At 45.6% G+C, this 71138-nt stretch overlaps 2 protein-coding genes across 5 annotated transcripts in view; one reads left to right on the forward strand and one right to left on the reverse strand.

Moving 5' to 3' along the window:
- The first annotated feature begins 6433 nt into the window (after window positions 1-6433).
- On the forward strand, window positions 6434-45186 carry Kiaa0319 (KIAA0319 ortholog). 4 transcript variants are annotated; one of them, XM_038333477.2, is made up of 20 exons: window positions 6434-6488; window positions 9806-10584; window positions 12994-13186; window positions 15321-15419; window positions 16938-17035; window positions 18226-18313; window positions 20474-20566; window positions 22613-22745; window positions 24241-24469; window positions 26393-26516; window positions 27821-27953; window positions 29318-29466; window positions 30485-30636; window positions 32155-32293; window positions 33080-33239; window positions 34726-34868; window positions 37211-37333; window positions 39192-39282; window positions 40230-40321; window positions 42689-45186. In XM_038333477.2, the coding sequence occupies exons 1-20, from the start codon at window positions 6434-6436 to the stop codon at window positions 42865-42867; spliced, it is 3252 nt and encodes a 1083-aa protein (XP_038189405.1). In that variant the 3' UTR covers window positions 42868-45186. The 4 variants fall into 4 exon arrangements, 3 of the variants coding, with proteins under 3 accessions (XP_038189405.1, XP_038189406.1, XP_038189407.1); XM_038333478.2 differs by lacking the exons at window positions 6434-6488; window positions 15321-15419 and having other exon boundaries at window positions 9871-10584; XM_038333479.2 differs by lacking the exons at window positions 6434-6488; window positions 39192-39282; window positions 40230-40321 and having other exon boundaries at window positions 9871-10584.
- A 5151-nt stretch (window positions 45187-50337) lies between these two features.
- Window positions 50338-71138, reverse strand: part of Aldh5a1 (aldehyde dehydrogenase 5 family member A1) — a 27523-nt gene continuing 6722 nt past the window's right edge. Inside the window, exons 2-10 of the mRNA XM_038334925.1 lie at window positions 67724-67807; window positions 66106-66276; window positions 64492-64608; window positions 61345-61488; window positions 60649-60792; window positions 58374-58532; window positions 56594-56763; window positions 55985-56043; window positions 50338-54494 (exon numbers count right to left, since the gene is read on the reverse strand). Of these exons, the coding sequence (XP_038190853.1) occupies window positions 54289-54494; window positions 55985-56043; window positions 56594-56763; window positions 58374-58532; window positions 60649-60792; window positions 61345-61488; window positions 64492-64608; window positions 66106-66276; window positions 67724-67807 (1254 nt within the window). The 3' untranslated portion in view covers window positions 50338-54288. The remainder of the gene's footprint in view (window positions 54495-55984; window positions 56044-56593; window positions 56764-58373; window positions 58533-60648; window positions 60793-61344; window positions 61489-64491; window positions 64609-66105; window positions 66277-67723; window positions 67808-71138) is intronic.

The raw sequence follows: 71138 nt of genomic DNA on the forward strand, positions 1-71138 counted from the left end.
CTAAGCAAGCAAGCCAGTAGGCAGCATTTCTCCATGACCTCTGCTGCAGTTCCTGCCTCCAGGTTTCTGAGTGCCTTGACTTCCTGCCCTGACACTTCTGCATGGTAGACTACAAGTTATAAGATGAAATAAAGTCTGTTTTGCTTAGAATTTCTATCACTGTGATAAAAGCACCATGAACACAGCACAAAGGTCTTTGTGCCCACAGATCTCCAGAGAAACCAGGAATGTTAAGAATGAAGGATTGTCTTCCCAATGGGAAAGCTGTAAAATCCCTGCTCTTCCATTGTAACATGGAGGGCCTGCTTGTCAGGGTTTCTGTCCTCCCACCAGGTCCCACAGCTGTTTAGCCCCAAAGAAATCACACAGAGGTCTCCATGAGTTATAAACTGATTGGCCCGTTAGCTCAGGCTTCGTATTAGCTCTTATAACTTATATTAACCCATTATTCTTATCTATTTTAGCCACATGGCTCGGTACCTTTTTCAGTGGGGTAGGTCACATCCTGCTTCTTCCGTGTCTGGACAGGACTCCCGAGGGAGCTTCCCTCTTCCCAGAATTCTCCTGTTCTCCTTGCCCCACTTCTACTTCCTGTCTGGCTCTCCCACCTATACTTCCTGCCTGGATACTGGCCAATCAGTGGCTATAGGATCCCCTGGAACTGTAATAATGAGATGCCATGTGGGTGCTAGGAATTGAACCCAGGTCCTCTGGAAGAGCAGCCAGTGCTCTTAACCACTGAACCATCTTTCCAGCCCCAGACATGCTGTTTTGATGATAGATCACACATCCCTTTTCCCCTCTCCTCCAGTTCATTGCTCAGCACCTTTCATTCTTTTTCCTAGTGGTCTTCAGCAGGCTTGTAATCTTGAATTCTGCCTCTCTGAGGATGAACCTAGTTTGTCCCTAGTCCCTCTCTGTGCTCCTACCTGGACTAGCAGGTCGTTTTTCAGTGACAGTGTCCTGATGGGGAGGTGCCAGGAGATAAGAGAGAGGGAGAAGACAGATGATAGAGAATATAAAATCTGGGGTTGGGAGGCTTTGCACAAACTGTGTTTTCTGCCAAGCAAGTTTGTTAAGTACGGCCTCTTATATACTGTTAGCAGGAGGGAAATGGCCACTCTCAGCAGTGAGCTAAATCAGACAATGATGGCAAAGAGAACACAGAATACCTCAGTCACAGCTGTCTTCGGGCTGATAACCACAGCACAGGGGGAAGAGTCGGCTCCCCAGAAGCTGCAGCATTGACACCTCCCAGGCACTGGCTCCAACCTCAGGTGGCCCTTGCCAAATCTGTTTCTGGACACGGATGCAGAAATAAATTTCCCTTTGTCCTTCCATCCAGGCCTCTGAGAAAGTCTGGGGTGATCTGGCTCCCCACAGTGTCCTGCACAGCAGCTCTGGTACAGTTCCCTTGAACTCTTTCTGACTTTGAGTAATGGCAATCCTGTTCCTTCTGTTTGCTGAGTCTCCCTGGACTTTGTCCGCAGCTTCTACCTTCCATTCTGCACATCAGCAGAACCTGTAGATCACCTGAGCCATCTCTCCAGCACTTATGCTGTGTCTCTTTTGAAACAGAGTTTCTTGTAGCCCAGGCTGGTCTTGAACTTGTGATCATCCTGCTTCTGTCACTTGAGGGCTTGGATTAGCATTTCACTTTGTAAAGGGAGCATTTGGTAGTGATCAGATGGATGATTTCAGCATCTAGACTGTATCTGCCACTTAAAAAATTAATTAATAAATGGTTAAAAGATTTTGGCTTTAATGTATTTGAAATTTTAACAAAGCAACTATTATTCACTCTGTCTACTATGATTTTATGGAAACTTGAACATTTTACAACCCATTAATAAGCAGCAACAATAACATAATAAAGAAAAAGGAATTGAGAGAGGGAGGAGGAATAGAGAGGAGGAAAGAAGAAATGAAGAAAGAAGGGGAAGAGAGAAGGGGAGGAACTGAAGTTTCCAGTGGTTGTGAGTCACCATGTGGGGGCTGGGAGCCGAACCCAGTCCTCTGCAAAAGCAGCAAGTGCGCTTAACTCCTGCACATACTACTGCATGGGTAACCAGTACCCATGCCTCTGCACATACTACTGCATGGGTAACCACTACCCATGCCCCTGCACTTACTACTGCATGGGTAACTACGACCCATGCCCCTGCACATACCACTGCATGGGTAACTACGACCCATGCCCCTGCACATACCACTGCATGGGTAACTACGACCCATGCCCCTGCACATACTACTGCATGGGTAACTACGACCCATGCCCCTGCACATACTAATGCATGGGTAACTACGACCCATGCCCAACTTTTTATGTGAATGCTGGGGACCTGAACTTAGGTCCCTGTGCTTCTGCAGCAAGCACGCTTGCCCACTGAGCCATCTCTTTTGCACCTTAGTTTCACCAGGTGTGGGGCACAAAAAGTAATATTGTCATGGTGGTTGTTATGACCACACTGAGAAAACTTCTAGGAAAAAAAACCCTGTACGACATTGCACAAAGCCTTGGACACTGGTGACAAAGTGAGCTGTTATTTTAAATAACACTAAGGAAGAAACACTCAAAGAAAGGCACATCCCCATCTTATCATTTAACACAAGACTTCTTTTTTTTTTTTGGTTTTTCGAGACAGGGTTTCTCTGCAGCTTTTTTAGAGCCTGGCCTGGAACTAGCTCTTGTAGACCAGGCTGGCCTCGAACTCACAAAGATCCGCCTGCCTCTGCCTCCCGAGTGCTGGGATTAAAGGCGTGCGCCACCACCGCCCGGCAACACAAGACTTCTTAATCTTTTTGCACTATGATGCTTTTTTACCCAAGACATTTTTGGAATATATATATATACATATATACATATATATATGTATATATATATATTATTGTGTGTGTGTGTGTGTATGTTCTGTTTGCATGCATAGGGCATCAGATCCTATTATAGATGGTTATGAGCCACCATGTGTTTGCTGGGAATTGAACTCAGGACCTCTGGAAGAACAGCCAGTGCTCTTAACTTCTGAACCATCTCTCCAGCCTCTACCCAAGACATTTTTTTTTTATTTTATTTATTTATTATGTATACAATATTCTGTGTGTCTCCCTGCAGGCCAGAAGAGGGCACCAGACCTCATTACAGATGGTTGTGAGCCACCATGTGGTTGCTGGGAATTGAACTCAGGACCTTTGGAAGAACAGGCAATGCTCTTAACCTCTGAGCCATCTCTCCAGCCCTACCCAAGACATTTTTATGTGACCCTGGACATATAGGTATATAGAATGGGCATACATACTAAACACTTGCTGACAGTAAATCCCAAAGAAACTTATTTTAAATCAATTCTTTGATATTTCTACCATTAAAGATGAAAGAAAATCTTCATATGAATGGGATTGATGTACTTGTCCATCTTAATACAATTCAATTAAAAAAGACTATCCTAAAAAAAAAAAAATAAGTTGATGCCTACAGGCTGGGCAACGATGGCAGAGAAATACTAAAGTCTTTTGTTTTCCCACAATTAAGCCGTTTTATTTCCTACAAGTAGAAAACTTCCTACTTAAGTAAAACACTGCAGTTTCCACGCAGAGCAAAGCACACCTGCTGTGTGTTCAGAACCAAGGCTGCAGTGAAATCCTTTGATGGAACACAGGCGAGCACGGCCAGGGCATCGCGGATTTGTTACACAGCCGGTTTGGGTTTGGGCTGTTGAGAAACTTTCTACTGTTACCAAACTTCTCACAGCCTCCGTATTCAATTATATTACCCTACATGGGTCATGGGCCACAGTTTAAGCTTTGGTTTAGAATACAGTTGATATGTTTGAAAGAGATCTTAAGAGGGTTTATTTGGGAAGAATTATTATTATCCATCCTTGTTAACACATGAGGGAAGGTAAAAGAGGCATAAGTGAAGATTCCCTAGCCAGGCATAGTGACTTGCCTGGGGTTCCAGCTACCAAGGAGGCTGAGGCAGGAATGTTGCTGCTTGATCCTAGGAGTTCAAGGCCAGCACATCCTCCAAATAATAACAGTAATAATATTTTATTACTGTTTTAATTACTTTCTGCTGAAGAACGTTTCTGCTCAGTCGTTGGTGTCTGTGGGCTTTCCATACAATGTTTCTTTGTTCCACCACACACTTTGGAGGGTGTAGGATTTCTTATGAGTTCTTTATTTCTTTCTTAGTCTGTTTTTAGTGTTTTGGGATTAAGCTCAGGGCCTTGTATGTAGCAAGCACACGATGTACCACTGAGCCCCACCAAGCACCTTTCATGTCTTTTGGGAACATTCTTCCCAGCCTCTGACACTTAATTCAGTGTGGCTGGTGCTCACACAGACGCTGTGGCAAATCCTTCCTCTACCACTTGGCCATGTTTTTAATTGTAAGAAATCCTGATGTCGTGAGTGAACCTGGGTCCTCCGAGGGAATAGGCAGGAATGAGGCATGAGTCTGGGACCTCAGAGAGAGTAGATCTGTGGATTCAGGCATTGGTCTGGGACATCAAAGGAATAGGCAGGAACCTGGAACCTCTGCGGGTCCCAGCATGAGTCTGGGACCTCTGAGGAAGTGAGCAGGTCCTCTGTGGGTCCAGGCACACCCAAGCCTGGGATCTGTGAGGCAGTAGACCAGAACCAGAAACCTTTCCAGGTCCAACTCCAACCCAGGGACTTCTGCAGGAGGAAATCCAGACCAGGATTTACAGATACAGGTCAAAGCAGGTAACCTAGGCCAAAGTTGCCCTGAGGCAAGGAACTCCACCTTGGGCAACAAATCCCATGGGAGTGGAACTGAATGAGCCACCTGGGACAGAGAGAGCCTGAAGAAATGAGCTCTACAAGGAGCAGAAGCCGGGAGCAAATACAGTCCCAGAAGCCAACCCAGTCCGGAGACACTGGTGGATCAGGACTGAGCCAGTGACCAGATTCAGAGTCAGTGATCTCCACCAGAACAGGTTCAACTCCAAGCCAAGGACTTCTGCAGGAGGGGATCCAGACCACGATTTACAGAAACAGATCAAAGCCAGCAGCTTAGGCCAAAGTAGGCTGAGACAGCAAACTCCAAGGGAGCAGAGCAAAGCACAGGAGCGCTGAACTATCTCCAGAAACAGGAGTAACCAATGGTATAACTAGAACTGACTGTACCACAAGGGTGCAAATGCCAGCAGCTGAACCGTATATAAAAGTAGAAACCTGCCCAGGAACCCAACCTTTATCTGTAATAAAACAGTTCAGGAAGCTTGCCTGCCAGCAGACTCCTAGGCAGCTGGATTGCTAGCCCTAGTGTTTTATGAGACTAAATAATAGCTTCTACAGCAGTTAGCAGCAAGTAAGAAAATGCTTCCATCAGGTGGATCTCTGTGAGCTGGAGGCCAGCCTGGTCTACAAAGCAAGTTTCGCTGGGCAGTGGTGGCGCAAGCCTTTAATCCCAGTACTCGGGAGGCAGAGACAGGCGAGTCTCTGTGAGTTCGAGTCCAACCTGGTCTATAAGAGCTTGTTCTAGGATAGGCTCCAAAGCTACAGGGAAACCCTGTCTTGAGGAAAAAAAGAAAAAGAAAACAAAGCAAGTTCCAGGAGAGCCTTCCCTTCCTCCGTTATACAAAGTTTCCTTTCCTCTGCCTTTGAGTCTCCATCAATTGGTAGTGACTGAATTCTTTGCCATAACACTCTGTGAATATAGAGCTTTTTTTTTTTTTTTTTTTGGTTTTTTGAGACAGGATTTCTCTGTAGCTTTGGAGCCTGTCCTGGCACTAGCTCTTGTAGACCAGGCTGGCCTCAAACTCACAGAGATCCACCTGCCTCTGCCTCTTGAGTGCTGAGATTAAAGGCGTGCGCCACCACCACCTGGCTAGAGCCTTGTTTTTCCTCCCTTGATTGGTCTTTATTTCCACTGTTTGTAGGGTGAGTTTACATAAAATCTTTCATTCTTTCTTTCCTTTTTCCTTTTTTTTTTTTTTTTTTCCGAGGCAGGGTCTTACTATTTAGCCGTGGCTGTCCTGGCTGGAACTCTCACTGTGTAGAAGCTGGCCTCAAACTCACAGAATCTGCCTGCCTCTGCCTCCCGAGTGTTGGAATTAAAGGTATGTGCCACTATGCCTGGCTGATTTATTTATTTTTATAACTTCTTAGGAACTAACTGTTCAGGCTATTTTAATAAACTTCTCTGGAGAGATGGCTGCTTCAGCTATGACTCCCCTCCGTGAATAGGGCAATTTTTCTATTAATATGAATAAATGATAAAAATATCGTGTTTCCACATTTACCTACCCCTTTCTTCTTCCTTGTCTCTCTCTCTCTCTCTCTCTCTCTCTCTCTCTCTCTCTCTGTGTGTGTTTTCTTTGAAGTTCTAGAGGCCACATCTGACTCATCAACCACCAAAGGGAGCCTGTTCCAAATTCTCTGCCTTGGAAGCCTCATCCTGTGAGGCAGAATGGTGTTCCCTACAGGGACCCTGTCCTCCTTGCTGCTGTTGGCTGCCATCACAGGTAGGAAAGCATTTCCAGGAGACATCATTGTTTCCTGGGAGAGCTGTAAAAGCCAATTCCTGTGGCTCCTGTGGCCAGGGCCAGGCATTAAATATAATTTTGCATGAATTCACTTGCTGTCGGACAGGACACATGTCCTTCAGTGAAGGACAGCACATCTGACCACATGGGCGAGGGAGAATCTTCTGGCTCGGTTCTTCATATAAGTTATGGGGAGATAGATGCAATGGTAGCCATAAAAATATTGTGCATTTGAGAGGTTGGGAGTTGCCTTACCCCTGCTTCACCCCATCCTCTCTTGATCTTCGTAAGAGGGCTGTTTTGTTGTGTTCAGCTATGGTCAATCAGGGTTTTCTCCATGTCTGAGATCTAGCTTTTCTCTAAAACATAAAAGACCAAAAATAGTCATGTGATTTAAAAGCTAGATTTGTGTTGGAGAAAATACCATCTCAGCTTCATGTGCTGCTTTTCGAATTAGAAAAGGAACGCATGCAGTGTATCTAATTCTCATTCCATCGGATGAAAGAGTCTCTGCATAAGAGCTGATGTTTGGCATTGTGTTGCACTTACTCATTTGTCGTGCACAAGTATCACGGTGTGTGTGGGAGCAAGTTTGTAGGGACGAGTTTTCTTCTCCTACCATGTGGGTTCAGGTTATCGGTCTTGGCAGCATGTGCCTTTACCCACTGAGCAGTCTTCTTGGCTCTGACATTGTGTTATGAGACTACCAAGCTATCTACCATGCTAACATTGTCCTACTGACATTGTACTAGTAAAAATCTATTCCAGTGATCTTGTGTACATAGCATTAAGGTGATACTTGTGCATTATTTATTCCATATGTTTCCTGTTAGAAACAATGTCTGACAGTCCTCTTGTAACTAAAACATTTATTAAAATAAATGTCAGTGATGAGCCCTTACTAGAAAGGAAATCCCGTGCTGCTAAGGTTTGCTTCTATTGTTTTTTCATGGAAACTAACAGACCACACACACCATGCAGTACATGCCAGTACATGCCAGCACATGCAGTACACGCCTGCTGTAGTGACTCTGTAGAGAGACCGAGAGTTTGTTTTTGAAAGTCTGGCTAGTAGAATAAAACAAGGCATAGTGGCTAATGCCTTTAATCACAGCACTTGGGAAGAGAGGCAGGCAGAGCTCTGTGAGTTCCAGATTAGCTAGGACTATATAATGTTTCTCAAAACAAACAAACAAAAACTTGATTGTAGGCAGTTTTTCTGTCCCAACTGTTGCCAAATAACTGGCAGCTGCTTCCCGACTAACTGACTCAGAGACTTAATATTAATTGTAAATGTTCAGCCAATAGCCCAGGCTTGTTATTAGCTAACTCTTACATTTAAATTAACCCATATTTCTTATCTATGCTTTATCACATGGATCATGGCTTGTTACCTCATTTTCTACAAGTCCTGCTTCCTCAGTGGCTGGCTGATGTCTCTTCTGACTCTGTCTTTCTTCCTCCCATCATTCTCCTAGTTTGGCTTTCCCAAATATAATTCTTACCTGGCTACTGGCCAATCAGCTCTTTATTAAAGCAACCTGAGTGACAAGTCTTCACATGGTGTAAACAGTACTTGATTATAGATATGTACTGAGAACAAATGACATTTATCTGATCTACCGTCAGATAGCTTGTGAGATTAAAAAAATAATTAACAACGCCAACAAAACAAAGATACAGTACTTTTCCGTTACTTCTGTGACGATTTTTTTTTATACAAGGCCTATTGTGAGTTACATAAACAGGAGACACAAGCAGAGAAGAACGGAATCATATGAAGAGGCAGAATGCACAGGTAAAAAGGCACATGAATAGTTGGAACAATATATGTGGATAGAAAGGTAGAGGAACAGAGGGGTGGGTGGATAAGAGGAAGAATAGAGGAATGGATGGGCAAGTTGGTGGGTGGGTGGGTGGATGAGTGAGTGAAAAGTGGATGAACCAGTGGAAAGACAGTGACTGTGTGGATGAGAAGTGTGACGGATGGATGCACAGCCAGGGATGGAGGAGCCTCTGGTTTTCTAGAGTGGCTTCCCTGGGATGTGCATATACATATATACATACGTACTTACATGCATACACCCACATGTGTGATTTTATACAAATAATATATATATATATATATATATATTTTATGTTTTTAGTACAAAACAATAGGCTTTGGGCCAGCAAGATGGCTCAGCAGGTTGAGGGGGAACTTGCTGTCAAACCCAATAACCTAGTAAGTTTATTCTCTGAGACCTACATGGTAGAAAGAAAGAGCCAACTCCCATAAGTTGTCTTCTGACCTTCATGGTACATGTGTGTGCATGCACACACAAAAGCAAATAAATATAAAGCCTTTTTAAAGAAAGGCTTCACTGCGGCATTTCATACACGTGTATCATTGTTGTAGCCCCGTTTCCTCTCCCATCCCTCCTCCCTCCAAATTGTGCTTTTCCCTTTTTTTTTTTAATAAATAATTTATTTTATTTTTATGTGCATTGGTGTTTTGTCTACATGTATGTCCTGTTAGGGTGTTAGATCTTGGAGTTACAAACAGTTGTTAGCTGCCATGTGGATGCTGGAATTGGACCTGGCTCCTCTGGAAGAGCAGTCAGTGCTCTTAACCACTGAGCCACCTCTCCAGCCCACGCTTTTCCTTTCATGTCACATATATGTTTATACATGTGAACCTAGGGGAAGCATGATGGCCTGCCAGCAGCCTTCCCTGCATTATCCTCTGCTGCCCCTCCTTTCAGAACCTTGCTCTTCCTGTAGTTTCCCTCATGGTATGCGTGTGTGCAAATACGTGCATGAATGTCATATGTCTTTAAATCTAGATTCTGGGGGCTGGAGAGATGGCTCAGTGGTTAAGAGCATTGACTGTTCTTCCAGAGGACCTGAGTTCAATTCCCAGCAACCACATGGTGGCTCACAACCATATATAATGAGATCTGGCGCCCTCTTCTGGCTTGCAGGCATACATGGAGGCAGAATGTTGTATACATAATAAATAAATAAAATCTTTAAAAAAAAATGTGTTTTAAAAAAATCTAGATTCTGCATATGAACTTCGGTTCTGTTTGGTTTCTTGAGACCAGGTTCCATGTAGTTTACCATGCTGGCCTCCAGCTCTCAAGGATGACCTCGAACTCCTGTCTCCATCTCCAAAGCGCTGGCATTACAGGTGTACTATACAGCTTGGATATTTTCTCCAACATTTACTGGCCATTTGTGTTTCTTCTTTTGAAGTTTGTCTACTTACTAATCTGCCTTTTGGTGTTGAGTGTTGGCCCCTTTCTGGTCTTCAGGTGTCAGGTGCCAGCAGTGCAGTGCGGGGAGGACTTTCTCCAACGCCATCATTTCACCTAACCTGGAAACTATTAGAATCATGCGGGCGTCTCAAACCTTCTCCGCGGGAGACTGCACGGCTGCTTGCTGTGACCTGCCCAGCTGCGACCTGGCCTGGTGGTTTGAGGGCAGCTGCTACCTGGTAAACTGCGTGCACCCGGAGAACTGCGAGCCCAGGACGACAAGCCCCATCCGCTCTTACCTCACTTTTGTGCACAGACCTGTCCCGAAGCCCGAGCAGCTGCTGGACTACGGAGACATGATGCTGGGCAGGGGTTCCCCCTCCGGAGCTTGGGGAGACTCCCTTGATGATCTCAGGAAGGACTTGCCCTTTCTAGGCAAAGACAGGGGTCCGGGTCCAGAGGAGACTGCCGAGTACTCAGATGACTACAAAGAACTGGAGCGGGGCCTCCTGCAGCCCTCCAACCAACAGGACCCCAGAGGCAGCATCGAGTACCCCGACTGGAGCCTGCTGCCCGGCAGCGAAGGAGGTTTCAATGTCTCATCTGTAGGAGACAGCTCAGCTACTTCCACAGAGAGGCTGCAGGACCCCACACGCCAATCACTGGACCAGCAGCAGCTGGAGGCCCTGAATGAGTCCACTTGGTCCCCTACCCCGGGGTACTCAGCAGTGAGCAGCGTGTGGTCCCCCTCTGTAACCACATTACCTTCAGGAGAGGAGATGGAGAGAGAGACTTTACAGCTCCAAGAACAACCAAGTAATAGCTCTGGAAAAGAGGTGAGTGTGCTCGAGACGTGCTGGGGTGGGCAAGGGAGGAAACCCAAGGCTGAGTAAGCACTGCTGGGAGAGGAGAGATGGGATGAAATCCCGTGAGGTCAGAACTGATGGAGAACTCAGTGGCTGCGTGGTCGAGAGAGAGAGAATGTAAGAATCTGGGCGTGTGACAGAGATCTGAAGGTAGTCAGAAGGAAGGGATTGGAGGACGTGGAACACTTCCAGGATTCCTATTTTTATTTTATTACCTGATTATTTGCAGGCAGGGGCTCTGGCTGTGAACTCACAGAGATTTCCCTGCCTCTGCCTCCTGAGCCCTGGGATCCCCAGGTTCTACTGTTTTATGTGTGTTTAGCTACAACTTAGGGACTTGACCATGCTAGGCAAGCTCTCTACCCACCGAGCTACCTCTCTAGCTCCTTTAAGACTTTAAAAGGAAAATAGTGTGTAAGATTTTTTTGTTTTGTTTTGTTTTTTGTTTGTTTTTCGAGACAGGGTTTCCCTGTAGTTTCTAGAGCCTGTCCTGGAATTAGCTCTTGTAGACCAGACTGGCCTCGAACTCAGAGATCCGCCTGCCTCTGCCTCCCGAGTGCTGGGATTAAAGGCGTGCCCCACCACCGCCCAGCTTGTAAGATTCTTGATATACTTGGGAAAAGGACTTCTAGCTTCTGCGGAGAATAAGATACAGGCACAGGAGAAGGCCAGAGAAAAACTTGGCTTTTGAAGCATTTGGTTTGGGGTTTCATTTTCAAAGTCCCAATAATAAATGCAAAAGACTGAGGTGTAGCTTTCTTATATAAAAAAAGAAAGAACTCAAGATGTACTAAAGACCTAAATGAAAAGAGTTAAAACAGTGGTAACCTTGGTAACTAGGTTTAGATAATCGGGGGGGGGGGGGAGTTACAGGACATCAAAAATTGGCAATAGCCGGGCGGTGGTGGCGCACGCCTTTAATCCCAGCACTCGGGAGGCAGAGGCAGGCGGATCTCTGAGTTCGAGGCCAGCCTGGTCTACAGGAGCTAGGTCCAGGACAGGCTCTAGAAACTACAGGGAAACCCTGTCTCGAAAAACCAAAAAAAAAAAAAAAAATTGGCAATAATGAAGCTGTGCATCTTTAATCCCAGAACTCAGGAAACAGAGGCAGAAGGATTGCTTGAGTTTGAGACCAAACTAGTCTATGTTGTAAATTTCAGGACAGCCAGAGCTACTTAGAGAACCCTGTCTCAAAACAAAGAAACAAGCAAAAAACTTAATAAAAATTACAAAAAGAATAAATTGACTTCATCAGAAGTAAATACTTTTGCATCCCAAATAAGAACATCAAGAAAGAGAAGACAACCCATAGAATGGAGTAAAATATTTGTAAATCATGTATCATAACTTAACATGCAGAAATGTTAGTTTTACAACTCAGTAATAAGAAAACAACCCGACTTAAAAATTGGTGAAGGGTGAATGGTAACCCCAGCACTCAGGATAAATAAATGTGTAAAAGAGGTTGAATCCAAAGTGCAATGATACTACCTCATGCCTATTAGTACGGCTAGAATAAAATACTAGAAAAAATAAAAACAAGACTGGGGTAGGGTGTCGCCCAAGGTCCATAGCCCTGAGTTGCAGTAGCAGCAGCAGCAGCAGCAGGAGCAGCAGGAGCAGCAGCAGCAGCAGCAGCAGCAAAGCCTGACCTAGGGAAGGGTTAGCAGAGAAGCTGCAGGGCTCACACGTGGCTGATGGAGTGCACAGCAATGCGAATGCCTTGGGAAACTGGCTTGCTGCTCCTGAGCTTTTAAACAGTAACACATCCCATCGCCCCAGCACATGACCAGCAGCTTCTCTAGTGTGCACTTGAGAGGGATAAACACATCTCTCCATGCAAAGACTGTCACATAGCAGCGTTATTCATGCCACAGCACTGCTGAAGAGAGTATCTATAGAAAACCCATCAAGATCAGTCTCGTGGAGGGTGAAGGCCAGGTCAGCCATTCCTTCCTCTGGCCCTTCCCCTTCCCTCTTGCCTCTTCTTTCTCTTTTCTTCTCTTTTTTTCCTCTTCCCCCTTCTCTTCTTCCCTCTCCTCATTTTCTCCTTTGAAACAAGGTCTTGCTATATGGCCAAAGTTCACCTCAAAATCAGCAATCTTGCTGCCTCAGCCTCTTGATGTTTTAATTAGGCCTTTACCACCACAGAGCTCTGCCTCATTATAATGAAGGCACTGATTCTATTCACGAAGGTTCTCACTCCCTTGACCTGACCACCTACTCTGCCTCCCCTCACCTAAAAACCATCTCGTGGCACCAGTTCCATCATGAATTTGGAGGGGGGTGGGCACAAACAATCCACTGCCTATATTTGTGTTGTCCAACCCAAATGAATGTTTTTTTCATAACAATACCCCTTGTTAATTTATCCCACAGGTTCTAACACCTTCCCATAATCCTCCGCATGCCAGCCTGGAGTCCAGCCCAGTCACAGTAGAGAAAGACTCTGTTCCCACAGTCCCTCCATGGGACACAGAAAGCAGCACCCCAACATTTCTCACCAGTACAGTTCTCCCTGGGCTGACCCCGTCTTCGACCACTGTGTCACCTACTACTTCTTCCAGGACAGGTAACTCTCGAAGAACACAATTAGAAGACATTTACCACAGAGGCAGAATCTTGCAGGGACAGTGTTTAAGGTTTACTCCTCCCTTCGGTCCCAGTCTCGAGACAGACACAGAGCCGACACCATGCTGCGTAACCAGAGTAAAAAGTGACTGGTATGCTGTCTTTTCCCTCTGCGGCTCTCTGAGGGAGGGGAGGAGACAGGCAGGTTAGGGCGAGCCAGTTCACATGGGGTAGTAGGAGCAACACATGTTCTAATAGTAGTGAGGGCTGTGTATTTCTGGTTGTGTATTCTGTTGTGTACTTCAGGAAGAAAGTATGTTCTTTGGGTGTGACTTTGAGGGGGAGACAGGGAACTGCAGAAAGCCCGTACTGGTGCTGGCACTAGAAGAAAATGGTGGGTCAGAAGGGCCTACAATGGTCTCTAGCTTCTAAGGCTTCTCTCCAAGGGAAATCACTAGTCTTGAGAGTGTTGTCTCTAAACCTCAGCACCATGAGTGATCTCTTCCATCTTGTGTGGAAGAGAAGAAAAAGACTCACAACAACATTTTGGAAGAACCAGAAGGAGATCTGCTAGAGCTGGCTTTGTGGGTGGGGAAGGCAAGCTAGGAAGGAGTCTAGGATGGGAAGGGTTATCTAGATCTGGTTCACCCAGGTGGGAAGACCTGAGCTGTGAGCAGCCCCTTTCCCTGGGGGTAGGGACTGGACAGCACAAAAAGGAAAAGGTGAGCTGAGCACCAGGGCTCATCTTTCTCTGCTTCCTGACTGTGGATATTATGTGATTGGCTGCCTTACGCTCCCACCGCCTTGCCTTCCCTGCCTTGACAGTCAGTCTGTGTCCTCATACTGTAAGCCTCCTTCCTCAAGTCACTTCTGTCAGGGACTTTGTTACAGCAACGGGAAAATTAAATAAAAACTAAAATAAGTTCTATTGTCCAGAGGGTGAGCGGAGGCTAGTGTTTCCAATGTCAACCGGAAGATGAGGGTGGCTGTAGCTACAGCCTGGCTCAAAGGCTGAACTCAAGTGTGTATGGAGGTGTAAGTTGATCATCCCAGCACTTGGGAAGCGAAGGCAGGCAGGTCAGGAGTTCAAGATCGTCTCTGGATGCATAGGAAGAAAGAGACCAGCCTGGACTATATACAGTTCTGTCTATAACAACAACAACAACAATAATATAAGTAATACTACTAATAACACCCTACCAACATAAAAGTTCAGCTACATTTGAGACCTGACTGGTATCCCAGATGCCGCCCTGAGCCAGTGCTATTCGGTTCTGATTCCCTGATGCTTTTTAACCTTCACCCTTACTGACTTTGATCCTGAACTTCAGAGAGGAGAGGATTATAGTGAAAGAGAAGCTATGAGAGGAAGAGAAGCTGCCCTGGGATTGGCTCCCTGGGTGCTAATGGTGATATGGGAATATTGGGGTGTCTTTGAGCATGGCACAGTCTTTCTCAGCGCTTAGAAAGCTTGGTTTGGGGGGGGGGGTTAAGGTCACAGAAAACTCAACTCAAATAGTTTATTCTGAACCAAACACAAAGGACAGTGAAACTAGTAGCCAGCTGAGACAAACCCCAGCAGGACTGTAGCGATGCCCTTCAGACTGTGCAGTAAACGAGCTTCGGTGCATTAGCAGGTAAGTGCTTTGAGGGGAGTTAATGCCTCTGTCGCTGGAGTGAAATTACCTTTTCATATTGAGCTTGCCTGGATTTCCTGTTGGAAAGGCTCCAAGAGCAAAGCCATTAGTCGTCATTTATGAGGGGCCCCGGGATCTGGGCATATGGCTAATGACGCTGAGACACTTATCAACACTATTGACCTATTTGTAAGTAAGGACCGCTCCCCAGGGAGTCAGGAAAAGCTGGTTGCAACAGAGATAACAAACTCAATCAGTAGTCCTCCACCTATTGGTAAACTACCGCCTGACACACAGCTCATTCTGAATGATTAGTTTCTTCACCGTGCCAACTCATGTAGAAAGTTTGAAATTGGCAAAGTCTATCTTGCAACATAACAGAGGGCACTAGACCAGGGTGGAGTGCCTTAATAAAATTATATGAGGAATGGCAATTCTAAAAACAGGTATATTTTTTGTATTACATAACGGGATGCACTGTTTCTAATTAATTTTTAGTAAAGGCGCTGGCAGTGTCTGCTGGAGATAACCTTGTGATAACCTTACCAAACAGCGAAGCGGAACTGAAGGCCTCTGTTGAGCCAGCGCCCTCTGCAGGTAAGAGTTTGACATTTTTGGGTGACTGGGCCTCGGGCAGAACTGGGGTGTTTTCACCTAGGTCTCCACAGACTATAGATTTGATACATCCTTTCCGTATTCCACAACAGGAGATGGCTGAAGTTTACTGTGTTAGCATAACTGCAGTAGGTGTCTAGGAAGTTCAAGATAGTGCATAATCTTTAACTGCTCAGCCTGGAAGGTCACAACACTGGAAGAAACAGGGAGGAGGGATTGCCGTGTGCAAGGCCTTGATCTGTGACATCACGGGCCAGGGGCCAGGGGCCAGGGGCCAGGAAGAGCCCATTGTGAGAAGATGGGTGGCATGTAACAGGAGGCTTGCTTGCTGATGCTGTAGTACTAGAAACATAGCTGAGCAGCTCTCATAATACTCCAGATCAGCTGCTCAAAATGTCCAGGGGCTAGGGAGGTGCCATGGAGGAAGCACCTGCCACACAAGCTTGAGAATCTGTGTTCCGATATCTAGAACTTATGGAAAGCCAGATGTGGTCACATGTCTATAATCCCACCTGAGCTATCTTCATACTTCTACACACGTACCATGATACACACACATATACCTATACTCACACACACACATTCATAGTACACACATATCACACACACATGCACACATACATATTTACACACATAAACACATGTAAAATACATATATAAATTTAAATACAATGCCAAGTTGACAATGATTACCTTCTCCTTACCCAGGAGTGTCCCACTATTCCTGAGCATTTGAACCATTCCTATAGCCTATCAGTGCACTCTTCCTTAATTAGATCATTCTTAAATTCTTTGGTTCTCACCCAGGTCACATGGGTCAAAGTTTCATAAATAGACACAGTCATGCCTGTCATCTATATCTCAGTCCTTTGAGCTGAGCTGAGCTACAACACTGCTATCTAAAGACTTCAGACAGTTTTAGTTCAAGACAGAGATGTTTAAGTAACTTTGTGGCTTAGACAAATCTCTATAGAGACCAAATGAGTTGAAATCTATTCACTTTTCATCAAAAGGAGAAAAGATACAGTGGATTATACAGTATACTCTATACAGTTTAGGTGTATTGTAGAGCTGGGTGTGGTTTTGTATTAGGGAAGCGGAGACACTCAGATCTCTGTGAGTTGGAAGACACTTTGGTCTTGGTCTACTTAGTGAATTCCAGGTCAGCCAGAGCTACATAGTGAGAGCCTGCCTTATTTTTTTTTTAAAAGACATTGGAAACAGCTTAGAAGGAAGGTTTTCAAATGTTAACAGTGACATTGGGAAGGCTTAATCTTTAGATTCTATTTTCTATCATTTGTATACTTTCATGGTAAATTGTTTTTGTGCTTGTTTTTCTTTATTTGCAAAGACACAGAAGCCTTGTGATTTTTTACTGGGATAAGGGTTGAAAGCTAAGTTCCGTGCTTCTAAGGCAATTGGTACTATTGGTTTAAGGCTCTCTCTTCCTTGGGGTTATCTCAGAATTGATAAGCATTCATGTTTCTGACTTGTTCTCAGACACAACTTACAGCTATGAATGGGAATTAATGAGCCACCCTATAGACTTTCAAGGTAAAATCAAACAAGAAAACAAGCCGATTCTCCACCTTTCTCAAGTAAGTAACACGGCAGGTTGTGCACCTCAGAATTCAGCTAGCGACACCTTTGCTGTTGACCCTAGAATCCTCTCTTAGGATTAAAAACAAATGAAGAAACCTGGCATGATGGCATATGCCTGCAGTCTCAGCTACTTGGGAAACTGAGGCAAGAAGATTGCTTGATCCTAGATGTTCAGGCCAGCCTCGGCAACATAATAAGATTTCCCGTCTCAAAAAAAAGTTATAATTAAATTGACATATCATCAGCTCAGGAGAAAGAGGCTCAGAAGCCCATTCTGTGTGCTGGATTCAAAGCCTGGGTTCTTCTTCTTCTTCATTTTTTTTTTTTTTTTTTTTGGTTTCTCGAGACAGGTTTCCCTGTAGTTTCTAGAGCCTGTCCTGGAACTAACTAGCTCTTGTAGACCAGGCTGGCCTCGAACTCAGAGATCCGCCTGCCTCTGCCTCCCTAGTGCTGGGATTAAAGGCGTGCACCACCACCGCCTGGCCTGGGTTCTCATTCTTGCCATCTTTACAGTGTTAAAGGTGTCTCAGATATCTGCCAGGCATGTTCTATGAGTTTCCAGCAGTTCCAGTCTAGTTGCTGGAACAAGTTGCTTAGTTGCTTAGATTGTCAAATACTACTCCACATGCAAGAAGACACACACTTCCTTGGCTCCATGAAGAACACATTGTCTTAATAGCTAGGGGTCTATTTTCTTGGGAGAGGAATGTCTTCCTGTAACGTTGTAGCAATCCCAGGGCCATGCCAGCTCACATCACTGCCATGTGACTAAGCTATTCCTCAAAGCATGGTACCCAGACTCCCGCCAGGAACTTTGTGAACTTGTGTGTTAGAAATGTGTGATTCTAGACTGAGGTGCAGATTAGTGTAGGGTCCTTGCTGAGTACATGGGAGGCCCTGGGTTCACTTTCAGCACTGAGCACTGCCCCCCAAACCCAAAATACAGCCCAATTCCATTCACACTCATCCGAGAGCTGCGGTCTGTGGCTGATACAAGGCCTGTGACATCTGTGACTAAGCAAAGGGCCTATGTAGGTGACCTAGTCTCCTAGAGTGCAGCTCTCACATTTGTAGCAGTCCTAGAGACACTGAAACGAGCCTTCTTTACAACCTTTGGGATGCTGTTCTAGAAAGGTGATTCCCGTGTCTTCAGATGCTCACCTGTGTGTCTGCTTTTACATTGCAGTTGTCTGTGGGACTCTATGCCTTCAGAGTGGCTGTTTCTAGTGAGAATGCATTCGGAGAAGGATATGTTAACGTCACTGTCCTGCCAGGTGAGTCTGTGGGAGAGTGGCCTCTCGGCTGTGCTAGTCTCATGTTCTGGCACCTGATGTCATGGTTGTATAAACTATGCCATGACTGCTCCGTGGTGTGGTTAAGGGGGAGGTTTTTGTTGTAGATGAGATGGGGGAGGGGGGAGAACAGTCAGAGGCGTCTGGAAGAACCCAGAGCAGAGACAGAAAGAAGCAGACTGAACATGGGCAGGGTTATTTGTGAGAGAGGAGAGAATAGCAAGGGAAAGAGAACAGAAAAAAAAAAAACAGAGAAGCAGGAACAGAGCAGAGAGAAAACATAGCAAGAATACCAAGGCTATAAGGAGACTGAGTAGCTGGGGTGAGGGAAGCCAGTGAGCTGAACGGCGTTTAGGGTAGAGAGGAAGCGAGAAGGGATGGATGCCAGCATGGACTTTGTAACAGGTACTTGAGGTCCAGAGGGAGCCTGGAAGCCAGCATAGACTTTGATATGCTGAAAGGTGACACAGGGTAGACTTAATGTCCCTTCTGCCAGAGATAAGGGAAATGACCCCTTGTGATAGAGGGAACTGACTTCACAAGTTCCTGAGGAATATTGGCTTTTCTCTAACTGCCAGAAATCCTCCTATAGTCCAGGCTGAACTCTTCTCTGGATATCTGGACTGCCCTTTGGAGTTTGGACCTCTTTGATGTTTACCTTAAGCACTGTCTCAGAGTTCTATTACCACGAAGAGACACCATGACCGAGCAACTCTTACAAAGCAAAGAGTTTACTTGGGAGCTTGCTTACAGTTTCAGAGGCTCAGGCCGTTATTATTATGACAGGGAGCATGGCAGCATGCAGGCAGACATGTGCTGAAGGAGAGGTGAAAAGCTTTCCATCCTGATCCACAGGGGGAGAGAGAAAGAGAGAGAGAGAGAGAGAGAGAGAGAGAGAGAGCGAGAGAGAGAGAGAGAGAGAGGGAGAGAGAGCGAGCGAGCTGGAGATGAGAGAGGGAGACAGGAGCCTGGGCCTGTGTGTCCACTTGAAACCTCAAAGCCCAGCCTCGTGACACAAATCCTCCAGGAAGGCCACACTTTCTCCAACAAGATCACACCTCCTAATCCCTCTCAACCGTTCCACTCCCTGGTTGACTAAGCCTTCAAATCTATGAACCTTTGGGAGCCATTCTCATTCAAACCACCTCAGGCACCTCTGTAGAGAAAACACGCACGGATTATGTTTAGTAGTTTCGTTTTCTTTTCCTTTCTCTATGACTCTAGCATTTGTTTGCCATGCAACTCAAGTACACAAGGTAACCGCTCGCTCTTCTTGAATGATGACAAACTGTACCTTGGCCCTCCCTGTCCAACACTCACACTGTCCACCTTCTTTCCTCGTGACCTAACTTTCAGGTAGGACCATGGAGATTTGAAATGCATCTGTGTCCCTAAAGGGTCAGGGGCACACGTGTGTCATGGTCTATCAAGTCCATCCCTGGACCACAATACAGTGCATTCATGTGAATTAGAGAAGATGACCTGGGCCCGCTGGGCACACCCTGCTCTACACCCCAGCCTGCAGCTTCCACTTACCCATCCGCTCAGCTGAGCCACTGGCCTGCATCAAATTCTAGCAACACCACCTCCCAGCCGTCTCTCCTGGGGCCAGCAGCTCTCCCTTTCCCACAGTCTATTTTCTATTACAGCTGAGGTCTAGTGAGGGTAGTGGGCACCTTCACTCAAAGATTTAAGATCCAGTTCATGGCCTGGTGATGTTGTCAGCTGGTAGAGTGCTCGTCCGGCACTGACTACGCCTGCATTCACCGTGTAATCCTAGCACTTGGGAGGCACAGGCAGGGGAGCAGGAGTTCAAAGGTCATCTATAGAAAATTGGAGGCTACCCTGGGATAAACAAGGCCCAGCAATCTAGTCTTCCTTTTCTGTAATCACTGTACACATTCCATGACTCTCCTCTTGCATCTAGGATTATCTAGAGATATATGAATTGACAGACAAGCTCAAAATCCTCAGGAGGAGTTCAGGAGGAGTTTAAAAGTTTAGTTTTCCACAGTTGAGACTCAGGGGGACGAAGACCTTCTAGGATGTTCAGAAGCAGCTTTTAGAAAGGATGCCTTTGTTTGTGTGTGGCTGGTGTGCGCCAAGTTGGCTTAGTTGCTGTCTGTTTTTTTCTGTCCACAGCTGCAAGAGTTAACCAGCCACCTGTAGCAGTTGTCTCTCCTCAGATGCAGGAACTCACTGTGCCTTTGACCTCAGCCCTCATCGATGGCAGCCGTGTGTATCCTCCATGTTTGGGCAGTTTCTGTCTGTCTGTGCCGTCAGACTGAGCACTCTGTGTGGAGACTTGTTCTACCACGATAAGCCAGTGTCTGTTTTAACTGCCTGTCTTGGGCTCTTCAGCTTTCGTCTGGGAGTAGTAGCATATCTGTAATCCTAGCATTTGGGTGGCAAAGGCATGAGGATGGGGAATTCAAAGTCATCTTCTGCTACTTTGGGAGTTCCAGGCCGACCTGGGGTACATGAGACACAGTTTAAAACCAATAGACAACAAACAAACAAATGCAATGTTCTTTAGGGTCAGATATTTGACTCACAATTCAAAGAATTACTAAGGATTCTTTTGTGAATCACATAGAATTTGTAATATTAGCAACTGAACAGAACCTTTAAATAGGAGTGAGACTGGCTGCAGTGAGAGTTGCGCATACTAATTTATTCAGAGTTTATTCTTTAACCAGAGGGTGAGGATAGGGTAACTTTGGGTATCCACACAAATGAGAATAGACTGTAAACATGCTCAACGCTGAATTGGTTGAACGAGGTGATGTGCTCTGATCTGTATCTTCTTTCACGTTCATTCAGTCACAGAGTTAACCCCATGGCCTGCTGAGAGTGAAAAGTAGTAGCCTGCACTTGTGGCTGTTGCTCTGTCTGCTAGCCTGCAGACTGTGGACATCACAGCGATGTGACTGCTTGCATCTATTCTGCATCACGTCCACATCCTCCACCCACTGCAACATGAAAATACAGCGCATTTATTTGTTTGTTTGCTTGCTTTCTCAGGCAGCTCAGGCTGGCCCACACCTGCGATGTACTTAAGGTTGGCCTTGGCCCCCTAATGCTCTCAACCCCTTCCCGAATGCTAGAATTATAGGGTTGTGAGTCTCCATGCCTAGCAGACAGAGAACACTTTAAATGGAACTAATTATTTGAGAAAAGGCCTTCATTTTTTAAAGCTTTTGATTCAGAATAGCTTAGTTATAAAAACCACACAAGATTACTAGTTGGCCACATAAACTTATTTCCTTAAATGAATTTGACAAAAAGCCAACTTCCTTCTAGGTCTAAGAAGTCCATGGTTCTACATGACACATATTGTTGCTCTCTTTTATTATTTATTTGTTTATTTTGTGACATGGAGATTGAACCCAGGGTTTTGTGGATGATGGGCAAACATTCTGTCACTGAGCTACATCCTCCAGCCCTGCTTGTTCTTTGTTTGTTTGTTTGAGACAAGGTCTCACTATGTAGCTCAGTCTGGCCTTGAACTCATGGAGATACTCTGACTTAGTTTCCTGAAAGCTTGTGAACTGCCACACCAAAACTACTCCTCCCCACTTCTCACTACTAGGGATCAAGCCCAGGGCTTCACATTCATAGTAGTTAAGCACTGTACCACTGAACTATAGTCCCAGACTGCTGTTTGCTCGTATGTATGTGTGTGTCACACACACACACACACACACACACACACACACACACACACACCCCAGGGATTAAGCTCAGGTCGCCAACCATAGTAGCAGGTGTCTTTAACTGCTGTGCCGTCTTCTTAGTCCCACCCTGGTTTGCCTTTTAAGTGGGGAAATTTTCATGTATGATGCAGTCTTTTTTTGGACTTATATCTTAATCATTAATATGCTAAAGGGGTTTGTACATTGTAGATAATCAACTCTTAACATGTTCAAGAACTTGTTGGTTCAGATACGAAGCGGTTGGTAGCATGTCACCAGTTACCAGGATGGGTAGGAGCCTGAATGTCAAGGCACTACATTCTGGGCTACCATACCTGTCACTCTGCTTTTTAAATATTCAGTGAGTTAGAACAGCCCTGATCAAACCCGTGCAAGTCTAGAAAAAATAGTGATGACAATTTAGGGAGGGGGGGGGGGGGGATGGCAGCAATGCACAGCGTACATCACGGGGATCTGTGTAGATGTGTATTTCTACAAAACACACTCAAGTTCTCAGTAAGTGCCTACGCTTTCATCTCGCTAGTCCTGCAACCCGTTCTGGATACTGTTTTCTTGTTCTTTGTAGAAAGCACAGATGACACTCAGATAGTGAGTTACCACTGGGAAGAAGTCGACGGGCGCGTCCTAGGAGAGGTGTTTCCAGCTGATGCCCCAGTCTTGCGCTTGTTGAACCTAGATCCTGGTAACTACACTTTTAGGCAAGTGGGTTCCACCTGTATTGTGTTTTCCCAGGACTTCTCTTTTGATTGTTTCCTGAAACTGATACTTTTATAAAAATAAAAATAATATATCACCAAGCAGAGGAAATGAAATATTTCTCCTGTGTCTATGACCTGAAAATGAGGACTCTGAACAGTATGGTATTTAAGTGCTTTTTCTGTTCACATGCTGCTTTAAACCCTTTTCTGCTTTCCTTACTTGGGTTAAAGTCCTGATGGGAGAGACCCCAAGGGTTTGTTTGTGATCAGAGCTGAGCTGGAGTTTGGCCCTTGTCTGTGTGGGGTTTGTGAGACAGTGTGAAAGGAAGCCCAGAAGATGCAGATGGCCTCTGATACACCACTTACCCTGAGTTGTTCTCTATTCCTATTTATACAGCTTTACTCCCAGACACCCCACCCCCAACCAAGGGTGAAATGAGTTAGCAGATGGAGAATGTGCTGTTGATGGGAGCACAGGAGCGCCTGGGCAGTTTCCTTTCTCTTTCTCTCTTTCTCTTTCTCTTTCTCTTTCTCTTTCTCTTTCTCTTCCTTCCTTCCTTCCTTCCTTCCTTCCTTCCTTCCTTCCTTCCTTCCTTTCTTTCCCCCTTTTCTCCCTCCCTTCTCTCTCTCTCTCTCTCTCTCTCTCTCTCTCTCTCTCTCTCTCTCTCTCTCTCTCTCTCTCTCCCTCTCTCTCTCTCCCTCTCTCCTTCTTTATTTGGTGTGTGTACGTTGATCATTTGTGTATATCTGAAAATGTTTAACCCTTAAATGCTTTGCTGAATGTCCTGGAAGCATACTTGTAGAAAATACCCTAGAGATGAAATTAGAAACTGAGTGTTTTGTCACTGAAATTCACAAGCGGTGGTTCAGTCAGTAAATGGAAGGCAGAAGTGGCTCTGTAACATTCTTAGCATGAATTATTGGAGAGGGGTGTGTAGCGATGCTCTCCTTAGGATGAGTTGTTGGAGATGGACGTCTAGTGATGCTCTTAGGATGGATTGTTGTATATGGACATCTAGTAATGCTCTTAGGATGGATTGTTGTATATGGATGTCTAGTGATGCTCTTAGGATGGATTGTTGTATATGGACATCTAGTGATGCTCTTAGGAAGGATTGTTGGAGATGGATGTCCAGTGGTGCTCTTAGGGTGAGTTGCTGAGAGGGGTGCCTAGTAACATACTTAGGATGAGTTGAGTTGACTAGAGAAGCTTCTGGGTTGCATGGAGGGGGCACATTCTCCACTTAGCATCTCAAAGACTAGTAAATTCATAAAAGCTAAGCCTTAATGTGGGAACATATTATGACTCAAAAATAAAATGAATCCATGACAACAGGAGCAATAAAAATATGACCCGTATGTGTTTCCTAGCCTCGTCCTCAAGTTTCTATTCTCACCTTTTCCTGAGAATGGTTAGTCTGAGCAGGCTAAGGTGACCACTTGTTTTCAGGTATGGCCCAATCATGGATGTAAGAGCTTCCTTTTCTTGTTATAGGTTGACCATCACAGACTCAGATGGCGCTACTAACTCCACCACAGCAACCCTCATCATCCGTGATGCTGTGGACTACCCACCTGTTGCTAATGCAGGACCAAATCAGACCATAACTTTGCCCCAAAACGCTATCACTCTGAATGGAAGCCAGAGCAGCGATGATCACCAGATTGTCCTCTATGAGTGGTCCCTAGGCCCTGGCGGTGAGAACCAAGAGGTGGTCATGCAGGCAAGTCCTCTATCCTGCCTGCAGACTTTTATCCTATCTATCTATCTATCTATCTATCTATCTATCTATCTATCTATCTATCTATCTATCATCTATCTATCTATCCATCCATCATCTACGTATCATTCATTCACCTCTTCTTGGTTTAGGGAGGTTATTAAATCAGAAAATCTATTTTATAAATTTCTCAAACTATGAAATGTTGGAAGAGCATGTAACCTTCACAAATCTCCTCCAAGTTTACACCCCCAACTGTCACATACCTAGGTAAGCACAGAACAGCAAGCACACAGTCTGTCCCGTTGTTTCAACTAGCTCTTGAGGTCAGCTGGGAAAAAAGCTGACTCAGTGTTTGTTAGAGCAATATGTCATTTAGTCTTGGGAGAGACACTAGAAGCAACTAACCTAACTACATTGTCTGAAAAGCAGTTGTTATTCTGAGTGCCCCATTTACTGAAACACCATTTACTGAAACTGCTGTGTTTACTGCTGCAGAAGTGGTGGGCTTGGGAGAATGGAGCCTATGAATGAGGCCGACTAACGTCTCATGCAACAGCCAATTATTCAGCGGGTCAGACAGTTTGTACCCTGAGGGTTAGCAGGGGTGACATGCGTAAAGTGTCCAATCACAGGGCAAGCCATACATGAACAGCTGCTCATGGTAAAAACATGTTTATCCATATAGGCATATGAACAAATAACACTAGCCGGTTGTAATGAATAATCTGAAGTGAACTCACTCCCATCCACTACACGGGGGAGGGGCACGAAAGCATAACCCAAGAACGAGTCTGTGTTTTTGAAGAAACCGAGGTCACAAGATTCTCGTCTTGGTGTCTTGGAGTTTTCTCACAAGTACTCAGAAATCTCCTTACACCTCCATTCTTGCTCCCTGTTCCAACACTGCGGTACTGAGTTCCAGGTTTTATTAATTTACATTCCTTCAGTGCTGTGAGGGTACACAACAGACTCAAGATTGCATTTTCTTTGGTTCACACCTGTTTTTATTTTTGTCCTTTCCTTCTACTCTTCCACTTTCCCCTCCCCCTTTTTTGAGACAGGGTCTTACTATGTAGTCCCGGCTGACCCGGAGCTTGCTATGTAGACTAAGCTGATTCCAGAATCACAGAGATCTGCCTACCTCTGCCTCCCCCATACTGGAATTAAAGGCATGCACCCCACAGCCTGCTCCTTCCTTCTTTCTTTTAATTTTTGCATGCACTGCCTAACACCTCACATATACTAGGCAAGCAAGGAATATCCCTCTTCCTTTTTATATTTTTAAAGCTGAGCAAGGTCTTGCTAAATTATGCAGATTGGCCTTGAACTTGCTCTGTATCCCTGGCAGGCATTGAATTTGCCACCTTCTTGCTTCAGCTGTTGCTGTGATAAAGACCAAGACTGAAGGTAACACAGGGGAGGAAAACTTTATTTCACCTTGCAGATTGCAACCCATTGTCAAGGGAAGTCAGGGCAGAAACTCAAGCCAGGAACCTGGAGGCATGACCTAAAGCAGAGGCCGAGGAGGGGCACTGCTTACTGGCCTGCTCCTTCTGGCTTCCTCATACAACTCAGCACCACCTGCCTAGGGGCAGCACCACTCACAGCAGGTTGGCTTCTCCGAAATCTGTTGTTAATCAAGAAAATACTTCCGCAGACTTGCCTACAGGCCAATCTGATAGAGGCATTTTTCTACACTGAAGTTCCCTCTTCCCAAATGGCCCTGGCTTGGGTCAAGTTGAAAAAAAAATCTAATTAGGACTCCACAGAGCTGGTGTGTGAGGCCTGCACCTACCCGGTTTGTTTTCAAGTAGGTTCTCTGCATTCAGTGAAACCATTAGCACCTGCCATGGCACGCTGCTCTCTCGACTTCTCTACTGATAGTCTTCCTCTTGTTTCCTTCTCATGTTTGCTACTGTGTAGGGAGTGCGGACCCCATACCTCCACTTGTCTGAGATGCAGGAAGGAGAGTACATATTTCAGCTGACAGTGACGGATTCCTCAGGACAAAAATCCACTGCTTCAGTCGCCGTGATTGTCCAGGCTGGTAGGTGAGACACAGATGAGATTTGACCCCAGAGATGAAGGCAGAAATGATAAACTAGACCCTTGAGCTTTAGATGTGGTACTGGGCGGTAGCATCCTGAGATTCCTGAGCTGACAGGAAATCAGGGACATGAGAGCTGATGTGGCATGAGAAACCGATTTCCTTTCAAGGTTCTGAATCTTGCCACACACTCTAAACCACAGTACAGGAGACACCATGAGAGTCAGCACCACCTGTGTCTCTGATTTGTCACGTGGTAACTCCTGTGCCTGTCATACTCAGCTTGGGAAAGTTCCAGGGCGTGTTGGGGAGACTGGCTGACTGTGACCTGACACCCAGATGCAGCAGACACTATCTATAAAGAGCACCTAGATAGCTTCTGCTGGAGTCCCAGTTAATACACCCACGGCAGGTGATCAGGAGGAGAAGGATGGGGACTGGTGGGCAAGAAGTAAGAGGTCTCGAAAGAGGGACCTAGATTCCCGGAAGCCATAGGATGAAAGGGGCCTGGGTACATTGAAGAACTAAAAAAAAAAAAAAAAACAAAAAAAAAAAATAAAAAATAAAAAATACAAAAAAAAAGGACAAACTGGAGAAAAAAGAGGTGGGAATAGGTCTGGAATGAGATGACCATAGAGGGGCAGGGCTCTCGTGAAGGGTTTTGTAGATGTTTGCCCTTAGGAAATGAGGGAGCTACTATTCATTTTGAGGAGGATAGTGGGAGAAAGACACTGTGTCTCCATGGTAGTCGCTGTGGCTATGTGACTCTGGGCTTGGAAGCAGAAATGGTAGCTATTCATAAAAATAACATCAGGAATGATGTTTTACTTTTTTCCTTTCTTCCCACATTCTACTGAAGTGTTTTCCTTTTAAAAAATATTTGGTTTTACGTACATGGGTGTTCAGCTTGCGTGAGTGTCTGTGAAGGCCAGAAGGAGGCGTCAGAACTGGGGTCACAGACTGTTGTGAGCCACCATGTAGGTACGGGGAATTGAAACCAGGTCTTTCCAACCCACAGCTGAGGTATTGTCAGCATTTGCTGTTTAGCAGGTACTGTGCTAGACAGCAGAGTTGTAGACAAAAGAGAGAAAAGCCCATGCACCCTGATTTCGGTTCCCTTTCCTCCCCTGCGTTCTTTCTTCCCCCTTTCTTCCTTTTGCTCTCCCCATAATTCCTTTCCTCCCTCTCACCTTCTCTCCTTTCTTCTTCTCTCCTTCCCTTCCTCCTCTTCTTCCTTCTCTTCCTGCCTCCTTCCTGCTTCCCTTCCTCCTCTTCTTTCCTCTCTTGAATGTCTGCAATTCTAGAAAACAACCAGGCTCCAGTGGCAGTGGCAGGCCCTGATAAGGAGCTGTTCTTCCCGGTGCAGAGTGCTACACTGGATGGGAGCAGGAGCAGCGATGACCACGGCATTGTCTGCTACCACTGGGAGCACATCAGGTGTGTACCTACCCAGGTCTGAGGCTGTGTCACCGCCGAGTGACAGCATCCCTTCTCTGGAGGACTGCATTAAACAGCAGCTCGGGCTTGTTGAGGAGTCAAGATTTGAGCAAAGAGTAACTAGGCCTTATTGGTAAAAGTGTGTGTTATAGGTAGGCATGGTGCTGCACACTTGTAATCTCTGCACTTGGGAGGTTGAGGCAGGAAACGCTTGAGTTCAAGGCTAGCCTAAGCTCCGTAGCAAGACCCCCCATCTCAAACAAAGAGAGTGTTTTGAGGGAGCTGGACACTGGTGGGCAGTAGAGGGAAGTGGAGCCCAGAACAGGTGGCCAGGGCTGGCTTGGTGTAACGTGAGCTTCCTGGCAAAAAGAGATGCGGGGAAAGCCATGGGTGGTCTGTCTGCACTCAGCCAGCCCCAGTGACTGGGTAGAGCAGGTGTGTAGAGTCCAAGGTGAAATTCACACATAACATTTCCTGTTTTAGCTACTGGGTCTCAGTATTCTTCATGGCTTCTGGAGAGGGAATTGCATTGTTCCCACTTTTGTTTGTTTGCTTGTTTCGAGACAGGGTTTTACTATGTGGTCCTAGCTGGTCTAGAACTCTCTACGCAGACCAGACTGGCCTTCAACTCACCGAGATCCACTTATCCTCCACCTCCCAAATGCTGGGATTGAAGGCATTTGCCACCACGCTGGGCTGCATCATCCCATCTTAAAGTTGAAAACCTCAGGCTTCCAGAAATAAGCAAGGGCGAGTAGTTTAGGGTACCTAGACTGAAAGAGGCTGCATGGAGACACAAAACTGCATCTGTCTGCCAGCCAATCCTAGGGTCTCAATGACTAGACAGAATTCCTCTCTCCAATGGCAGACCATTTGGCTCCTGCCTTCCTGTTCTACACATGCCCTGGAACTAGATGAGGACTTAACCAAGTTTCATTCAAAGAAGAAATAGGAGGTTGAGTATAGTAGTGCACACCTATAATCTCAGCATTTAGGAGGCTGAAGCAGAAAGCTCGTCATAAGTTCAAGACTAACCTGGACTGCATAGTGAGACTCTATCTAAAAAAAAGAAAAGAAAAAGAAAGGTGTGAGCAATTTCTAAGATTCCATTTTCTAAAGGGAGAATATTTCAGTGGCATCTCAATTAAAAGAGAAAAAAGAATGAAAACCCTTTCCCCAGAAGCCAGCACGTTTGGTTTGAAAAAGGCTTCACCTCTGACCCTCACGCCAAGCCAGAGAACATGTGTACAGTTACCTCAGACCTCTGTAGAACCCCAGAGGGCCACTGCAGCCAGAAGCAGAAGCATTTGCTAGGGCACAGGTCTCATGCCCCACCTTTTGTCTACAACACCCCCACTTTACAGGGGTCCCAGTGCTGTGGAGATGGAGAACGTGGACAAAGCTGTAGCCACTGTCACTGGGCTTCAGGTGGGTACCTATCACTTCCGTCTAACCGTGCGAGACCAGCAGGGACTGAGCAGCACATCCACCCTCACCGTGGCTGTGAAGAAGGGTAAGTGGACCTGGTGACAGGACCTGAACCTGTCCTGCCTTCCAGTCTCCCAGGTCCTCAAGTCAGTTGAATGATTACCCAGCCCTGTTGGTGTTTGCTCATGTGTTCACAGCTGAATGAGCTCTGCCCAGGGGGCGCCAACCTTCTCCCTGGCTGCTGAGTTCATTTAAGTCCTCTCTGGCTCCAGGGAGTGTGGAGAGCAGGAAGCCACGAGCCTGCTCTGTGAGTGTAGAGCAAGAAGCCATGGGCCTACAGTTTTACAGGGAAAAGATCCGGTTCTGGCCTGTGGCTTGCTTTCTTCTCTCTTGGAAACCCAAGAGCAGAAAGACGTTTAAGTTACGTACTTTGTTAAAGCAGAAGTTCACAATTTTTTATTATGTTTTTATTTATTATGTCTGTGTATGTATGAAAGGGGAGTGTGCTTGCCGCAGTGTAAGCATGCATGCGTGTGCGTGTGCGTGTGCGTGTGTGTGTGTGTTTGTGTGTGTGTGTGTGTATAGGTCAGAAGACAACTTTCAGGGAGTCAGTTCTCTCTGACTACCATGTAGGTCCATCAGCCTTGATGACAATCACCGTTACCCACTAAGCCAACTAGTTGGCCCATGTATCCCTCCCCCCAATTTTTTGAAGACAAGTTTTTGAACTTCTGATCATCTTGCTTGTTGGGATTACAAGCACGCAGCACCTCGCCTGGTTTATTTGATGACAGGACTGGACTGAGAGCTTCAGGCATGCTAGGCAAGCGCTTTACCACTGTAGATACCTAGCCTTCTATATTGGTTTTTATTGTAAAATTTTCAGTAAAATTTCTTGCTCATGTCTGTTTTCCCATTGGACCGAGAGCTGCTCGATACTTATCTATATCTTATCTTACAGTTATCTGGAGCAGAAAATAATGCCTTGGGGTATCTGAACAATTTTGTCTACAAGATGGAGCAGTTGTGGGTGTTTTATGCCATGCTGTCGGTGGTGTTTTATGTCAATTTCTTGCCTTTTGTTTTTGCAGTGTCTGACTTAGAAGATAATAGTCCTCCGAGAGCCCAGGCCGGTGGCAGACATGTTCTTACACTTCCCAATAATTCCATTACCTTGGATGGTTCAAGGTCTACTGATGACCGAGGGATTGTGTCCTATCTGTGGATCCGGGATGGCCAGAGTCCAGCTGCTGGAGTGAGTACTTGAGGGGTACTGTCCCCTCAGCCATGTACACTGCGTACAGATTAGTCGGTGTGGTCTGCTATGACAAAAGGCCGCAGGCAGGGCAACTGAACCCACAGGACCAAGGTAACAGTCTGTTTACCTCTGATGAGTGATCTCTTTCTGTATCCGGGGTAGCCACCTACTTACTATGTCTGTTTGTGTCCATGTGAGAAAGGAGGAGAGAGGTGGGGGAGCTGCTCTAAGGTTTATATAAGGACCCCAATCGTGTGGGTCAGGCCCTACTCCTATAACCTCATTCAACTTTAGTTACCTTCTTCTAAATTCTAACTTTAGGTCATATTGCAGATTAGGGCTTGAGCATGTGACTTCACTCTTACCATGTTGTCTCCTCCGTAAGATTTGGGGACCTCTGGGTTTGAATATTCTGAGGGCTGGAGACACCAGGGTGCTGCTAGGTTTAAGCAAAGCTGAAGTCCTCTTCCTGGTCTGATTTTGTGTAGGCTAGCACACCATACAGGTGTGTCCCACTCACGGTATCAGGCCTCTTGTGTCCTAGAACATCTCTGAATCCAGCCAACACATTGGTAGATGACAACCTTATGTCAATATCGAAAGGCTGGGCATCACGAGGGCCATGGAAGCCAAGCTTCCTAATTTGGTTTTCTTCCTCCGTGTATCAAGTATGTCAGATGCATGGGGATTTCCACTTCCACTTCACAGTGGCAGTGAGTAAAATATAGAGATGGAACGTGACTTGGCCAAGGCCAAAGAGCGCAGTCTTAAACCAAGCCCACATCTTCAGCTTTTGGAAGCTGTTGGATCACTCTGCCTCTTAGGTTGTACATTTCCCTGCGTCTTCCTTTTTTTCCATGGCTAAGGGCTTGACATCTACAAAAGCTTTCTTGTAGATACCAAAGGTGTGGTCTGAAATGCCTTGTGCATTCCAAAGTACTTCTAGAAAGAATTCTATAGAGCTAGATGGTAGATTAGCTCCTAAATGTAGCTGCAGTGTCTCAGTTCAGATTCCTAACTTTTCATTGCTGTCCATTCTGGTCAACAAGGACAGACAAAAGTAGAGCCCAAAAGGTTTCTCTCTCAGTCTTTGGGACTTTGGGCCTGCTGAATGAGTGATCTGCCTACAAGGCTCTGGGTCACTTGAGAAGGTGAACAGGATATGCCATGAGGGGATGCGAGGGGACAGCATTATATAACTATGTTAGACGAGGAGACCATAAAACTCCATGCATTGTCCTGGGACTTTCAAACTAAGCTCTTGTCCTCTGTTAATCAATCATTTGGAAATTCCTGAAAGTTGTTTGCCACGTGTTGTTTGGTCCTTGTACCCACTGGTGTTCCACATAAGGAGGAACTGAAGATTTAAAACCTTACCCCTTTCCCTTCCTCCCTCCCCCAGCCAAATAAGTCATATATGTCTGAAAACAAGAAACTCAGAGCTCTGAGCTCCAGAGAGGCTCGGAGACTGGGTACAAAGCTGACAGCTGCCCTGTGCCTCCCCTCCCTTCTCAGGATGTCATCGGAGGCTCTGACAACGGGGTGGCTCTGCAGCTCACCAACCTGGTGGAAGGAGTCTACACTTTCCACCTGCTAGTCACGGACAGTCAGGGGGCATCGGACTCAGACACTGCCACCGTGGAGGTGCTACCAGGTGTGTACCGAGCCGATGTCACCGGGATAGGAGTTCCTCAGTATCTAGCTTCTCCTCTCGGCCAGTCCACCGTAGGAGTTTATATCTGAAAGGAAGATTTTGCTTTCCCGATTTAACATGAAGTGAACACGGTCAGGCTGAGAGAGGGCAGCCACAGTGAGGTGGGCATGGTTACACTACTCGTGAACTAGAGTAAGTAGCGCCCACGATAACAAAATGGTATGAAATTTATAAAATACTCCAGAGTGGCTTCTGCGGTGTTCTCCCTGCCTTTGTTTTCTCCCTCCCTTCCTCCCTCCTTTCCTTCCTTCCTTTCCTCCTTTCTTCCTCTCTCTCTCTCTCTCTCTCTCTCCTCTCTCTCTCTCTCTCTCTCTCTCTCTCTCTCTTAAGATAGGGTTTCACGTGGGCCACGTTGGCCTTGACTTCCTGTGAAGGAAGGAAGACTTCGATCTTCTGATCCTCTTGCCCCCTAGGGCCAAGTGCTGGTGCTGTAGGTGTGTGCTACCACAACCCACACCTCTGCTGTTTTAGGATGATCTGAGTCCTAAAGCTAAATATGATAGACAGCCAAGAGTTCTTTTAAATTTATTTGTTTATTTTGACCTTTCTTTTGCTTTGAGAGGCATGGAACCCAGGACCTGTGAAGATTTCCTACAGTAGACCTGGGCTAGCATCTGTCTCCTGACCCACATGCCCAGTCTGGCTTTGAACCTTTCTACAGCCTCTGCTCCTTGCCTTACCAAGCCTGTGGTCTCGTGGTGAAAATCCTGTCTTCTCTCTCCTCAGATCCCAAGAAGGACGGCCTGGTGGAGCTGATCCTGCAGGTTGGTGTGGAGCAACTGACGGAGCAGCAGAAGGAAACCCTCGTGAGGCAGCTGGCTGTGCTTCTGAATGTGCTAGACTCAGACGTGAAGGTGCTCAGGATTCAGGCACACACAGATGTCAGGTATGGAGCTGCATGCCCAGCACGTGGCACTCCAATGTCAGATTGATAACTACTGCCTCAAGCAAGGAGGTAGGCACACATAGCTGGTATGATAAGAGTTACATTTTATTATGCTGAGGGTCCTCACGCAAGGTTCGTACTGAATTCCTGACTACATTCCTAAGCCTGTCTCTGCAAGGCTGCTCACATGTGATGTGTCTTAGCTGGAGGTCAGATTCAGCCTCTAACAGATGTCTCTGATCTGAGGGTCAGGATCCTGGCACACACTCTCCAGCCACAGGGCAGGTGATGTCTCTTCAGGTGTGGAGAACAGAGCATTGCTCTTGGTCTCTGCTCATATACTGTCCCCTGGGCATCATCATGGGGTGCTAGGACTGTGCCTGGTTATCGTGAGTAAGCGGCTTCACTGGGTTCTGGTGCAACCTTGGGTGTAGTGGGGTTCCTGAGTAAGCTGTTCTCACATATTTTAAAGGCACTTGTTACCATGCCCATTACCCCTACCCAACACTGGGCCCCACTCAGGACTAGAGTGAGTACTAACCCAGCTCTGGGCCCCACTAAGGTGTTAACTTGCTGCAGGCCTCCTCTGCTCTCTCCCAGGCCATCTTTCTCCTTGCTTGTTTTCTTGTTCGGTTTTTTTTTTTTTTTTTTTTTTTTTTTTCCCACATTCACAGTCTTCTGTTGTTAACCTTAAAGAGAAGAGTAAGAACAAGTCATTTGTCTGGTGGTGGCAGCAGCCATGCCTTTAATCCCAGCATTTGGGAGGCAGAGGCAGGCGATCTCTGTGAGTTGGAGACCAGCCTGGTCTACAGAGCGAGTTCCAGGACAGGTTCCAAAGCTACACAGAGAAACCCTGTCTTGAAAAACCAAAAATAAATAAATAAAAAAGAACAAGTAATTTTGGGCCCCTCCCTCAGGCAAGCTTTATTTGTTAGATCCAAACAAAATATCACCAGGAATCCTGTTGCTTTTTTTTTTTTTTAAAGAAAGACCCTGCTAGCTGTATAGTGGTGGCGCACACCTTTATTCTCAGCGCTTGGTAGGCAGAGGCAGGCAGCTCTCTGTAAGTTTGAGGCCAGCCTCATCCACAGACTAAGTTTCAGGACAGCCAGTGCTACACAGAGAAACCCTGTCTCAAAAAACAAAAGGAAAAAGACCCTGTTTCAGAAAACAAGCTGGATGGCTTCTGAGGAATGACATCCATAGTTGACCCTTGACCCTCACATCTACACCCAAATACAAACAAATTATACAAATTATTTACATACACACAAAGAAATATACATAGATACAATGAATATTAACTGGCAGTTAAAATGAATCATATAATGCCTGTAACAACATGGATGAACATTAAAACATGCTAAGGGAAAGAACAAGCCACAGAGGTGTAGTGGTCTCCCTTTCTAGGTCAGATGGCTGAGGTGGCACATCATGCCGGCCACTGTCTCATCATGTGACCGTCCTCTCGTTGTCTCTTCTGCAGCACTGTGATTGTATTTTATGTACAGAGCGGGCCACCTTTCAAGGTTCTCAGAGCTGCTGACGTGGCCCGGAATCTGCACAGGCGGCTTTCAAAGGAGAAGGCAGCCTTCCTACTTTTCAAGGTCTTGAGGGTAGACACAGCAGGTATGTCTCCCATGGAAATATTCTAATAAAAATAAACCAGATCTGCCAATTACAGGAGTTTTATTGGCACGACATGGACACTGTTGTGGTTGATGTGAAATGTTCCCCATAGTGTCTCTGAACACTGTTTGGAATATTATGGAACTCTTAGGAGGTGGAGCTTACTGAAGGAGGTGGACCCCTGGGGTTGGTCTTGGGGTTTTCTAGCCGCTCACCTCATCCCCCTATCTACTATTCCTGCTTCCTGACTGTAGAGGATTGTGACCAGCTAGCTGCCTTTCCTTGTCATGACTGCACCTTCTCTGCCATGATGAACTGTATTCCTCTGAACTGTGAGCCCTTCCCTTTTATTTTTTTTTATCTTTTATTATTATTTTTCTTTTGGTTTTTCGAGACAGGGTTTCACTGTAGTTTTAGAGCCTGTCCTGGAACTAGCTCTTGTAGACCAGGCTGGCCTCGAACTCGCAGAGATCCGCCTGCCTCTGCCTCCCGAGTGCTGGGATTAAAGGCACGTGCCACCACCGCCCGGCTTGAGCCCTTCCCTTTTAAATTCAGGAATTGTGGCCACAGAAACAAGAAAGGTATCTTATACAGGTATTTTCCTTTCAAGACCCCCCCATCCCAAGGACGTTTTATTTATTTCTCTAGGAGGTTTTCTGTGACACGGTTGCCAGCTACTCTGTCTTGGAAAGACACCAGAGGACAGTAGTGTCTGCCATACATCATTAGTTCAAAATTTTCCCCTGCCAAGTTAAGACAGCTGATACGTGTCATCCAGTGGGAGCCACATTTCCTAGTTCTGCTTGTTCTGATTCATAGTTCCATGGTCCCTGTCTTCATCTTAGGAGTAAATGTTAATGGAGCAGTCATCTCAAGTGAGTTACCAGGATATGATGTCTACACCAGGATAATTTGTTTCAGATATGCGCTAGCCCACAATTGACTCACTCATTTGTAACATGTGTAACTTGGTAACTTGATTTTTTTTGAAGTAGAATCTTTTGTTTTTCTAAGAGCCCAAAGTAGTGATTTGTTTATTATAGAAAATTTGAACTATCCCAAAATGGACAAAGAAGAAAACAATCCTCCAGTTTGTAGAGTTTAGAATTCCCATCACCTAAATATAACTTTTGTTACTATTCTGGGGTATTGCTTTCAAGTTTCTCCATCTTTAGGAAACAAAATACAATCAGGATGATTTGATTTTTCAGCATGTTTGTGTGTGTGAGTGTGTATTTGTGTGTTGCTGGGCACTTGATCTAGTGTCTTACACGTTAGGTAAAGTGCTCTACCCCTGAACTACATCAAGGTCTTCTAATGTGTCTTTAAACTTTAAGTCATACCATTATTACTTCCCCAAATCCTTTAGAGTTTTGTTTCCGTGAGACATTCGTGGCTCCCTGGTTTTCCTCCCTGGGTATGTTCTGTAATCACACAACTACTCTTCTATCCGTGAGCTGTTGGGATGATTTAAATAAACAAACCACTGTCCCAATTCCTTCCATTGCACACATTCTTAGAGGCTATTGTTTTGGCAAATGTTAAGGTTCTATGATAGGAATTGGCTTTTCCCTCAATTTGCTTCCGGATGAGCTGTAAGATGGTGAGAGTTTATGCTACTGTTGTGGAGGTAATGGTGAGGGTTGAGACAGGGTCTCACCATGGTGTCCTCGTTGGTCTGGTGATTGCTGTGTAGCCAAGGCTGGCTTCAAACCTGCTGCAGTCTTCCTACTTCAGCCTCCTGAGTCCTAGGATTTTAGATGTGTGCTATCATGCTGGGCTCATAAGAGATTTTAGGTTTTGTTTGTTTTTTCTCAAGACAGGCCTTCTCTGTATAGCTCTGGCCATGCTGGGACTAATTTTGTAGACCAGGTAGCTTAGTTAGTGTTTCTACTGCTTTGAAGAGACATTATGACCATGGCAACTCATACAAAGAAAAACATTTAATTGAGGTGTGAAGTTCTAATATCTTGACTCACAGGCAACAGGAAGTGGTCTGAGACACTGGACTTGGCTTGAGCATATATGAGATCTCAAAGTCCACCTCCACAGTAGCATACTTCCTCTAAGACCACACCTACTTCAACAAGGTCACACCTCCTAATAGTGTCGCTCCCTTTGGGGGGCCAGTTTCTTTCAAACCACTACACCAGGCTAATCTCACCCTCAGAGATCTACCTGTCTCCGCCTCCTGAGTACAGAGATTAAAGGCGTGCACCACCATGTTCAACTTCTTAAGAGATTTTTAATTCACCCATTTGTTCTGGGCTTCCACTATGGAAGTGGAACACTGGAGACCTCCTTTTGCCCATGTAACCTCATTTCTGCACCCCTTTTCACAGGATGTCTTCTCAAATGTTCAGGTCACGGTCACTGTGACCCCATCACAAAACGTTGCATTTGCTCCCAGCTGTGGATGGAGAACCTCATACAGCATTATATGTGGGATGGCGAGAGCAACTGTGGTAAGTGTGTGTGTGTGTGTGTGTGTGTGTGTGTGTGTGTGTGTAAAATGATGGCTTCTGGTGTGGTTCTTGAAGACACTCAATCTTTTCCTGGCTTAGCATCTAGAGAACCATCCAATCCCATTCTTACCTGAAGTCAAGTGAACCAGTTCACTTGATTGCACATTAAAACCTTGTCTCAGTCTGTGTCCAGAGAGAGAGATTTGGCAAGGCCGATCTGCTCTCCATGATGGGCAGTGCTAAGAAACAACTGTGTTGAGACTTTTCTCCCAGATGTAGCTGCTGTGGCTTAGGATGTTGGGACCTTATGATAGCACACCCCATACTGGGATAATGCAAAATGGGAAATGTGGCCCACACTGCTAGGAGTCAGCCCAGGCAGGTACCGGCCACAAGAATCACAGTCTTGCCCTACAGCCCAGGCTGGTGTCTATCAGTCTCTTTGGAGAAAAAACCACATGCAAACACATACATACGCACATTTATACACACATTCATGTATTTATAGTATATATAATATATATATATAATGAATAAATATAAATCCCAAACAAAACATATAAGACATATATATATGTACACACACATATGTGTGTATGTGTGTGTGTACTTATAAAGCTTAATCTTACTCTGAGTTCTCTACACAGCAGAAGATGACCTTGAACTCCCAATCTTTCTGCTTCCACCTTCTGAGTCTTAGGATTACATATCTGAGTCACCATACTCAGCTAGAAAACTACATTTTAATGGCAGTTTACTCCTAAGAGTAAATTTGCTAGCCTGAGGACTCAGGTGGACATAAATGGCAGAAAAATGTTAAGTGCTGCCTGCCATTCTGTGTTCTTGAACTCCCTACAAACATCAGAATTGAGCCAGCTTCAGACCGCTGTGCTACGGAGATGGTATGATATTTATTCAGGTCAAGCATGAGTCTGTCTCATTGGTGGTTTTCTTTTTTTTCTTTTTCAGACATGGTCTCTCTATATTGTTCTTGCTGTCCTGGAACTCTTTATGTTGACCAAGCTGGCCTCAAACTCATGTAGATCTGCGTGCCTCTGCTTTCCAAATGCTGGGATTAAAAGCATGTGCCACTGTCTTGGGCACTCATTGGCATATTTGCCCCTAAGTTATTTCTTCAAAGCTTAGGATGTAGAAGGAATGAAGAGTAGTTCCCAGATTTACCTCTGGCGCTGATATCTTCATGTCACAGACAGACATACAGACGCTTGACTTGCTCTATGAAGACCATGGCATGGGTCTGGGGATCTAGCTTAGTAGGTAGACTGCTTACCTAGCATACCCAGAACTCTGTCTCCAGCACCACATAAAACCAGGTGTTGGGTGTAGATCCATAATCCCAGCACTAGGGATTATGAGAGGATTATGAGAGGAGGAAGATCAGAAGTTCAAGACCATCCTTGGCTATGTAGTGAGTTCAAGGCCAGCTTGGTTTATGTGAGAGCTTGTCTCAAAAAGAAGATGGAGGAGGAGGAAAAAAATATCATATAGACTTTTTTGGGGGAAGGTTATGATTCTTGGGATTCTAGAATGAACATTTTAATATTTCATATTCTTATATATAAAATGCATAGTTGCTTCCCTGACTCACTTCAGTTACTTTGGATTTCCTGCTCTCAAGTATGCCTCAACTGTGTGCCTGAGGTCCCTGAGTTATGTCCCTCCACCAAATAGACAAAGCCATTAATCTGTTGCCCTGGCTAGGATCTATTGCGTGCCCCACATAGTGGTCCCAGCACCACAGCTGGCCTCTGCCCAGACAGACTCACTGTGAGGCGTCAGAACAGAGCTGGTGAGCAAACAATGTATCATTGTGCACTCCTGCCTTCTCGATTTGCAGAGTGGAGTGTGTTCTACGTGGCAGCGCTGGCATTGACCCTGACAGCGGTAACGGGAGCTGTGGCTTGGCTGTGCATCTGCTGCTGCAGGAGGTACCTAATGTGCTTGCTCACTGGGAGAAAAGGAGATCCTTTGCTGGTGTGATGGACAGCTTTGGGCTTGTGTGCTTGCATTTGTCTCACTGCTTAAAGGACTACCTGACAGCCAGTGTTAAAACATACCACACTTCATGGGCCCGACATGATGCAGTTTATACTCTAGGCATCTGCATCTAAGTAAATGGGTCAATACTGGAGACATCTACTGAGCATTTACTGTTTTGATTCAGTGATGGCTCTAACTGTCCTGTTGTGTTTGGCCCTCCCAGCAACCACAAGAGAAAGGGACTCTTCTGGAGATGAGGACATGGGACATAGAAGTCTTAAATAACATTCTCAAAGTCCCCAGCTAGCAAGCATTAAAGTGAGAGGAAGAAGCCCTTGCTTTTGGTGACATGATCAGACGAAGCTGACTGATTGCCCTAGTGTAGTGGCTTGTCTGTTTTGAGACAGTGTCAATGTTGCTCTTTCTGGGAATGGCTGTGTAGACCAGGCTGGCCCCACAGAGATCTGTCTGCCTCTGCTTCCTGAGTTTAGTGTAGTTTTAATGAGTACTTTTGAGTCATGCTTTCCAGCTTAGCATGAGACACTAATTATCGGCCCAGTTTTTATGGCTTGTGGGAAAAAGAAAGAGAGTTATTTCTAAGGTCATTGTGGGGCTTCGCTGTCTTATCACTTCTTCCAGGTGCCCCTCCCCCAGCTGCTGGTCCTGTGTCTCTGAATATTCTTGGTTAGCACTGATTTGGGGGAAACTTACTTACCCACATCTTTCTGAGTGAGGTATTACTCGTGGGGGAAAGTGGCCTGGGCTGCATACAGGTGTTGATCATTGCTTGAAGGGACCCCAGCACCAGAGCTGTAGGTGAACCCTTTAGTTAGGTGGGCAAAATCCCAGGTACCATGCTGAGCGTTTGAGCTGAGGATTTCGTTGTTTCTTTCAGACGGAAAAGGACTAAGATAAGGAAGAAAACAAAGTATACCATCCTAGACAACATGGATGAACAGGAAAGAATGGAACTGAGGCCCAAATACGGTAAGACTATTTCCTGATACCTCTGCACACCTTATCTAGGCATTGGCCAGAACATTAAATTGGGTGAAACGGAGACTAAGGTGGAATCAACCGTTTAATTAGTCTGGAAGAGCAAGCCTGGGAATCTGTAAGCAAAGACAAACACCCTCAACCCTGTGTGCTGGCAGGCTGCCTGAGAGCAGGCCGATGGTAAGGTAACAGAAATGTAACGACATGTACTGGCAGAACGACAGAAATGTACTCAGAGACATTAATGGGTGAAGGATTGCGAGAGCTTACTGAAGGTTGAACCTCTGCCAAGTGACCCCAGGACCAAGACTTCTCTTCCCTCGAGGTGTCCCCAGTGCCTGGGTCTTCTCTGCCCTGGGTTAGAGGGGGATGGGGCACATGACCCACCGTGCACTTACACCCTGGCATATTTCTGTTAGCTGCTTCCTTTACATCCACTCAGTCAGCTAAGGTGTTTACAGAAAGTTGTCATCTCAAAGTGTGTTGACCCTTATGCTCAGGACACCTCCCACCCACTTCAGTTAACCTTTGGATGCTCACGTATTAACCACTTCAGTTAACCTTTGGATGCTCACGTATTAACTGAATGTGCTTTTTCTGCTCCTCTGAGGCTGCTCAGTGCTGATCCTGGGTTTGTAGGTAACTTAACTCTTTGTTTCTTTTCTATTTGGTTTTTATTGTTGTTTGGTGGGTTTGTTTTTCGAGAAAGGGTTTCTCTGTGTAACAGTCCTGGCTATCTGGGAACTCACTCTGTAGACCAAGTTAGCCTCAAAGTCACAGAGCTCTACCTGCCTCTGCCTCCCTAGTGCTGGGATTAAAGCATGCGCCACCATGCCTGGCCGGTAACTTAATTCTTACAGAGAGGTGTGATCACTTTCAAAGTTGTGAGGCTCAACACGTTGTCAACAGGGATGAAGTCTGTCTGATCCCAGCCTGAGGAAGAAGCCTTGTCATGAAGAACAAGGACAACATCTGTGGGAGGTGGGGAGTGTGTGAAATGACTGACCGTGTGTGCGGAGTGCCATTAAGTTGTTGTAACCAAATACCTGACAAGCAGCAACTGAAGAGAGGAAGTGACTTCAGCAGCAGGTCATTCTTCAGCGACAGGGAGCTAAAGGGAGTGACAGGAGGAAGAGACGACAAAGAAGGCAGGAAGGCTAGGGAGGGTCAGGAGATTTTGCACAAGCTATGTCTTATGCCAACAGAGTTTGCTAAGAAATATAATATAGCATCTTACATTTTTTTCTGGAAGGAAAATGTGACAGTGTCAGCCAAAACTATCCTACAAAGGGCCGAAGTCGGCAGGAAGCTAATCAAGCAATGTTGCATGAAGGGGACATAGGTGTCACAAGTGCATCACAGACCAAGCATACAGTGGCCTTGGGACTAACAACCATAGCCTTAGTGTAGGAAGAGTCCAGTTCTCAGAATGAAGCCATAACTTCTCCAATGCCCTGGTCTCAGGCCATTATAGGCTCTTCCAAGCAAGTTTCAGGCAAGGAACCACAATCCTTCTCCACACACTGGGGCCTCAGGGAAAGCCTTGGATTGGTCTGGCCCCCAGCTAGGAAGGGCTCATCTTTGATAACTGAGCATACAGTCCGTTTTGATGGAAAAGACCTGACTGTAGAAACAGGGGTTGGCTATAGCAATGGGAGCCTAGGGCTCCTCGCTCACATCTGTGTGGGTCTAGGGATGCCAGCCCTGAGCTGGTTTCTCCTTCTTCCCTTTCATTCATCCCAAGACCACAGAGCATATCATGGTGCAGCCCACGTTCAGGGCAAATCATCCCCAGCCAGCCGACCCTGTCTGGAAGAGTTCTCACAGTCACACGCAGAGGTATACCTCAATAATGCCTTAAGCAATGTTTACTTGGCAATAAGAAATCACCTCATAAGAGGCCCTGACAGGACTTCACAGGGAATACCAATAGTAGCTGTACATCTACTGAGTACTTGCCCTTTGAGGTGTAGAACTTAGTGTCAAAGGCATTATAAAAGGGCCTTTTCCCCTCAGAGGTTGAGGTACTTGGGGTTGGTTATCTCACCAACCATCTCGATTCCTGCCTATCTTCTGACAAACCCTTCCTCTTCACAGAAGCAGTTTCTTTCAGTCTCACCACAAGCCAGTGGTTGAGAGCTTTGCTGCCTTCCAATAGATGCGAAGAGGTTAGGTACCTTGTCCAGGGTCATGACACCAGCTGGTGTCAAAGCTGGAGCTCAGGGGTAACGGCCAAAGCTTCTGGTATGATAACCCACCTGCCATGTAGGTAACAAGCCACAAGCATCCCAGGAACACAGCCAAAAGGACAGTTAGGGGACGTGCTCCTGTCTTCATGCTCTTCCTGCTTCTCCCCAGGTATCAAGCACCGGAGCACCGAGCACAACTCTAGCCTGATGGTATCGGAGTCTGAGTTTGAAAGCGACCAGGACACACTGTTCAGCCGAGAGAGGATGGAGAGAGGGATCCTGAAGGGTTCCCTGAATGGTACCGCCAGAAATGGAGCTTCCTTCGGTTACTGTGCAAAGGACAGATAATGGGCTTTGTGTGGAGGGACCTCTTGGGCCTGTGACTTGGTACCAGACAGTGGGAGTTGAAACACAAAACTGACTCCTGCTTGGCACAGCACTTTATCAACCCTTCCCAGGGGCCTTGTTCTGTGCTCCACATATTTATTAAAAGACCCGGGTTCTTAGAATTTTCAAGACAAAACAAAACATTGCTTATTCAACTGACGCTCAGTAATAGAGAAAGGGGCACATAAAACTTGTGCGGAGCGTACTGAAAAGAGTTTTGTGTCTCTGTGCTGGACACTTATTATATTTATTGCCCACGGTGAAATAAGGCTAGCACTTGTTTCTATTTATAGCTGCTTAGGAAAAACAAGTTGTGGAGGGTTGATTTCCCTGTAGAAGCTGTGACAGGAAACCTTCCAGGAGTGGCTTCTCAGAGGATCTGCTGGGTCAGCTTGCTGTTCATCTAGGAGGCAGGAGCCATCGACATGCAGCGGGCTGCCTGTGCTGACCATGATGATCATTCAGGAGTTAAGGAAAAATCAGCATCTAAGGCCAGGAGGCACTGAGGTGGGGAGGGGGCTAAGGACTTGCAGGTTGAGTGTTGAAGGTAGCCTTTACTATTCTTTTCTTTCTGTCTTTCTCATCTCTTCTCATTCTCTAAGAGACCACTGTGGGGCTTCTTCCAGCCCTTGTGGACATTAAACTGACTGCTTGTTCCCTTGACTTTTATTGAGTATGAACCTCAGCACTGCCATAAAACAGGGAAGGATCCAATGACCACAGACATATCCCAAAACTCTGAAACATGTTCTTAATGAGGGGAGTGTGGTCACCATGCTCCTACAAAGACTTTCCATAGAAGTAACTGCATAGAAAGTTCACTATTTACGCTTAAGCACGTATGTAAGGCGCTAGAGAAATGGCTATATTTAAGATCACTCGCTGCTCTGGTAGAGGACCATGGTTTAGCCCCTAGTACTCACATGATGGCATACAACTGTCCATGACTCCAGTTTTGGGGGGAGGGAGCTCAGTGCCCTCTTCTGGCCTCCACTAGCAACAACAATGTCCAGAGTTCATGCATGTAGGCAAAATACTCATGCGCATGAAATAAAATCCTAAAAACATATTTAAAATTTAAAGAACTAAATCGTATTTTAGTTCTTTACACAAAAAGGAATGAAAGCACATCCTCCCACAAAGTGGCACCTGAGCAATGAGCTGGAGCTAGTTGAGATGTTGACAGACTTGTGGCAGTTGTCCAGCTGCCCAGAGCCCTAGGACTGGGAGCCTTGGCAATGGCCTTGGGATTCATTGAGTAGAAGTGCCCACTACTGTAGTCCCAGCACCTGGGAAAGGAGAGCAAGGAGGAGCAGGAGTCAATGCTAGCCTTGGCTATGCAGTAAGTTTGATGACAGTCTGGACTACATGAGCCCCTATGTTAAAGAATGAAGAAAAAAAAGTAGGAGAATTAGGACCACAACTTAAATTTTAGTAGTTGTTTATTTCTGGAATTTTCTATTTCTGAGCTAGAGGTAACAGAAAGCTCAAAACAAAACAAAACCCATGAGCAAGAGTGAGAAATGGTCAAATTAAAATGTGTAGGAATGTACTTTTAAAAGTAATTTCTTGGTTTATGCCTATAGATTCTAGTTCAGTATTATCTATGTTGTTAGAGGAAAAGTGATTTTTTTTAAACGCTACAATTTAGTTTCATGAACAGAATCTTCCCAATCCTCAGACCAGTGTGATGCTACCTTTTGTAGGGAACTGGACATTTCTGGCATAGAGAATGTGATCCACCTTGGACCAACAGAGCACAACTGTGAATACCTACTGCTTTATGTATGCATAAATATACATAATGTATGCATCGTTCATAATTAATCGACCTTTATGATTCATCTTGAAAGGAGACATGCCTATGTCATAGACGCTCACTGAAGGTCCATGGAGCATAAGTGCTTTTTCCAGGGTCACAGTCAGCAGTGAATCTGGGAGTGCCAAGACCTGCTGTGTAATGCATGAAGAAGTCCAGCCTTCAATGTTGGGGGGCAGATCCTGGTGAGTCTTTCAGACCCCTGGAAGTTCTGTTGTTGGGGCAAAGAAGAAACCTTGGAGTGTGTCTGAAAGCAGAAGAGAAAGTGGGAATTCATGGACCTAGTCTCCGCACTGGAGCAAACTCTGAGCTAGCCTTCCCTCTAGGTTTGCGACATGTGTGTGTGTGCCAGTTCTGTCCTTGGCTATCTCAGCCTGGCATCTCTGCTCCACCCATCACAAAAGAACCTTGAATCTATGGCAAAGCAGAAATAAACATCACAATGACTACTGGAAAATGGATTCCATCTTGTGACCCACTTGTTTCCTGGGGAACAAAAGAGGGAGTAGCTTGGTCACTCAGGGTTCATTTTGTGCTGTTTCTAACTACAAACAGATCTTGGGATCTGAAGGCTCTAAGCCCTGTTAGTAAACAGAAGTGCAAGTCTCTAGAGCAGTGGTCTCAACCCTCCTAACGCTGCCACCCTTTATACAGTTCCTCATGTTGTAGTGACCCTCTACCATAAAATTGTTCTGTTGGTACTTCAGAACTGTAATTTTGCTACTGTTATGAAACCCTTGTGAAAGGGTCGACTCCCAGGTTGAGAATCGCTGCTCTAGAGTATGGGAGAGAACATCTATAGGGCTCAGAGGCTGAAAGCACAGCTAATGACTGTTTTAGACAAAAGTCCAACCCCAGCATTCCCCCAACTGAGCATATTTAAAACACCTTAAAGAAAGGTAGCAGGCAGCAGCAGTCACCTGAGATTCTAGCACTGGGAAAGTAGGGGCAGGAAGATCAAGAGTTCAAATCACCATCCAGGGCTGCAGACAGGATTCAAGGCCAGGCGGGGCTACAGACCTGTCCCAAGCAAGCAAGTAAACACTCAGTGAAGTAAGAAAGTGGTCACCAAGTTACCATGGATTCTGAGTCTTGATCTTGATTCTTTTCAATGTATTATTTTCCACACGTTCTGACAAAGTGTTGATTCTTGTGTAATACTATTAAATACAAGTGCTGATCTAAAGAGAAATGTCCATCTTTTCTCTGGTGTTTCTCTGAAGAAGAAATATATTTTCCGTAAGCTTCCACGTGGAGAGATTTTCCTGAGATTGTTCAGAAAACTAGCACCTGTTTTCTCGTGTTGAGTGTGCTAAAAAGGGTGGGTTTTATGTTTCTACTGTTATTTCTTTTTCTTTCTTAGTATTGGGGATGGAACCCAGAAGTTTGTCAGGTGCATACTAGGCAACATTCTACTGCTCAGTTACATCTCCAGCCCTGGGTTTTATGTTTCAAATGGCTGAAAAAAATTAAACTGATCAGATGCCTTATATATAAAGTTCAAATTTGTGTCTATGAACAGTTTTTTTTGGAGCATGATCATATTCATTCATTTATGTGTGAATTCTCTGGCTGTACTTATCCTACAAAAAGTTTTAACTGTAATAGGAATTGTCTGCAAAGACTAAAAGTTATAGTGGTGTACTCCTTTGAGGAGGCAAAGGCAGGCAGTTCTCTGTGAGTTCAAGGTCAGTCTGATCTACAGAGAAAGTTTCAGGACAGCTAAGGCTGCATAAAAAGCCCATCACAAACAAACAAAAACAAGTGAACGAAGATTATAACACTTATTATCTGGACCTGTATTAGACAAACAAACACAGTTTTTGAAGCCCAGAAGACCAAATAGTCCTTCCTGAGGCCAGACAGGCAGCTTGAATTGACCATTTTCATTCAGCTCAGCAGGTTTTTCTCAGTATTAAAGGACCACTATGGTGGCAAGATGAATAGATTCATGCATGGTCCTCAACTACATTAAAAAAAAAATTTATTAGCTGCATGTACACCTAAGTTTCAGAAGAGGGCACCAAGTCTCATTATAGATGGTTGTGAGCCACCATGTGGTTGCTGGGAATTGAAATCAGGACTTCTGGAAAAGCAGCCAGTGCTCTTAACCTCTAAGCCATCTCTCTAGCTCCAGCTCCAGCTTTTTTTTTTTTTTTTTTAAATAAGAGACAGTGTAGCCCTGGCTGGCCTGCAATTTATAGAGATCCGCCTCTGGAGTACTGGGGTAATTTAGGACTGACACTACAGCTCAGGAAGAGGGCTTACTAGTGTGTGTGGGACCTTAAGTTCAATTCATGGCACTGGAGAAAAGCCAAATTTTAAAAAGTACATTGAGATATAATTCACTTTCTATAAACTGCATACACAAAATATAATTTGATGGATAGATTTTAGGTACGGCCATCTCCGTAATCAAGAGAGTAGGTTGATTAAAAGATTCTGTGTCCCTTTATAGGCAACGCCTTTCCTAAAATCTCACCATCAGATGCCCTTGGATTTTCTAGTTTTGTAGAATTATGCTGTATGGGTTAAATTTTTATTTGTTTTTTTTTTGTTTTGTTTTTTTTGTTTTTCGAGACAGGGTTTCTCTGCAGCTTTTTTAGAGCCTGTCCTGGAACTAGCTCTTGTAGACCAGGCTGGCCTCGAACTCACAGAGATCCGCCTGCCTCTGCCTCCCGAGTGCTGGGATTAAAGGCGTGCGCCACCACCGCCCGGCTGGGTTAAATTTTTAAACTTCCTTCTTCAATAAGCTGTCTCCATGGTGTTTACATCAATCAGTCCGTTAGCAATTTTGTTGGGGTAAACTGTGGTGGTCCTGTCCTGAGACTAGACTACTACTCCTTACGATGGAAGTCTCTTTGATCATCATCATCTTGCAAGAATTCTGTATTTTTCAGAGTTTTTTAAGTAAAAGAAGCAAATATGCATCAGCTCAACAACAATGATCTTTGGCCAGTGTTGGGATCTAAAATGTCCCTGGACGGTTAGCGCGGGTAAGACTTGATTCCCCAGACCCTACTACTACAGCCGGAAGGCACGGGAAGCTTTAAGAGGTGGGTCCCAGTGGAAGGAAGTGACCTCATGTGTGCGCGCGCGTGCCTTCTTCGCTCTGCTCTGCTTTTCTACCCGCCCTGCGAACCGTTTTCCTCTACCCAGAGCGGTTGGCGCTCAGCCTAAGCGGCTCACAGTGGTGGACTGGACCGGTGAGTCAGACTAGACCCTTTCTTTTTTGTAAATTCATTATCTCAGGTATTGTGGCCAGCGACAGAAAGCTTGTGAACACATTTTTCCTCATGAAAAACGAAAACGATTTTTAAAATGTTTCTCAAAGGTATAACTGTGTGTCCCCGCCCTCTTTTCTCTAGGTCTGCTTCCTCCCTTGCCCCAGAACACACTTCGTTTTTTCTTAGAGGAAGAGGCTTTCAGCTCCTGCCTTCTGCTTTCCTATGACTGAAGCGACCTCCGGGCTTGTGAAAGAAATTGCCCCTGGTTTTGGACATGCCAGTGTCTGGCTGCGTCTCCAGTTCCTTGGGATTTGGCTTGGCCTCCATCCTTGGGGCTAACCTCATCCTCATAAACTATTTTCTCCTTAACTCATCCGCAAGCCAGGAGTTGAAGGAGACCCTCTGAGCCGTCTTGGGGTTTATTCAAGTCCTTCTTCGTTGTTGAGCCCTGGGGAGAAAGCGGATGTGGGGGGGGCTGTCTGTGCCTCTGCCAGTTTTCACTCAGGGGCCGTTCCCTGTGCACTCTGCGGGGAAGGGGAAGACTTCAGGTCTGTGAGCTGCAGGCCCGATACTGAGGTGGGAAGTCCACTGCCAACCCTTTCTGTCTTGATGATTTGTGAAGCAGTACCGCCCTCCTGCCTTCATCACGTCCAGCTGGGATCTGAGGGGAACGCTGTTCCTGGAGGAGGCCTGGGAGCTTGCCCTTTTCTGGTTCAACCCTGATCAAGGCTCTGCCTGGAGTTCCCGCTGCTGTTGCTCCTTAAATGGACTCAATAGGCGTTGGGCTTGGAGAGGGGAAATGTCAACATTCCAAGTCCCAACTTGAGGGGAGACGGTTGCCCTGGCACAGGGACCCTGCGACCACAGTTCATACGTTGAACTCCTAACCCCCAAATTCTAGAATGTATGAAGAGATGAGCCTTTTAAGAGTAACTCAAAATGAGACTGTAAGGGTGGGCCCTAATCCAATTTTAGTGTTATCACTAGGTGACTAGGCCCCATAGAGGGTTCCCAGGGGGCACATGGGCCCAGTGAGGAAACACGGAGAGGGCCTTCTGTAGGCCTAAGACGCGGGGTCATATGGGACCTTTCCAGAGCTGACTAGGGCTTTGCCTTCACTGATGCAACCACCCACGAACTCCATGGGTTATGTTTGATCAGGCTTTTTACGTGGAAGGCCCTACTCTACCTAGGGACTCTGCTAGCAAGGCCATTGCCAAATGCTTTGACCTTGTACCAGAGCCGTGAGCCAAAACAAAACAAGTACACAAGCTGTGGGATTGTGTTATTACCAACGGAAAATGCACTCAGACAAGTGTTCATATTCGAGGATCGTACCTGGATACCAGGGACTCAGAAAATGCCTTTTTCGTGCTTTCTCTGTAAAATAAAAGACTGGAAAAGTGGCTAACAGAGTGTGGAGAAGGGATTGAGGACTGGAGCTGCCCTTAGGCAACAGCACAAGCAGAGACATTGTTTCGAACACTTAGTGTTGCTAAGGTCCTAGTCCCAGCACTAGGTACTCATTGATCTAGGGCTTGTTGGTGAGGAAGTACAAATTCGTTTTGTTCTTTAGTAGTCTTTCTTTATTTCTCTTTTGATAATTCATTTTACACACCAACCACAGTTCCCGCTCCCTCCCCTCCTCCCACTTCCCCTGCTCCCCCACCACCCATCCACTCTTCAGGGTAAGGCCTCCCATGACACCATGGGGAGTCAACTGAGCCTGGCATATATCAAGTTGGGGCAGGACCAAGACCCTCCCCACTGCATCAAGCCTAAGCAAGGTATCCCACCATAGTGAATGGGCTCCAATGGCTCCAAAATGCCAGTTCATGTACCAGGGATAAATCCCACTGTCAGGGATTCCACAAACGGCCCAAGTCACACAACTGTCACCCACATTCAGAGGGCTCCCTAGTTGTCAGTCCAGAGTCCATGAGCTCCTACTAGCACAGGCCAGCTGTCTCTGGGTTTCCCCATCATGATCTTGCCCCCACCTCTTGCTCCTATTAATCCCTCCTCCCTCTCTTTGACTGGACACCGGGAGCTCAGTCAAGATGTCTTTTCCATTGCTCTCCCTCTCTGTCCCTCCCCTAACTGGACCTTCCTGTTCTCTCTTGTTCTCACTCCATTACTGCCCCCTCCCCAGTTTACCCAGGAGATCTTATCTACTTTTCCTAGGGGATCCAGGCCGGTCCCTCTCAGGGCCGTCCTTGTTCCTAGCTTCTCTGGCGTGGCGGATTGTGGCCTGGTTAGAGGAAGTACAAGTTACATCTCCACTGGTCTAACACTACCCAGTTAAACTCAAATGATTAAAAGTTCCGCAACAATGATCTGGTGTAGAAAAAAAGCAAAAACAACACAGCCACTCCAACACAGAGATAAAAGTCCAGTTAGTTCAACATTTATTAATGAGATTCAACTCTGTTGACCAATGTCAAACACTAGAAAAATGAGTCATCGTATACATGTTTACAGAGCAAAATATTTCTCATCAATTCCTAAGATTTTTCTCACAAAGAATGGCATAAAACAATCACAGTATTAAGTATTATTCAAGTAAAATTCTGTTTTTAAATAGCTGCATATGGGTAATTAAAACACTGGGACCCAGCCTCCAGAGAGGCAAGCTCAAGGGACCCATTATGATGACGATTATGACATCACCAAATAGACTTGTTTACATTGTGCGTCTGATCTTTATTTTCTCCAAGTCCCAAAAAACAAACATACAGAAGAGAAACAAGCGCTTTCTATGGGGTTGTGTTTAAAAGCCCCTCAAATGGATAAAGACACGGATGGACTTTGGCACTTTCAGTAGGCCCTACAAGCTGGAGGAAGTGTTTTTCAAGGGGACAGGATTATCAGGCGAATGTCCTTTGAGTTATTTGATGATTACTGCCAAGAACTGGTAACAAATGCCTGGGAAATGTGCCTTCTTCACAGGAGGCGTTCAACAGAATGGAATAATGTCTCACAAACACAGGCCAGTGTCTCCCTCTTGGTAGAGATGAGGGTTGTAAATGTTTTAGCAGCTTTGCAGTAAATCCTTCGGTTCCGCAGGCCATACTGTCTCAGCAAAGCTACTCAGGCACAGGGCACTGTGGCTGTGTTCATCCACAGACACTGGAATTCCATGAACTAGCTCTAACCCACCCCAATCCATCTGAATATATAAAATACTTTAAACTTACGAGTTACACAAAAGCAGGTGGTGGTAGGATTTGGCTCACAGGTTGTACTTCATCAACTTGTCCTTACATGCCTATAGATACATCTTCAAAATTCCACCTATCATATATCTTAGTGAACAATGACAAAGGTTCATTCAAAAACACTTCTTAGCTGGGTAGTATATATATGTGTGTGTGTAATTCCAGCACAAGAAGTAGGGGGCAAGTGTTTCAAGGAGAGCTTGGACTACATGAACCCAAACTCAATGGAAACCACTAAAAATTAAAAAACAAAAACAAAAAAAAACAGCTGACTTGGTGACATGCCTATAGTCGCAGCTATTTTGAGAGACTAAGGCAGGAGGATCATTTGAGCCCAGCAGCTAACAAGAGCTCCTGTTTAATATATTCCCCAAAATACTGTCTTCCCACAACCTCAAACCATTTTTCTTTCATTCACTTATTTTCAGTGGTGATGATTAGTTACATACTTTACCACCAGTACCCACTCCCAATATTTTAATTACAAAAATTGATTACATTTGTTGTAACAAATATGTGTGCCAGTGATATACCCAGTGAGTCATATATGCACAAAAACAAAGATTTGCCAGACAGCCCAAGAACCCACGGGCTGACAGTGTTTACAGTGTGTTTGAAGTGACTCCCTGCTCCTAGCTCAGCATGTGGGTCCCTCGTCTACAAAACAGCAGCCGAGCACTTGGATTAACTGAAACACAGTGGACACAAGTCTTAAGAAGTTAGAAATGTTAGGACTGTTCTTTCAGAGGAGCGGGGTTCCCTTCCCAGCACCCACATGGTGGCTTACACCCATCTGTAACTCCAGTTCTAGGTGATCTGACCTCCGAGGCACCAGCATGCATGTACACAGACATCCAATGCAGGCAAAATACCCACATCCATTAAAAAAATTTAGTTAGGAGATGCGCTAGAAACCAACTACACTCTACACAGGAAGAGGACAGAAACAGACTGAACATGCTAAGCTGTGTGACTCTTGCCAGTTGTGTGGGGTCCCTAAGAGGCAGATTTCTACTTCTTGCGCACGGGGACCTTTAAAACCACGAATTCCTTATCTGAAGCTCCCAGTGGCTTGGGACTTGGTGGTGTTTAGGAATCACTGCAGCTAGCTCTGCTATCATCCACATTAGCGTCTCAGAGCATCCACAGACTGTGAGTGGACTCTCTGCACAGGGAGGGGCAAGGAACAGGGAGCTCCATTACTGCCTATTGGAAATAAACAGGTTTTAGATGGATATCTACAAGAACCTAAACTTTTTCTCCTTTAAATTGTTTCAAAGTGAGACCAACCCCAGTTACAGGGAGTTTTGGTGTGTGTTTGGTGTGTGTGTGTGTGTGTGTGTGTGTGTGTGAATTTGTGTGTGTGTGTGCCTCTGATGTACTTGTTGAGGTCAGAGGACAACTGTGTAGAGCTGGTTCTCTCTTCCCATCTGTACACAGGCTTCAGAGATGGAACTCAGGTAGGTCACCGTGCTTGTCTAGCAAAGCCTTTACCCACTAAGCTATCTTGCAGGTCCGTGTGTGTGTGTGTGTGTGTGTGCGCGCTAGGGCAACGGTGCCTGGGGCTCATGGCTTCAGCTCCCTTCCACAGGGGACTGGCAATTGTGGGCATCGTTTTTTCACAGTGATGAAAGCGCTTTGCTCTTCCGGAAGCTTAGCAGCAGCTGCACCCAGGTACAGAAAACCTGGCTCAGATGTAGGCAGGCCTTCAGGTGGGCAACTGGTTTCCTCCCTCGACAAAGCCACCACCCGAGCTCAAGGTGGGTGGTGCTGCTCATAATCAAAAGGATTCCTGTGCTTAAACTGCGTTTTCAGGCTCACAATGCCCTTTAAGCCGAGCATGGTGTCCTACACAGCACGCCCAGGCAGAACTGCACAGTGCAGGCCTGTCAGGAAACTGAGGCAGTTCAATAAAAAGCTCAAGGCCAGCCTGTGCAACAAACCAAGACCCTGTCTCAAATATTAAAATGAAAACAAAACAAAAACAAAAAACCCCACTGGGGGCAGTTCAGTGCTGGCATGCATGAGGCCATTGATTCAACACCCCAATCCATCTGAATATATAAAAAGAAACTGGAAAAGAAACAAAAGCCATGATTTTCATCCTACCAAACCACCTCTGATGATTTTTGCCCCCAGCTCGGTTTGATTTTCTAAGAGAAATAAAATGAAGCATAAGCTGTAAGTTTAGGGCAATGGAGACTTCCATTTACCCAGGGGTGATAGGCAAGTCTGTAACCCCAGCACTTGGGAGGCTGAAACAGGAGAATTTTGAGTGTGAAACCAGCCTAAGCTACTTAGCAAGACCCTGTCTCATCAAACCAAACCAAATGAAGATGAACCAAAACGGAACAAAACCAAACAAATCCTGCTCCCAGCAACTAAAAACAAAAACAAAAATAAAACAGCCCAGAGCTGGGGGGTGGTGATTAATGCCTTAAATCTCAGCACTCAGGAAGCAGAGGCAGGTGGATCTCTGAGTTCAGGGCCAGCTTAGCTTGGTCTACAGAGCAAGTTTCAGGATAGCCAGGGCTACACAGAGAAACCCTATCTCACAAAAGAAAAAAAAACAAGAAAAGCTGCCCAGAAACAAAGAGAAACACCCCCTCATTCCATATAGTACAGACGATCCTGTGCCATTTAGAAAGAAGTCTTAGGCAATCAAAGCCTTTGTCACACCCCTCTGATCAGGCAAGCTGTTCATTACCAAGCTGACAGATGCCGAGGCCCAGATGTGAACCACCCTCTGTCCAAATGTCTATCACCCCAGCATTTTCTTCCCAGTCTTCTGGGCCCAAGCTGGGCAGTTGCCTGGGGACGGCGGAGCCACTGCCCACACAGTGACTACACTTTGTGAGGGGCAGGGACACGTGAGCACTCACACTGTACCTTGTCCCGAGGCAGTGGGATTGTGCTGGAGCCCACAGCACAGGTATATGGCATTCATTGGTCCCTAGTTATATATGGGCAGGATTAGAATTTACATCTAGGATAATGAGGACTGGCTGAATTTTTTAAAATTCATAACTCTGATAACCTACTTGCTTATTTTAAAAAAGCGGATGGCAGGTCCCTACAGATCTAGGTGGTTTTATTATTTCTGGAGAAGTGAAGAGCCCTATAAGCCTCCATAACACACATACTTGACCTCTAGATACTCGTCAATGCCGTACTTGGACCCTTCTCGCCCAAGGCCAGACTGCTTCACCCCACCGAAGGGACACTCCACTGAAGAGATCAGTCCTTCATTCACACCGACCATGCCCACCTCCAGCTGCTCCGCCACTCTCCAGATCTGGGCTGGGTCTTGAGAGTAAAAGTACCCTAGCAGAAGAACAAGAGCACATATAGCATGAAGAATTCTTGTGAAGGTCGCATGTGCTTGCCTTTGAGGATGCCCGGTCTCATTCGCCCGGGTTCTTCTGCTTGCAAATAAAGCCTCAGGCTGGTTTTGTCCACATTTTCATCCTAAGAACCTTGGGCACCATGTTGAGCTTCTGTTTCTCTCTTGCTTGGGTTCTCCCCATTCCCACCAGGACTTTGTAACCAGGAACTTCTGTGCTCTTGGTTCCTGCCCTTCAACCCATCCTCCTCTAGATATCTGGACAACATGTCTGTTCAGACCTTGAGGTCAGTCCTAGCTGTCTATAAAAGAGACACGTTTCTTAGTGGACAGTCAACCCTGCCCCCTAGAGTGGCTTCAGTTAGCACCGTCAGCTTACTCCCGACTCTTGTCTCCAAACTCATCCGTCTAGTTCAGGGTCATATTGCTCATTATCAGGCTACACCTGAACTTGCTTGGGCTCCTCTGCCTCAACGTCCTTAATCTCTGCAAAGTCAACATCTTACTTATCACTTAGGATAAGGCATGACTTCCTGCACATCACTCCACTGAAAAAAGAAGGAAGTGTTGAGTGTTGATCTTGAAGTTGCGGGAGCCATGGGCTACACGTTGCTCCAGCATTAGGACAATTATGCGATAGCACATATTCAGCTCCCTAGCATGCTTGTCCTCTCCTTCTAAACAGCTTGCATTATACCCACGAGAGTCTCTAGAGGGCTACAGCTGTGCCTTATTTGTGTCTCTACACTTGATTTTAGCCAATAGGCCAGAAGATTATATATTATAGCTCTGTACCCCACAGTTCTGTATTTGTACCCAGGGCTAACATGTATATTTTCTCAGTATCATCTCCAAACTGCCAGAACAGCAGCTACCTAGTGATCACACACACACACACACACACACACACACACACACACACACACACACACACACACTTCTCATCTCTAGATACTGTGCATGACTGCTGATTAGGCTTCTTCAGGCCAGGCAAATGTGAGAAAAAGCACTGAGCGTTCGTTCGTTATGCCTCTGGGAAACTAACTACATGGGACTTTCCACCAAGAACAAGCTGCACCCTCCCTATTGTCTCCCACTCTTAGCTCTAGCCAGAATGCTCTACATGTGTGTCATGAGACACAGGAGAAAGAAAGGTGCTGGCACAAGGCCACACTTGCCACTTGTAAAGAAACAAAGCATACACATTGTGTAACTTTACTATGCAAGGTGGTGAATGCCTTTAATCCCAGCACTCTGAGACAGAAGCAGGTAGATTTCTGTTCAAAGTCAATCTGGTCTATATAAAGTCCAGGCAACCCAGGGTTACATAGCCAGACCTTGTCTCAACAACAGAAGAACACACACACACACACACACACACACACACACACACAAACTCGAGAGTAATGCTTAAAAGGCAGAACCTGGCTATTACTTGAAATGACTGTGGTGGCTGGAGACAGACACCCACCTGCTAATCCAACATCAGCTGCATTTGCGATGGCAACGGCCTCTTCTTCTTTGTCAAACCTGCCAGAGTTAAGGAGTCTGATGAATTTTGTGGTTGAAATTGGGTATGGTGTACACCTATTATCTCAACACTCAGGAGGCTAAGGCAAGAAGGTTGAGAGCCTAAAGCAAGCCTGGGTTACAAAGACAAAACTCAAACACCAAAACTGGGACTAGGGACTTGGGAGGTATCTGGCTCTGTTGGTGAAGTGCTGAGTTTGACCCCCCAGAACCCAGTTGTGGCCAGTGCTTGTAATCCCAGGTTTGGGGAGACAGACACAGAAGGATCCCCGGAATTGCTAGCTAACCAGTCTGCTCTAACTGGGGAGCCCCAGGTTCCAGTGAGGGACCCTATCTAAATATCTAAGGTGGATAGCTCCCAAGAAACAGCACCCAGGGCTGACCCACAACCACAAAAATCAAAACAAAAATGTCATAAACTCAACTGTGCTCTTCAACAGATAGAGCGCAGCTCCGACGTCGCAGCTCGGTCCTCCCACCCCACCCTGCAGCGCAGGAATTGGCTCCCCCTTCCCAGTCTCCTCCTCCCTTCCACTATGGAGGACCGTACTTGAGAACTGGCGCCAGCGGCCCAAAGGTCTCTTCAGTGATGCAGAGCATGTCCCTGGTGACATTGCTGAGCAAGGTGGGCTCGAAGAAATTTCCCCCGCTTTGGTGTCGCTTCCCTCCTGTCACAACGGTGGCCCCTTTGGTAACCGCGTCATTCACATGCTTCTCTACCTGTGAGACGAGAAGGGCACTAGGTCAGGCCACATGAGTCATTTTCTACACTGTACAATCTCTTCAAATGTTAAACAGCAAAAACTATATATATGTATTATATATAGTTTATATATATATATATTAGCTTTGCCTTTGCTGCAAGCTGGGCTAGTTGTACTTCCTTAGGTTCGCTTGTCCACTTTTATCTCAGTTGAAGGGATGTTTAGATACATTGCCAAAACAAAGGCATTGCTTACCTACGACAGATGTTCTGTCTAAGAAATGTTCCCTTAGCTAATTTCACTATTGAACAAAGATCATACAGTGTTCTGATACAAACCCAGATGGTCTAGCACACTGCATACCTAGTCTATACGCTGTGTGTACAGGCTAGATATGGTATAGTCTATCACTCCAAAGGCAAGGATGAACAGAACAACTCAAGGTCAAATCACACCTAAGAGAAAGCCTATAATCAAAAGATATTACTGAGAATCTGTAGAGATAGCTCAGTGGTTAAGAGCACTTGCTGCTCTTTCAGAAGGCTCGGTTTGGTTCCTAGCACCTATGTTGAGTAGCAACTGCCTGTGAGCTCGCAAAAGTGGTGAGAGCTCTTGACCTCTAAGCCACCCCTCTGGCTCCTTCACTTTCTGGCTCTTAGAAAGATTTTTAAAAAAAAAACAGTAGAACAAAACATGGAGCATATGTGATATAAAAGCAGAGTGGGGACTACTTGGGAGAAAGGAATGAATAAGAAGGGAGCTGGGAGGAGGGGAGTCAGGGAGGGGGTGAGAATGAAGTATAATGAAATATACGTATGAAAACACCAAGATAAAACCCTTAATTTTAATGACAACTTAAACAAACTAAAATAGCTAAAACCAGGGCTGCAAGGTGGCTCAGCAGGTAAATGTGCTCCCTGCCGATTCCGAGAACCCGAGTTCTGTCCCTGGGCTCACACGGTAGAAGAGAGAAGGACTCTAGCAATTTGTCCTTTGACATCTATAGCTGTGCTGTGGCCTCCATGTGCCCTGCTCCCCCATACTCACGCTCAGACACACACTGAGCCAATAAACACAATAAAAATGAAGCTAAAGCCAAACTAACTCTAGTGTAAACAAAGAGAAACCTCACCCTGCCAGTCACCCAAACTGTGATGTTCCTTCCTAAAAGTGACTTCCCTCTGTCATCACTTAGCGGAACGCCTGGGACTCTCTGTGCCTCTTCTGGGTGCCTTCATTAGAATTCTTCTGGAAGGACATCAGGGGAAAAACTTTCTATGACAGAAAACTTAGGGAGGGCAGAAGGCGTAATGGGCCCGATGTCAGTTGTCAGGTGGAGGCGGGAAGTGCATGTCCAGACACCACCATCCAATCCTCCACATTGGTAGTGGTGGGAATTTTTTTTTTTTAAATCTTTTTACATTTTCCCCATTTTTTCCAAAACAGCCTTGCTGGGGACCTTATGAAAATGCCTTTAACTTTTTTTTTTTTTTTTTTTTGGTTTTTCGAGACAGGGTTTCTCTGTGGCTTTGGAGCCTGTCCTGGAACCTTTAACTTTTGATACTGAACATTTTTCGATATTGACAACACAAAATTTCCTTAAAGCAGGTAGTAAGACCAACTCACCTTTTCTACTGCTTTCTCATTAATTAATGGGCCCTGAGTTATTCCTTCCTCGAATCCGTTACCCACACGCAGGCTTTTCTGCATTGCTTCTGCAAACTTCTTTACAAAGGAATCGTAGATACCCCGTTGTACCAAGAATCTGTTTGCGCAAACACAAGTCTAGACAGAAGACAAAACAAACCCACAGTTAGTTTTTCAGAATCGACTGACCAAGAAACATAAGATAATCCTTCCCGAATGGTTCTCATGAGTCTAGTCTTCTATGTCGTCCCCAGGTAGGGAATACATGCACCGAGTGAACATACCTGTCCAGGTCTTCCCATAGCTACCACACAAACCCAGATAACCAGAAAACGAGCCATTCACAACACTATTAGAAAGCAGATGGGATAAAAGGTCGTAACGTTCCTGATGGACAGGGATGCAGCAGCAGCAAGCACAGGCTAGAAGGAATGGGGTCAAACAATAACACATACCCTCCAGCTCAGTCCTTCCCAGTGTTCTGCTGAAACTGTGATTTCAAAAATTAATATATCAAGACCTTTCTTTTGGGGCTGGGAAGATGGCTCCGCAGTTATTACTGCTCTTGTAGGAGGACCTCCCAGCACCCATGTTGGCCAATTCAACTGCCTGTAATTCAAAGGCTACAGGATCTGATGCCCTCTTCTGGTCACACATGGACACACATTTATACACATAATTAAAAATAATTGTAATAAAAAAAGACTGGGGATAAATTTTTGTGGTAGATTGCTTGTCCGGTATACACAGGCCATGGGTTCTATTCCCAGCAACGCCAAAAAACAACAAAAGAGACAAACAAACAAACAAAAAACTGAATCTGGAAAGATGGTTTAGAGGTTAGGAGTATTCGATAGGACCTAGGTTCAGTTTCTGGTACCCACACGGAAGCTCACAACAGTTCCAGGGGCTCAGCTATCTTCTTCTGGCCTCTGGAGACACTGGACACACACATAGTATACATACATGCATGCAAGTAAACATTTACACTTATAAAACAAAACAAAAAATTAATCTTTTTTGGAAGCTCATAAGCTTGCAACTTTAGAAAGTTTATTAGCTGAATATTTGTGAATAAAAAAATAAAATCTCTTTTTTTAAAGGCCATCTTCTATGTTGGGTTAAATTATTGAGACTCTGGCTTATTGTCTGTCTAAGTAGACTTCATATTTTAAAATGATAAAATGTAACTATACTATAGGAAATGTAGTTATCATTGATAAATTGGTTTTTCCTTATTGTGTTTTCCTAGAAGAAATAAGTACACGTATAACTGTATTATTTGCGTTTTTATTGGTTTAACACAGTTCACACCATTGCTTTGTAGTAAAACTCTTTGTTTTTACTTTAAAAAATTTCTAATTCTGTAAAATAACAACTAATAAACAACAACGAAACCTATTTAGGTTATGTGAAAAGGGAAAATGGAAGAGAAGCTGTACAGAATAGTTTGCACCACACATAAATGCTTGAGGCTATTTATCTCAGGAAAGTATTTAAACAGCTCACTGGGCTGGACATAGCAGCACAAGCCTTTTAATTCTAGTAGGGTTGAGTTTCCCAGATGGTCTGTGCACAGAGCAAGCTCAGTGCCAGGCTGGGCCAAACAGGGAGTTCCTGTCTGTTCAAAAAACAAAAGCCAGTGATCTTTGACGTGTTGGTTGTACTTTGGTTTAAGAGTATGGCTGGCTGTCTAAGAGTATGTCTTAAGCAGTCAGCTTCTGGCAATGGCTTGAGCAACAGCATGGAAATGGGACCCTTGGCTCCTAGCTCTGGGATTCTGAGGATGATCCAAGTCACTCATTCTTTTTGCTTTCAGTTCCTGGGTTTATACCAGAAGTCTTGAAGGTGCCTGTCAAATCTGACATCCAGGATTTCCTAGGAATGCGTAAGCTCCCCCATTCCCTCAAGACAACTAAGTAGGGTACCAGGCATCCTCCTCTGGCTTCTGCACATGCTCAGAAGGGTCATGGATCTACACACATGTGTATTCATACATATACATCACACAGATGTACATAAATAAAGATATGCAATTCTTGAAACTCTCTGAAGCAACAGACTATCTCTTACCTCTCTTTGGACAATCGAAGCCTAACTAGTGCCTGAGAGAGACTACTCATTAAACGTTTGCTCACAGAACGAGTGCATGAATTAACTAAGGAACTGGGAGAGAGGCAAGGCCATGGTGGTGCTAGGGTCTTCGTAAAACACACACCCTAATCCCAGCCCTGAAACATTCTGCATGACTCACCTGCCCAGCATTCCTAAACTTAGATGCCATTGCTCCCGCGACAGCCTGGTCCACGTTGGCACTGTCGAAGACAATGAATGGGGCAAGGCCGCCCAGCTCCATGGAGACACGTTTCACAGAATTTGCTGCATGGTGCAGCAGGACCTGCAGGGGTGCAGTGGGAGAACACTGTGAGCATCCAGATCAACTTTCAGGGTGTTACTGTTTGCCTAGAAAGTACCTTTCTCCCTGATGTCTAAAACCTGGTCACCAGCTGATGATCCCATTGATAGCTGATTAGATAGGAGGAGCTCACAGCTGAGTGCGCTAGTCCTAGGGGCTGGGTCGAGCTCAGGAATGAGGTCATGGGCAAATGTGCTTGGAGGCTGTATCTGCTCCTGGACTTTTCCTCTCTCTTTGCTTCCTGGTCATCATAAGGTGAGCAGCTCTTCTCCATCAATGCCTCCTGCCATGGTGCTTCTGCCTCATTGTAGGGTTAAGAGCAACGGAGCCAACTGACCATGGCCTGAAACCTCCAAAAATCCCACAAATCATCCCTCCTCTTTTAAGTTATCTTTCTCATGTATTTTGTAACAACAGAAAACTAACTAAGGCTGCTAAACTTTTTAAAAACAAAACCAAAACATAAATAGAAATTTCATACTCTATATATAGAAAGCAGTACAACAACTCTTGCTTGACTCTGACATCACATACCTTTCCTGTTGCTGTTGAGCCAGTAAAGGAAATTTTGGACACTAGCGGATCGGTACATAGCGCCTCTCCCACTTCCTTGGCCTTGGTTCTAGAGCAGGGAAGGACATTATAGAGCCCTGGAGGAATTCCTGCCTGGTTTGCAAGCTTTAAAGAGAAATAGCAAACACACTATAACATGGATTGAACTGGAAAGCAAAACAAATAAAATCAGAAATAGACATGGGTTAGTCCAGAACATACTGTAAAATATAAGCTTGCCTTTGAATAGAATAAAAATATACCAAGGAGAACCAGACATGGTGGTCATGTCTATAACCCCTACTCTTGGGAGGTAGAGGCAAGAGGATCACAAACTCAAGGTCATTCTCAGTTACATAGTGAGTTCAAGGCCAGCCTGAGCTATAGGAGATCCTATGCTCCCAATATATACATATGGACCAGAGAGACAGATCAGTGATTATAAGCATGTACAGCTCTTCCAGAGAACCTGAGTTTAGTGCCAACCACACAGCTTATCATTCTCCAGCTCCAGGGTATCCAATGCCTTTTCTGATTTGGATATAGACTTCCACACATACTCGGGTGTATACACACACACACACACACACACACACACACACCACAGAGAGAGAGAAAAATAAATGTAATATGATTAATATATATTAATATCAGAACCAATAAAACCTTATTTCAGCTCCACATATGCATGTATGTATATATATACACACCTACACACACACAAACATTCATATACTAAGGAATAAACCCACAGTCTCATCCTACTAAGCACGACTCTACACTAAGCTACACTTCTAACCTCCTAAATAAATATACACATATAAACTAAGTATCTCGATTAGGTATCCCTAAATACAACATCTTAGGTAAGAGTTTTAGCGCCACCTCCTGTTCAGTCCACCAACAGACCTGGGTTTTTCATGAAGTTTCGGAGACTAAGTTTAAGGAACTCTTTGACTGACTGTAGACTTCAGGGTAGAATGTGGAAAGGGTGTTTAGAAAGAACACCAGAGCAGATCAGGGGGCAAAACTGCTCACTAGTTCCTTGTGGGCAGAGTTGAAGAAAGGGAAGCATAGACAAGAGGAACTCAGCAGAGATGAGGGTGGGGGTGAGGGGGGGATGAAGAGACCCCCCAGACCCCAACCACCTGACCTGGGAACCTGAGCCTTTCCTTGGCAGGACCCTGGATGGAGTATGTCCTGAATCTGCTGTGTTTCTGATTCAGAGTCTCTATTTGTAGCCCTCATTGACCTCAAACCGGTGGTCATCCTCCTGCCTCACCCTCACCAGTGCTGAGATTACTGGAGTAACTTCCCAGGTTTTTAACCTTCCTAGTCTCATAAAAGCAATACCCATGAGGCCAATATCATTGCATGTTAAATCAAAAAATTTAAACAAACAAAAATAAAAAGTTACGGCAGTCAGGTGCGCGCATGCTCTTCAGACAAGGAACAGTAGATGTGTGAGGGAGTGCAGTGTGGATCTCTGGGTAGGACAGTGTGCTTTAGGAATGCTATAGAGAGACAGCTGGGGCTGGAGGGCCACCAAAACGCAGACATTTATTTCACTGTCTGACTACTCTGGCTGGCTACAGTCTCATGCTCTAGTCTCCTGCGACCCTGAGGTTTCCCAGGGTGAAGTGCTCCCTCCAAACAGCACCTTTCTGGCTTGTTATATGTACAAAAGTCAGGCTGGATGGCTCTTCGTGAAAGAACAATTTTTGCACCTTAAAGTAACTGTCACGCTAAAGGGATCCCTTTCGGGTGGCATGTCCCTTCACTCCTTCATTAACAGCAGGGGAGGCTGATTCTTTCCCCATTTCTGTAAGTGTGGAGCAGAAAGACATGAAGCGGGCTGGCATGGTGCTCAGAGGGGAAAGTGCTGCTGTGAAGCCTGGAGACCTCAGTCGGAGCCCACAAAAAGGTGGAAGGAGAGGATGCACCCCACAGAGCTGTCCTCTGACCCCCACATGAGTGCTGTAGCATGTGTGTCTGCCCCCTCATCATGTATGTATACACAGTAATAATGCATAATAGAGCATTTTAAAAAAATCCATGAAGAAGCGAGTGTCATGGGAGTATCTGGGGAAGAGTGTTCCGGAAGAAAAAGTTTGTTCGATAACTCAGTTGAGGGTGAGGCTGGCAGGATATGAGGAGTAGCAGGAGCCAGGGGGACTTAAACAGAAGAATGAGGGGCACTCAAGTGAAGCCAAGTTTGGGGGGTGGCAGAGACCCCTGCAGCTGTTCTGTATTTCACTCCAAGTGACATGTGAAGCCACCTTAGGCAGAAAAATAAAAAGATTTGACTTAATACAGACTGAACTAGGACCAGGAGTAATGAATAAGGAAGCTTGGTGCTGGAGAGATGGCTCAGTGGCTCAGAGCACAGGCTGCTTCCCCTGAGGATCTGGATTGGGTTCTTAGCACCCACAACAGGGGGCTCACAAGCACCTGTAGCCCCAGCTCCAGGGATGCCAACACCCTCTTCTGGCCTCTGCAGGCACTGTATGAACATGGCATACACTCACACAGAACACAAACATATACACAAATAAAAATAAAATTTAAAAACAGCAAAAACACAAAAAAATTTTAAAGAGAGAGATGAGAGAGAGAGAGAGAAAGACAGAGAGAGAAAGCTGGGTGGTGGTGGTGGTACATGCCTTTCATCCAGCAGAGGCAGGTGAATCTCTGAGTGCAAGGCTAGGCTGCTCAACAGAGTAAGTTCCAGAAACCCTGCCTCAAAACAAAAACAACCCCCCAAGGCCCCAAAATAAATAAAAATAAATAAATAAAATGAAATTTAAAAAAAATTAAAAAGCAAAAGAAAGCCCCTAAATGTGAGAAACACCCACATTTTAAGCGCAATGGAAAATGATGATGTATCAACGTCACCTTTAGGGTATCGAGACCTGACCGACAGGAAGCCGACAATCTCCCCTCCTTTCCCCTTTTCTACTAAAGAAAGCAGCATGAGCTGTTGAGCAGCTGATAGTGGATCAAGACAGACGCTCTCTGCGCAGCAGGAGACACAGGCAAAGGAGGAAATGCCCAACAGGCTTCTTCCTGTCCCTGAGAAGCAAGCACGGGGCTGGGGCCTCGGTTGGTGCTGCACAGAGGGACACTCACCTGCGCCAAGGCCAGGGCAGAGTAGGGCGTGTCTTCGGCAGGTTTCACCACCACAGTGCAGCCAGCTGCCAGGGCGGCCCCCACTTTCCGGGTGATCATGGCACTAGGAAAATTCCACTGGAAGAACAAAGGGAGGATGTGAGACTGCCCCAGGATTCAATACGAGGCACGCCAGAGGCAGCCATGATTCCATTGCACAACTGACTGGCAAACCTGTTTGCTGCTGTGCGGGCAGGCGGGCTCTCAGAACACCTGACCCTGGACAGTTGGAGGGACTCAGGGAGGCCAAAGTTCACAGAAGCCAGACACAGTCTGGGAGTTTGATACAGTACAAAACTATCTAGACCAATGTGTGGCCATATTTTGTAGGATGTATAGTTTCTGTCATAACTTTGCATCTCTGCAGTTGCTCATAAAAATTGGATCCCATGTGCACGAATACAACTTTATTTATAAATACAGGAGCTGAGCTAGATTTGGTCTGAGGCTCTTTAAGTATTCATGATGTGACTTCAAAAATGGCTGATGACTTACTTCCTTCCACACACATATTTATAGGGAATAGATCTATCTATGGACCTTTAATAATTTCACTTATTTATGCGTATGCATGTATATGTGTGTACATGTCTAAGGAAGCCAGAAAAAGGCACAGGATCCTCTGGAGCTGGAATTACAGGTAGTTGTGAGCTATCTGGTATGGGCGCTGGGAAGGAAACATATCTTCTGGAAGAGAAGCCAGTGCTCCTAACCGCTGAGCCATCTCTCCAGCTCTGCAGAAACTTATTTTTAACAAACTCTCAAGTAGTGTGTATTCTGTCTCAGGTATTGTTGTAAGCCCTTTGAAATGCCAGTGACCTAAATCCTTCTGATACTTCAATGAGCTCATTGTTATTATTATTCCCATTTACATATTTGGGGAAACTGAGGCAGCAATGTGCTCACCTGACCAGCAATAGTGAACTTCAAGGCAGGCTTTATCAGTCCAGAAAGCAAGGAGGACTCTATCTAAAACTGTTCTGAACAGGAGAGGCCAGCAGCCTTGAAACTAGCTGGCAAACCCTGGAGAGAAGTTGGCACCAAGCCCCTCCAGGAAGGGCTGATGAGAGGAACCTGGTGCCCAGCAGTGTACTGCAAACCCACCTGGGCAGAGGCAGCAGCTTAATTCACAGACCTCTACAACCTGACCCTGTGATTGCCCAAGCACAAATGTTTCACTATTGCTAATAATCACAAGGTAAACATATTTAATAATGGTACAAAAAAAGAGAAAATGTCCCCTTTGAAGTCCATTAAAAATGATACAATTTCAAAAGTCTTTTCAGAGGAGCTTGGTAATACCAGGATGTAGTCTTTATGCCAAGTCAGAAAAGCCTCCGCAGGTCACCCTGTTTTTGAAGGCATCAGAAAACATGCCCGGCCACTTAGGCCACTACATCCGGCACTGTCACAGAGAATGTGGAAACACGCTCTATATCCAGGAAAGGAATCAGGAAACCAAGGACAGGTGGCAAAGCTAACCAGATGGCCACACCTGTCCACCAGGAAGAGGATGCTGCTTCCCTCCGCTCTACCCAGGCTCCCACCCTGGATTGTGCTGGTCTCGCTACATACCGGAGTGATGATTGCGGCCACACCAATGGGCTGCTTGAGGACCAGTGCCCGTTTATCCTTGGCAGAGGTGTAGATGATGTCCCCATAAACACGACGGGCTTCCTCTGAGAACCATTCCAGGAAACTGGCAGAATACAGAATTTCTCCCTGGGCCTCTTTCAATGGCTTTCCCTAAATCAAACCAGAAAAGGTCATGTGCATTGCCTTCTAAAAAAGAAAAGAGAAAAGCACAGCTCTGTTTTTCTAAGTTATTCAAAGATGCAAAAAGAGGAAAAGTTTCCCATATCAAAGCTCAGAGGCTGCTGGGAAATGATTCCCTTTGGTGCAGTCTTAGGCTTGGAACGGTGCGGTAAGAACAGCCATGGGCATATGCTCACAGTAGGGGCGGACACGGAGCACCACATAGTCTAAGGCTTCCAAACATTAAGTCATGGTGTGAAATCTCTTATTCTGTGAACAAACTAATGGTGCAATTTACAAACTTAAAAATAACGAGAAAAACAAAAACGGGCTAATAGAAGAAAATAACTGGGTTACAGCAGCCGAAGTTAATGACACAAGATTAAGCCACTCGACATTCCAACACCGGATCCAGAAGCCCCGAACGCTAGCTGAGGAGATATAAGTAGTTGATGGCTGGTTGCGGGGGGGGGGAGTAATTTTTATCTAAGGGATGACAGCCTCCTGTAGTTTATCTGAAGGGCTGGCCACTCGTAGGTTGCCCATACCCCAGGGCATGGCCTCACACCCATGACTAGTACTAGCTGAACCAAGGTTAGCAAAAGTAAAATTAAGAGGACATGGAATTGGGAGGGGACACGCTGAAGGGGTCAAAGGGGAGTTGGAGTGGGGGAAGAGGGAAACTGAGAGAATACAAATATATTGTATACATGTATGAAATTATCAATAAATAAAAAATATTATATATAAAAAATGGCTCAGAGGCTAAGCGTACTGGCTACTACTGTTCCAGGGGACCTGGGTTTGATTCCTAGCACTCATATGGTGGCTCACAACCATCTGTAACTCGAGTTCTAGGAAATTTAAAGCCCTATTCCGGTCTCATCTGCACTCACATATGTACATATGTACATATACATGAATTAATAATAGCATAAATCTTAAAAAATAAAAACTGGAGTGATTAAGAAATCATTGTTCATATAGCTCTAAATAAACCTATTTCCTAAATATTTATTTTTGTTACTTTTAATTCTGTGTGTCTGTGGGCTGTGTGTGCTCACGAGTGCAGGTGTCCATAGAGGTCAGAGACATTAGATTCCCTGGAGCTGGAATTATAGGCAGTTGTGAGCTGCGTGATTCGAGCTTGGGGCACTGAACTTGGGTCTTCTGCAAGAGTAGTGCACGGTCTCAATTGCTGAGTCATTTCTCCAGCCCCCAAATCTATTTTTTGCAAAGTAGCAACAAATGCACTAGAGCACATAAATTTTGTTTCAGCAAATGTGTTTTCTGAGCACCATGATGACCCAGTCCCTTTGTCATCAAAGGACCACGTGTTCTTAGGCTGCAGGACATCGTCAGGGAGGCCAGACGCTTCCCCAGGCTCTGGCCTAGCCACTCGAGGACTCCTCCTCATGCAGCAAGCTGCTGAACTCACACTCTCGGCTGTAATGATCTTGGCAAGGTCGTCCTTATTTTGCATCATTAAGTCATACCATTTACGAAGTAGCAAACTCCTCTCCTGGAAAAGAAATGAGACAGAGAAGCAATGAGCTGGGAAGTGGAAAAAGACGACTCAACAACCATCCATCACAAAGCGCCAGCGATGTGTGGAGTCTCGCACTCAGTGGAACAGTTCACTCTGAGTGTCAGCTTCACCAGGCTGCGAGCTGTCTCAATAGCTTATAGAACGTTTTTGGGTTTGTTTGTGGGTGCTTTTCCCCGAAGAGATGCGCATCCGACAGGGAAAGGTAGTGATGGAAGAGGATAAACTAGAGAAGGTTATAATGACACACATGTATGAAAAGCCACCATAAAACCAAGGAGGAAGCTGAGGCAGGCAGGAGGATTGCTTTAACCCAGAATTTTGAGGCAGGCCTATATCAATTCAATGGTAAATATATATCCAAGGATGGTGTCATTCTAAAAACAAGATGTGGTCTGGGTGTGGTGATTCATATCTCTAATTCCAGTGCTCAGAAGGTAGAGATCTCTGTGAATTAAGGCCAGCCTGGTCTACATTATGGGTTTGAGGGCAGTCAGGAATATATAGTGGGAAAAAAGTGTGTTTGTGTGTGTGTGTGTGTGTGTGTGTGCACTGACATCAGCACACATCCAGAAAACACCACCCAAACAGATACAGGGAAACAGCCATCTATAAACCATACAGAAAGATATGGAATAAATCTTGCCTTCACAGTCTTTAGAAGAAGCCGCTGCTAGGACACTTTGGCTCTAGACTTTAGCTCTAAGATGGGATATTTTTGTTTCTTAAGCTCATAGTTGGCAGCGTCTTGTTATAGCAGTTGTAGAATGTGACAAAGATACCCCTCCATTTATGATGAAGTGATGTCCTAATAGCCCAATGGTAGCCAACAACATCCTAGTGAAAATGCTCCTAACACAAGTGTGCGGCTGAGCAGCCTAGCTCAGCAGCATAGTAGAAAGTCAAGAACTGACTGCTGCAGCCCATAGCACAGTCATCTGGAAGCCATGGTTTGCTACTGTGGCCTAGCATCAAAGGGGAGGCCCCACTGCACACCATTAGTCCAAGAAAAGATCAAAAGACTCAATTCCACGGAATAAGCACTGCTCTTAAACTATCATAAAGTGGAAAATTCCTAACTTGACTAATAATTCAAGGATTGCCTGTTCACCCTAAACTATGGGGCTGTGTGGACTCACGAAATTCAAATAGGGTTTCAGCAAGGCAGAAGAGTGGATGTCACACGTGCTTCCCAGCCCGAATCCTTTACTAGAGCCACCTAGTCTCTTCATCCACAACACGACTCACATGTCCACGTCAGAGGATCTTCAAAAGACTAAACACATCACTTAGGAAGCACCAGGAACAGCACGTAACCTTCAGTTAGCCACAGTCGCAGTCCCCGAACTTGTGACAACTGAGATGGCAAAGGGACGTGGCTAATGTGGTCACGGATCGATTGCCAGGTGGGTGCAGTGCAGCCGTGAGAGTGACAGGACAGAGTGCCAGAATCAGAAGATGGGGTGCAACCCGAAAATCAAACAGCAGAGGAACCACAGGCCATAGCCAGGGCACATGGGAAACTTCTAGAACCTGGAAAAGACAGGGGAGCAAATTGTGCCCGAGAGCTCCTAGGAGGAGCGAAAGCATGCTGACTCAGTTAGACCTTTGACTTTCAAAACTCTGAGAGAAAACTCACATTGCCACAGTTACTAAATTTGTGGATATGTATGTATGTATGTATATATATATATATATATATATATATATATATATATATATATATTTGCAGCACTCTGGGAAACTAGTACCTTAGCATTTGAGGTTGACAATAAATATCAGTTCCCTTCCTTTCGTGCTGTTCTAGCTTGAATCGGAAGTGCTCCCCACAAACTCATGTCTGTTCACCTGGTGAATAGATGGTGGCGCTGTCTTGGAACCTTGTGGACCCTTTAAGAGGTGCAGATGGGCTGGAGGAGGTGAGTCACAGTGGAGTGGAGGGGGCTTGAGGGTTACTGCCTGGTCCCGCTTCTGGTGCTGTTTTCTGCTTCCTGGTCTAGTGGCCACATGTGGAGATCCACCATGCGGTCCAGCCGTCATGGAGTGTATCCCCATGCCTTTCCCACCACAATGACCCTAATCCCCTCAATGGTGAGCCAAATTCAATTCTTCCTCCCTTAATTGCTTGCTGATGACAAGGTGTGTGGACCAGTTCTACTGCTTTGGAGAAGGGAGGATAATGGAAGGCTGAGTGACAGACAGGCCCAGAGACAGAAGTTACACATGAGCTAAACCTTTAAGAACACGTTATGGTGGTGGGAGGTGAGTGGGCTTTGGGGAGGGAAGTGAGTTCAGTGAGACAGCTAGTACAGACTCAGGAAAGGAGGGTGAGTCTCATTCCCTGCTATGTCCTCCACTGCTTCCTTCGGGAAACCTACAAAAGTTCTCCCTCAGTAATGTTCCAGCACCCAGGAATACCTTCTTCAAGAATGAAGTTCCCCTAAGGGGTCCTAGGCTCTTGTAATCTTGGAGCTGAAGTTTGAAAGATGAAGGCTACGTTTGGATGACAGGATGATGTTGCTGAATCAGAGGAGCCCAACACCAGGTCGCTGGCTGCCAAACTGCCTACAGGACTAGAAAAGATCCCTGTGCCCTGAGCAGTGACACCACTGTATGGTGCCCTTGGTCTTCAAGAGCCACTGTGAGTCCAGGGATCAGGTCTGCCCCTCTTCCTCTCCCATCATTCCTGTAGCCGATTGCACACGCAGCACCTGAGTGTGTGACTTTAATACTTGCCCCTCTAGCACAGGCTCACTTTCAAACTCTAGCTCACCTATCCAGTCCCCTGCCTGGGGTGTCTACAGGACCGTTCATCATCTCAGAGGCAAGGGTCCTGAGCTGACCTCTGGCATCTCACCCAGCAGCGCTCCACTTACATCCTTCCCTAGCAGTGGGTGGGGACTTCACCCTTAATAGTTGCTCAGACCCAAAACTTCTGGGGTCGTCGTTGATTAATTTCTCACACATCCCTTAATAATGCATCAGTTAAAACAGTCAGCTCTATGTTAAGCTACGCCCTTTATGGGACAATTTGACACCACCTCTACCTTGTTTGAGTCATCATGACCTCCCACCTAAGTCAATCAATGTCCTCCACCATGGTTTGAGTGTGTCACTAACACCCCAATTCCCAGTTTCTGGGCTGGAGGCTCAGTCTTCAGTGTGATGCTGCTAAAATCAGTACCTACTCAGCAGTCTGAGTGTCCTTAGAAGGGATTAAAGTCATACTCACAGAACATGAGTTAGATATGGTTTCAATATTTGGTTATTACCATTCTTAAAGGGTGAGTATTACCACACAGCACAC

The sequence above is a fragment of the Arvicola amphibius genome, chromosome 6 (assembly GCF_903992535.2).
Source record: "Arvicola amphibius chromosome 6, mArvAmp1.2, whole genome shotgun sequence".
NCBI lineage: Eukaryota > Metazoa > Chordata > Mammalia > Rodentia > Cricetidae > Arvicola > Arvicola amphibius.

What these genes read in the sequence shown, in the direction of transcription:
- Kiaa0319 (XM_038333477.2), top strand. Translation starts at nt 6,434, where the DNA reads ATGGTGTTCCCTACAGGGACCCTGTCCTCCTTGCTGCTGTTGGCTGCC. An exon ending in TACCACTGGGAGCACATCAG is followed by an intron (nt 27,954 to 29,317) that starts GTGTGTACCTAC and finishes CCCACTTTACAG; the next exon opens with GGGTCCCAGTGCTGTGGAGA. An exon ending in CAGGCACACACAGATGTCAG is followed by an intron (nt 33,240 to 34,725) that starts GTATGGAGCTGC and finishes TCTCTTCTGCAG; the next exon opens with CACTGTGATTGTATTTTATG.